Source organism: Lipophrys pholis (genome assembly GCF_963383615.2).
Source record: "Lipophrys pholis genome assembly, chromosome: 22".
Taxonomy (NCBI): Eukaryota; Metazoa; Chordata; class Actinopteri; order Blenniiformes; family Blenniidae; genus Lipophrys; species Lipophrys pholis.
Genome location: NC_137644.1, coordinates 19,789,333 through 19,850,280, shown reverse-complemented (window position 1 = coordinate 19,850,280; position 60,948 = coordinate 19,789,333). Strand labels below are relative to the sequence as shown.

Genomic DNA, 60,948 nt, shown 5'->3' with positions numbered 1-60,948 from the left:
GCTCTAACGTGTTTAAATGAAATAAATGAAGCAAAAAAATGTATTATTTATGGAGAAGGGGTGAAATGTATTAAATTATACTTATTTCCTCTCCTTTTGAGAAATGCAACCAGATTATATTGATCTTTTGTCTATATTCACTGTTTGGTGAAACATCTTTGGTTCATTAGATTACACTGTTGATTGTGATATTTAATGTTCGGGGGAAAATAAATAAATAAATGAATGAAAGATTAATTTAAAAAGCTCAAGAAAGGAACTAAAATGAGATTGATAAAGATTTAAATACACTCTGTGGTCTTGTAAGCACAGTAACTAGATGAAACGTATAATTATCAGGTCAAGAGCAAAATCGAGGGGAAAAACTTATTTTTTTGTGGGTTTGTGAAAAAGAGAATATAATATGATACAGCCTCTTCTTATTGATAATGAAGAAAAAACAAAGGGAAAAAACAAATATACATTGAAATGCATAGTAAGTTCTCTGGCCAATTATTTACATCAAGATTAAAAAAAGAATATTATGCATTATTTGAAATGATCAACAAAAATAGATAACAGAGGACAAACATGTGAGTAACCTACTGCATCACGTCTTAGGAATCAAACAGGGTGTTTGTTTTTAATAAATGGTCATTCTAATCACAATAATGTCACATTTGTTTTGGACCTCATTGTAGAAGATAAGGGTTTTATTATTATTTTTGAGTCTAGAAAACATTTGATTGGGACACAAACGTCCAGGCACAATAAACTTCCTCTGGAAGTTTATTGTTTTTAATAAGTTTTCATCCCTGAAAAAGTTTTGTTGACTAATTAATTCCATCATAGTTTTAGTGTAATGTACGTATTTCCATGGTTTCAGACATGGGAAGGCAAAATGGCTCCACAGCGCCACCTACAAACTTAGTAAAATCTATATTTTGCACGTTCATCGCTGCTTGCAGTTTTAATGACCTTTTAGTGTATTTTTATTTTATCTTAATCGCTTCAGATTGAGTTATATAATCACCTTGTCTTTTCTTATTTAAACTTAGATACAGCTCCAGATTATACGCCAGAAAACACAGAATAAAAAAACAAACACAAATATACAATGAACCTGCTCCTTGTTATAAGGAGTGGTAATCCAGATTAAATCAAACAGATTGATAATCAGGAAGGATTCAGAGGAGAACAAAGAAGTGCAGTCGGTTCCCACAACCTCCAAAATCAAAACTACAAACCAATCAACAGGTAAATAACTGAGATGGACAATAAAAGTAATCTCTTAAAGCTCTGCGGTGCAGCCTTTACTATGGATCTTATCCTTTCTGATGTTGAGGTTGACAACATGCAGGAAAACCAAGATAATGAAGATTTGGTCTCCAAGCACTTTTTATTGGATCCCGAACTTTTCTTGCTGAGACTGTACTCAGAAAATCATGTTTATAATAATAAGTTATCAACCTCAGCCTGATCAATGCAAAAAAAAAAAAAATAATAACATTGTGATAGAAATCAAATTGTAGACCATTTGCTAAGAAACGGACAAGGCAAATCGAATTGTTTTAATGGATTAATTTTACTTCCCTGTAACCGACTGTCTGAATGATGCTATAAGAATAAACTTTCCTCTGTAATCGATCCTCATGATGCACCTTTCTGGTGTAGTAGGATCAGACTGGATCACCTCTTCCTGTGTGAGACATGATCTCTGAGATGAACTTTGACTTTTGGACTCTGAGGCACAAATGCTCAAGTCTTGTTTACTTAAACGTGCATTATTCCGATGTCTTTTATTGTTTTCACATCAGTAAAATTTACACATCAGGCAGCAGTGACCCATTGCATGACGTAACAATAAATGGATTTGTGAATAGATGATGTTTGGTGGCAGTAGAAAGCCTTAAAACGGGATGTTTTGTGTCCCTGCTCCACCTGTTGCTCTCATGTCTTTGTTAAATCCGCCCGCGGTTCTCGGCGGCGCCGCTAGAGGGCGCCAGCTGCTCAAGCTCGTATCCAGACTGCGCGACATGTGGCGGAGACTTTATGAAAGCTGCGCTCCGTTTTCGGCCCAAAACTATTCCCACACGGCGCATTTCGTCGGCATTCAGTAGCGGGAGCTCCAGAAAACCGACCCGTCGGAGGATAAAAAAAGAAAAACAACCGGCCGCGGTGAGTGACGCGTCCCGATGCTAAGCGCGGCTAGCGGCGTAAGCAGGTGCTGTTGTTAGCTTCCAGCTAACCGCGAGCTAACTTGTGACCTTCAGTGAAACCGCCGCGCCTCGGCTTTATTCAACATTTAATCTCTTTTCAGCCGCGTTCGCGGCCGTGCCGGCAGAGGCCGGCCGGCCGCGGGGCTAGCCGTGTTGTTAGCTGCCCTGCTAACCAACAACAACCATGTTAGCGTCGTGTTGGCACTGCGGGAGCAAGTTGGAGCTAATTCTGTCTCCAGCAGGCCGAACTGCAAAACAAACTGCAGACAAGAGTTCAGTCCGCCGCTGTCTCGGTCCCCCGTGTGATGCAGGGGACGGTCTGGACGCGGTGTTGTGCTGTAATCCCACTAAGTCCAGGGGACAGGGTCAACCTGAGGGAAAGTGGGAGCTGCAGCTGGTCAGGTTGTTTGGAAATGAGTCGAGAGAAAAACCGAGACTGTCACAAGTAGACAAGGAGCCTACGTGTAGGGAGAAACAGAAAGTTAGCCTTCAGTCTGGCTGAACTAATACTGAAGCGTTCAGTCTGGATATCAGAGCTCAAACTCTCCATCTGAGATTTTTCCTGTCAGAAAAGACTAAAAAAAAAAAAGTTCTAATTCAGTTTGGTTCATGCACAGCTGCTCCACATGTGTATCCTTCATGGTGAAGCTCTCTCCCCGGTGCAGTGACACCTGAAGAGACTCCTGTTTGGGCTTTATACAAGCTTAGATGAGGACTTGATCATTAGATTGATGTGTGCTGAAGCAGGAAAGCCTCTAAGACGTCTCCCTCGAAGATCAGACTCTCCTTAGGCCACAAATCAAATCTGAAAGTCACAGAAAAGACAGATGCACTTTCACCTAAAAGCTCAGAATCGGTCCTGGAGCAGTCATTTCATTGATTCATGTGCAGCTGCACCACATATTGCACACGTGTCGAACTGGCGTCCTGCATGCAATGGTAAATGATTTGTCTCTTCTCCAGCCGTTCACACAGCAATGGAGGCGGCGGCCGCCATGCGAGGCTCTGAAGAGTCTCGGCGCTTCGCCGGGTCCAGTTGTTGCTCCGGTTTCAACTTGTAACGAGAAACTCCTCATTCTGGACGAGATTTATGAAGACGTCAACGTTAGATCGAGGTGTGCTGAAGCAGGGGGAACCGTGCAAGGTTCTTTCGTCTTCCACGAAACGTCAGTAAACAACATTTCTGCGCCGTTCGTCTGGCAACAAAAAAAAAACCCCAACAGCTTCAGATTTTGTTGACAGCAAGTCGTACTTTAATGCTCCAGTGAGCCGGCGGAACACACCGACACTCTGCGTGTCTCCTGCAGATGATCGTCGTCCATCTCCGTGATGCAGGTCACTTCCTGTCTAGATTGAGTGGTAGAGGGTCGGTCCCGGTGGCTCCTCGCTGACAGCTGTGACGAGTCGCAGCAGTCAGCCGGGTCCAGTTGTTTCAGCTTGTTCCTCGATAACATTGACGGTTTTGTCCCGACGGGCCGGCAGCTGTACGTTAATGTCAGGATCTCAGTGGCTGTTTCTCCCTTTGTGCAGCGGCGTTATTCAGCCGTGGCGTGGAGGTTCTCCGTCCAGGGAGAACATGCAAACTCCTCATGGAACAGCTTCCCGAGCCGTGGTCCGATTATCGTCTGGGGGGAGAATTGAGTATCGGCCGATCTGAAGCGTACATTTTGTTTATACACTAAGGACATCGATGCTCGCCGCCACTGAGAACATCGATGCTCGCCGCCACTGGAAACATCTTTTCCAAAACGCTCCGTCTCAGTGGAAACTTTTCTGAAACACTGCCGCCCTGCTAAAGGGTTCTTCTGCACGTGCTCAGTAGATGGGCAAGAAGAACAGTGGTGTTCTCCAGAGTGTCATGACTCCCAGTCCATATTCTCTGGGGACTTTTATTTTGACAGTCACCGTAATAACAATCCAACGTGCTCGTCTGTCCATTCCAGTGTTTGTATGTACGCTGTAGCGTGTTGTTCTCTGCCTGCATGCGTGTTTGTTTGGTTTCATTACAAAACCTACCAGCAGCACCGACTCACTACACCATTGTCAGCGTTTCTACCGTTTCCATGACAACGGACGTTGCTTTAAAAAAAACGTCATCACGTAAACGCAAAACTTTTCTGAGACGAAAACACAAAGACGATGCGTTTTCACTGGAGTGAACGGGGCCCGACAAAGTGGTAAAGGATCCAAAAGCTTTAAAGGAGTGACATTGACATGATCGCCCGCTGCTCGTTCACTCCTCTTCTCTCTCGTTCAGACGTCGCAGCCGGCTGTTTTCACTTTCTACTTTGGAATATTTCCACATCGCAGACGTTTTGGCTGTGGCGTGTTGTGATCCTGCGGGGTTGTTACGTCATTGTTTGAAGCACATTGCAAACGGTGCTCAGATCATCTGCTCTATGTTTAGACGATAAAGTTTTTGTGACGTCACCTGAAACCAGAAATACAGAGTCGAGTTAAAGAAGCGTGCAAAGCTGGAAAACGTGTGACTATCGTCTCTTTGATTTTCTTCTTTTTTTCTACGCTTCTCTTTCATTGTGCTCACGATCGTTGTGTGTTTTGGGAGCTACCTGAAAGCCTTTAATCACAGCAGCATTAAAAACCTAATGTGGTTGTTGGAAGTTTGTTTGCCTCTGAAAGTGAGTTCCTCTTCCCTCCACGTATTCCAGCGACGTCCTGAAGCTTTTCAACCAGGGGTGTTAAATGTTTTTGGTTCAGGACTGGGCCAGTAAAATTGTGCCATAATAACCTATAAATTTACACGTTTTCTTTGTTGTGGCACCGAGAATATGAGATGAAAATGTCTATATTTTCCCAAAACTAAATGAGTCCAGTCTCAACATAAAGCCAGTTTTTATAAAACCTTCTGGTTTAACTGGCAAATAATGTCTAATCGTCTCGCTTCAGCTTTTCATCATCGACTGTTGTGTTATTTATTCCACGTAAAGCTTAATTGTTCTCCGGTGTGTTGCAGTGGTGATCGGGACAGGACGGGGCCAGACATGACCGGAGCTGGAAGCGGTGAGGCGCTTTCTGTTTTTACCTTCTCCGCCTCAGAAAGTCTTGTCGTGTCTCGTTGTTTGCAGCGATGAATGAACCGCTTCTCCTCTGCAGGCGGTCAGGGCCTGCCTGACGGGCCAGACGCTGAGGAGGCGGAGAGGTGTCCCATCTGCCTCGCCGTCCTGCCTGGCGGCGAGCTCGCCATGCCCGACAGCTGCTGCCACGTCTTCTGCCTGCGATGCCTCCTGACGTGGGCCGAGGTGACGCTCCGAGCCGACCGACTGCTACCTTTTCAAAATGATGGCTGTGCTGACGCCGTCTTTGTTTTTTTGGGGGTCTGCAGATGGCTGCTTCCTGTCCGGTGGACCGGCGGCCCTTCAGTAAGGTCTACAGGTGGGACGGCAATCTGAGCTGTGTGCAGGTACGTTGGTTTGTCAGGGGAAGCTTCAGGGAAAATTCAGTAGTCGAACACGCATCATATTATGAATTTGAGATACTTTACAGTAACAAACAACCTTATAAAGGTTCATATTGACTGAATTCAAGCTTTAAAAGTGTCTGAATTGGAGATATTTCTATAAAATATTGACCTCTTGCTATCGAGCACGACTTCCCTGCTGCATGACGCAGTCGTCTGGGCTTGTGGTGTCGAATGCAGAGATTTTAAAAGGCGTGTTGCACTAAAGACACACCGACCAGTCAGAATAAAGTGTGAAGAGTGAGATGTTGTGAATCCTGGCGGAGATGAACTGGGACAGTGTCTTGGTTTTTTTCAGGTTCCGGTGAGGAAGCGTCCGACTCCGGCTGACGCTGAGACCTGCTGCTGTAGAAACCCTGAGCAGAAAGTCTGTCTCAAGTGAGTTTCCACATTAAATCACTGTGCCGCTTTTTAACAAATGTTTTGGAAAAGTTGCGTTTCTTTCCCCGTTTTCACGGGTCCGTGGTGTTTTCAGAGTCTCAGTGAGTTGTTGTGTTTTTTAGGAGCAAGCCCACAAGAAGATCGAGGCGGCAGAAGGCGGAGAGGACGGCGGACTCCAAAACAAAAGGACTCGTGAGGAAATGTGTGTCCAAACGTCTCCGTCTCCACGTTTCGTGTTCGGCTACACCTTTTGTTGTTTACGTGATCTGACAGCTTGTCTTTCTTCTTTCAGGCAATGATGAGGATCCTTCTTCACTGAGCAGGAAGAAGGTCTGACTTCATTTTTAACCGTTCCACGTTTCTTTTAAAGCTTCGATGCTCTCATTGACCGACTTTGTCTTTGAATTGAAGGTGAGAGGAACCGAGTGCTGTACCTGGTCTCCGCCTCCTTGCGTCTCGTCGATGTCGTCAACACAGGAAGTGTAAGTGACAGTCAGTGTGTGAAGTCATGTCAACTTATTGCCTTTGTTGTTGTTTTTTCCACCCAAACTTTATTTATAAAATATTTTGAACATTATAGACACACAGTGTGAATTACAACCGTGTTAGAAAAATAAAAAAAGTAAACCTAGAGTCGCATCTGAAAGTCAACAACCTACTACCAGGCCAAACACTTAAGGAAAAATAAAAATTTATTAAAAAAGATAGATAAATTAAGAGAAAAAAGATGGCGAGATAAATAAAAGGAGATAAGAAAGTAAAGAGATAGATAGATTAAGGGAGATAAAGTAAATAGATGAATAAATAGATTAAAGGAGATAAGAAAAAAATAAATACGATAAATAAATTAAGAGTTAAAATAAATATATGAACAAAGATAAATTAAGGGAGATATAATAGATAAAGAGGTACATATAGCACGTTTCAATCTGCCAACTCCGAGGATAGGTCCAGAGAAGAGTGTATATAGTTTAGAAAAGGAAAACTTGTTGCTTCTGTTGACGTTTGTTTTTGCCGTGGTCCTGCAGACCAGATCCTGTCTGGCTGACAGAAGAAGTACCGTACGACACTGGATTCAAGCAGTGCAAACCTCAGGCACAACACTGTCCATGGATCTCTCCCGCTGCTCCCATCCCCGCCAGCGGCGCCTCCAGGTAATCACTTCTTCTGCAGCCTCTCTGCAAACCTGGAGTCAAACTCTGCGCCTCATTTGTGACCATTCCAACTCATTTTGTTGAACTCAGGTAGAAATGTGGCTGCATGTCTTCTGGAGTCAGTCAGAGAAACTCTTGACGGTTCTTTTGCCACTTTGCTGGTTTACAGGCAGAGCTTCTATGGAACTAGTTGGAACCACAGTCCATTTCCATTTGGACTCATCTCATCTCCATTTACCCCCAGCCCATCGTTTGGCCCGAGTCATTTCGGTGAGTCGCATCACACACGAGTCCCCGTTACGAGTTCTCTTTGGCTGACGACTCTGCTGTTAGGAGTGAGTTGATCTGCAGCCTGAGCTCTGGGATCAAAGCTCCCGTCCTCATTTTCCTTAAGATTACAGATTACTAAAAAATTAACTACCTTATTGGCTTGAAATGTAGGTTGGATTTTTGACGACACCTCAGGTTGTTCGTAATACATCAAAAAAAAAAAAAATCTGCATTAAAGCTAAAGTCTTTTGGAATACACCAGCGTATTATAATTCTCAGTGTTTGTTGCAGGGTTTACAGCCAGCAGGAGGCTTTAATCCAACCAAACCTCAAAGGAAACATTGATTTTTTTGTTAATTTCTTAACACTTTGGTTTTTGCTCCCATTTTTCATAAGCTGAACTCAAAGATCTAAGACAATATATATATACACCAAAGGCCTATATCTTTCAAATATTGTTCACAATTTTGTCTTGGTCTGTGTTGGTGAGCATTTCTCCTCTGCCGAGAATAAACCTTCCACCTCACTGGTGTCTCGTATCAAGATGCTGATTAGACGGCAGGACTATTGGACAGGTGATCTGTTGGCTGGACACAATATAAACATATTAACAGGAAGTTGCAATTCTTAAAGTTTCCTCTTTTTAGAAGTGATGTCAGTCTGGAGTTAGGACCAGAGAAAGTGTGATGTTAAAGAATGAACCTTTTCAGCTCTGAACAACATAAGACCTCGGATTAGAGACGGAATTCATAAACTTTTGAAAACGGTTCTATAGTTTATTCTGATCGGATTCCACTCAGTAGGATTGACTGGACATATTAGTCCCGCTGCTAATATTCTGACATTTTATGTGTGATGGTTTCCCTGACAGCCTTCACACCAGCCTGTTTGTGTCCCGCAGTGTTTCAGGGTGTCGTCTGCGCCATCACGTGTCCCAAAGGAGGTGAAAAGCGAGGAGGCAGAGGTTCAGCCTCCAAAGCTCCCACCAAAGAGGCAGAGGCCCGACCGTCCAGACGGTCTGTGCGCAACAAAAGCCAGGAAGAGGCTCCAGCATCTGACGCAGCGTCGCCGCCGCCTCAGTCCAGTGTGTCCGACTCCGACTCGTCCGCCGGTCAGCCCGGCAAGACCTCTCAGGTACCCGCCAAGAGGAAGGGCAAACGGGTCACAAACCGGAAGGCCAGCGGGAAACGGAAAGCTCCAGCAAGAAAGAAACACTCCCCCGAGGTTGTTAGTCAAGCGGCAAGTGAAGAAGAGGTGGAGGAGGAGGAGGAGGAAGAGGGTGATAAAAGTGACAAGGAGGAGAAGGAGGAAGAGAGAGATCAGCAGGAGCACGACCTGAACATCGGAGAACAGCAGCAATCTGATGCTGAAGGAAGCGTGAAAGAAGATCACGATGAGAGCAACTCTGCTGACGAAGACGGAGCAGCGGCGCTGGTGAACAACGTGGCGCCGGACAGTGATGAAACTCAGGAACAATCTAACCAAGACAAACAAGAAGAGAAATCTGATGACGACGAGGTTTCCTACCAGTCGGACTCACCTCCTCCCAGCCCTCTTTCCTCCTCCGAGGCTCCCCAGAGTCAGAAAGAAGAGGAAGAGGAGGAGAAGGAGGAGCCTCCCAGTCCAGCTTCCCCTGGAGAGGACTCCGAGGATCAGACGTCGATGAGTCCCGCTGCCCCTGAAGAGCCACCATCTGCACAGTGTGATGACCAGGATTCCAACATGGACGTCTGTGAGGATTCACAAGAAGCCAACGAGAAAGACTCTTCAAAAGAAGAAGTCGCCGAATCGGCCGAGAACGTGGAGCAAGTGGTTTCGTCCTCACCGGCAGAGTCCGAGGAAAATATCGCAGGCGCAGAATCGAAGCAATCTGAGGTTCCCGACGCAAAAATGTTGGACTCTGAGGAGCATTCAGGAGTCGAGAGCTGCGAGGACGGCGTCAAAGATGAGAGCTCAACCAAGGATGACACGAGCATCGTCCCCATGGACTGTAGTTCACCGACGAGCGAGCAAGAGGACAATCCCAGGTTGGAAATAGCGAGTGAGAGCGCTCCGCCGACTGCTGCAGAAACTGCTGCGACTGCTTCTGAAAGCCGGCGCGCCAAGGAGGAGGGGAGCGCCAAGGAGGAGGGGAGCGCCAAGGAGGAGGGGAGCGCCAAGGAGGAGGGCGCCAACAAAGGGGGTGTCAAGGAGGAGGAGGAGGGAACCAAGGACCAACATGACAGAGACAAAAGCCAAGAGAGGAAGAATGGAAAGCCTCGGCGCTCTCGCTTCCACTCCCCCACCTCCACCTGGTCGCCAAAAAAGGACTCGAAGCGAGAATCGTCCAGACACTCGCGCTCGCGCTCCAGAGAACGCGATGGCAGCCCGTCGTCAAGACGCTCCTCGCGAGCTCGCAGCAAAGAGAGAGAGCGGGATCGAGATGGGGAGAGGGACTATTCCAGGAGAGATCGCAGTCGTGAAAGGAGGCGGCGGCGGTCCAGGAGTCGCACTCGATCCAGATCCCGCTCCCGGTCAAGATCTCGATCCAGGACCACGTCGTACAGGCGAGGTCCCAGCCCCGACCGGCCCACATCCAGAGAGCATTCTCCTCAGAGGAAAGAGCGATGGGGCGGCTGGAGGTCCGGGCCCAGCGGGGGGTCTGCTGGCGAGGGGCGGAGGCTTCAAGGAGGCGCTGGCCGCTTTGAAAATGGTGTCCCTCCAGAGAGTTCTCCTGAGCGCCAGGGCTGGTCGGAGAATCCTGACTGGGTCACAGAAAAGACTCGGGCTGAACCTGAGGGAAGGAACCGGGACTTTGGCAGCTCACGCTGGGAAGACCACCGCAACAGTGGCGGGAACCGAGGAGAGCCGCGGGGACGAGGGGGCCGCGGAGCGTTTGACCTCGGCCGGGGCGGGGGGCGGGGCGGCGGCAGCGGCGGCAACCGGAGCTTCTATAACCAACAGGAGGAAACGGGCGACAACCGCTGGCAGCCCCGAAACAACTTCTCAGGTACAGGCACCAATTCAGGGAACGACGCGTACAGCCGCTTCAACGAGAACCGGGGCGGCGGGCGGAGGAAAGAGTCCGAATCGAGCGAGTCCATGCTGGACCGCTCAGGCTGGTCCTCCGCTTCCAGTTGGGCGGTGAGGAGAACGCTGCCTGCCGACGTCCAGGATTATTACTCTAAGAGAGAGAGGGGAGGAGCAGGCATCTGGAACCGACAAGAGGAGGAGCAGCCGGCTGCAACTCCAGGTCAGTGGCTTCTTCTCTGAGATCTTTATTCAATGGGTTTTATTCTCCTGCTTCTATGGCTGCTTTACTCCAGTGTCAGTCTCTCTAATGACTGTTGATGTGTTTTTAAACTCATAATAGTTCATCCAATCTCCAGTCACGAGTATAGACAAACACGTGAGTAGAAACATGCGCAGTGGAAAAAGTCAGTTTTAAAAACAGGTTGAACCTTCTTGGGCAGCAGTAACTTCAAATGGACCTTTCCATTTCATCAAATGCTCAAGAGGGAGTTTGGTGAATTCTTTTTGATGGAACAGGTTTTAGGTCATTCATGTTCCTAGGTTTGTTCTGCAGCGTCTCTATTGGATCCAGGACTGGAATTTGACTCCAGGAAGCAAATGTTCTGTTCTTTAAACTTCTCATCTCCTCCACCTGGTCTGGTCGGTCCAGAAACCTTCAGTATTCTAAGTTTCTAGCTCCTCCTTGATTTTCCTCATATAAATATTGGCTCATAGGAGCTGCATTCAGAATCTGGTGTGTCTGTGTGAGCTGGACTGGCTCCGCCCACACATGCCCATCTTGGGAAGAGGAGGAAGTACTTCCTTTCGTTTGATTTCTGATTGGCTGGTTGGAGCAACACACTTTTTAAAACCTGAAACAAGCCAGGGACAGAGAGGACAGACTGTCTTCACTTCTGGAGTGTCGGTCCAGGTATGGAGACGAGTAGTACTGTTTCAGCCAGTCTGAGGTCTTTGACTGGCTGAAATTCAGGATCAAGGCTGAGGTTAGGGGCAATACAATGTTGTTGGATACTGACAACTGTGTGAAACTGTTGAAAAACTATATAATATGGGACTTGTGTGTTGTACAAAAACAAAACAGCACCCACTTGTGGCCCAACTGAAACTGCAATTCTCACTGTTTCTGCCATTTCTGTGTAAATGAGCATCAATTTCAAAACGTGGCCATGTTCCCTGAACCCAAAAAGCCTAAACGACGTGTTTTACCATGAAACGTTGTCATGGAAACGTGGCCAAAGAATCACTGTTTAATGGAGCTTGAGTTCCTACGTTGTGCTGGGTTTACTAAAGAACAGCACCAACTCAGTGGACTGGTGTCTAAACTACAGTCTCATTTCTGTTTGTATGTTGTAAAACCATTTATTCTAATAAATCTAGTTGGATTCCGCTTTGTATTTTTTTCCCCATTCCCACTTGTACAGCGCATACTGACGCAATGTAAAGTAGTCAGTGTACAACTTGAAATGACTGGAGTTTTACCGTCGCCTAACAAAAGCGAGGTCAGTCCTCAATGAAAAGGTCATCATGTGACTCGTTCCTGTTACGAGGTTGCAGGTGTGATAAAGTTGGTGTTTTTGCTCGCACACGCTCTCATACTGGTGACTGGAAGTTCAACATGGAACCTCATGGCAAAGAACCTCAGAACCTCTGAGGATCTGAAAGAGAATTATTGCTCCACATAAAGACGGCGTAGGCTGACGTACGAGACTGAAGATATTGATCACTGGAACCTCGTCCTGTGTTCTGATCAGACCAAGATGAACTTATTTCATTCAAACATTGAGAAGTTCGAAGCAGTGAAGTCACTTTACTGAGCGGTGACTCACGAGTCATCACGTTCATTACCTGGTTCGCTGAGTCATTCTGGCTCCAGCCGTCCAGCTGCAGAGGAAAACAGGAGTGTCACTGTTGTGCTACTGCTGTAGAAATATATCACATTACCCACTGGAGTCGACCTGTGGGTGAAAGCAGCCGTGCTGCTACTGCTACTAGCTGCTACTAGCTGCTAGCGCAGGGGTGGGCATTCCTGGTCCTCGAGGACCGCAGTCCTGCACGGTTTCTATGTGTCCTCACATCAAGACAGCTGACAGCAATTATTGGCTCGTTATCAAGCTTTCTGCAGAGCCTCATCATGACAACTCAGGTGTGTTTGAGCAGGGAGACGTGGAAAACATGCAGGACTGCGGCCCTCGAGGACCAGCAATGCCCACCCCTGCGCTAGCGGCTAGCGGCTCCTGAAGCTCATACAGCAGGAAGCCCGACTCAGCTGCTCCGCTCACCTGGTGGAGCTCCGCCCCTCCCTTACCTGAAAGTTTCTGAGTGATGGTGGAGGAAAAAACACATTTCGCAAAGCTTGTAGAAATAAGTACATGAATAAATACATAAAATAGTACATAGCAAATACTGTTCAAATACGACTGTAGCATGTATTGTGTTGCATTTAATGCTGTCCCCTATAATTAGTTCTTTAAAATCACATATAGAAATATATACTGTAGATTTGCCATTCTGGACACCTGGTATTTACTTTAATCTACAGCTCTACCATCACAATGCTTCTAGAAGGGAAAGGAAGTGGAGCTGGGTTTTAATTACTGCATCAAGAACAAAACACTGCGAAGTTCAGGGTTTTAATGTTGAGCAAATTAGTGAAAATGTTGTTTTGATTTTGAGAAATATGAAACAAATGAACATTTATTACCACATAAAGACACAGAAGTATCAAAAATTGGTACAGTTGAGTAGCAGTACTGGGTTTAAAGGTACTCGTCCCTAGTTAAGGCAGTGCATGAAAATAATGTACCACAAAATATTGACACGTTTCCAACTTGGATATTTTCACTTCGAAGTGTACTCGAGGTGTACTCGGGGTGTACTCGCTGGCGGTTTAGACATGAACGGCAGAGTTATTTTGAGTAGACGGTCAATTTACACACAAGCTGTACACAGACTACTTTACTTTGTGCTGGAGCGTCGCTTCTTGGTGTCGATCAAACTACATTTCTGTCTTTCTAAATCCGTCTTCTCATTGTGCGTTCCAGACCCCCCTAAGAGCGAGGCTCCGCCCCTGGTGGTCCCGGGCAACGCCCCGGTGCCGGTCATGAACATGGTCCCCCCCCAGATGAACGTGCTCCACTACCCCCTGCCGGGCCCCCGCGGCGCTCTGCCGGTCAGCCTGCAGCCCGCCGCGCCCTACGCCATGCCCCCTCAGGTCCCCATGCACCTCCACCCCGCCGTGCCGCTGCTTCAGGTGCCCGCCGTCGGCGCTCAGGGCCTCCCGCCCCCTCCCCCGCCGCCACCGCCCATGCAGCAGGGCAGCCTGACGGCGGTGACGGCGGCGTCCCAGCCCGACAACCACGCAGCACAGGTACTCAGGACGTGACCGGGGGGGCGGGTTCACATGTTTGTTTCCCACAATCCTCACCGTCCTCTGCCTTGTCCTAGATGGCGAGCACCATGGGGGGTTATGGGAAACCCAGCCTGCTTCCCACGCCAACCAAAGCCATGGTGGGGGCGGTGAGCCAGGGCCCCGCCGCCGCCATGGCGCTGCCGTCCTCCACCACTCAGCACAGCAGGGCTCAGGCTGACAGCTCCAAAAAGGAAAAGGTAGCGCACACACACACACACACACACACACACACACACACACACACACACACACACACACACACACACACACACACACACACACACACACACACACACACACACACACACACACACTCAAATCGTACAATAACTGCATGTCTGTGCTCTAGAAACAACAGATCCAGGAAAAGGCGATAAATGAAGTGAAGACAGCCATCAAGCCGTATTACCAAAAGAAGGAAATCACAAAGGAGGAGTACAAGGAGATCGTCCGCAAAGCAGTGGAGAAGGTAAACGAGCGGCGCCCACTAGTGGCCCTACACGCCAACTGCACAGTTTTCAGCTCACGTAAAACACATGGTGTTTACGTGAGCCGTCGTTTTCACTTGAACCGACGGCTCGGCGGCGCTCCGGTCGTTTTCCCACTCAGAAGACGGAAGTTTGTTTTTCTTTCGCTGGAATGAATCACCGCCTCGTTTAATGTCACAGTTCTTCTTTCATCAGAAGTAGTGGAATGTCTGCATGTTTGCTGCTTGGTCAGTACATAATATAGATAATATAGATATTTAACCTGTTTTTATGAACAGCGACTTTATCAGAGGAATAAATGTTTCACTGCTCAAATCAAAAAGATTTTCTCCTCTGATATCGGACGTTCTTTTTTTCTTTCCTTTCATTTCTCTTTCTTTTCCTAAACAAAATTAAATAAAACTTAGTCCTCGCAATTTTAATCATTTTATTTTTTAGATATATCTTTGCATGAGTGTTATTTGCCGAGGTCAGCGACCATGAGAGCGGCGGCGTTCAGGATGTTTGTTCTTCGTCTTGAACAATCTTTTGATTTTCCTCCTCAGGTGTGTCACAGTAAGAGCGGCGAGGTGAACTCTGGCAAGGTGGCCAACCTGGTGAAGGCGTACGTGGACAAATACAAACACGCCCGCAAGAAATGAGACCCCTCCCCCTTTCCCCCCCTCCCCTCCCCCCCTCCCCAGCTGCCGGGGCGGCGTCGCCCTCTCACACACACTCAGCTGCTCAAGTGCAATTTCCTCTCGCTGGAATTGGACCTCCGAGCCGAAAGACGACGGAGAGCCAGAGTTTTTCCTCCTCTTCTTCTTCTTCTTCTTCTTCTCCTTTTTTTTTTTTTTTTTGATATCTCTACCTTTTCTTGACAGATTTTTTCTATAGATTTTCATATTTTGTTAGAAAAGATGGACCCAATCAGAAAAAAAAAAAAAAAATTGTAATGCAAGAGCCCTTTATTTTGCATAGATATTGGCGGTGGGCGGGGTCACGTCGACGCGGCGCTCGCCAGCTCGTGTGCTGGAGAGCCTCTCCCAGGGCGCTGGCTGCTGCAGCGGCGTCCTCGCTTGTGTAAATCAGCTAAAGAATTTCCGCCTCCGACGTGTGCGTTGCCTTTATCGAGAGTCTGATTGGTGCGATTGTATCCGGGCTCTGATTGGACCTCGGCCGATCGGCGCGGAGTGTATAAAGTGAAGGTCTTGGAGGGGGTCGACCTGGCGGAACAGACTCCGCCCCCTCCCCGCCCGACCCTGTAATAAATGTGGATGTGTGAACACGAACTGTGCGAAGTATCCAGAAAGTAGTGAAATAAATTAGCTGCTTCCTAACGAGCCGTGTGTCTCCGTCATTGGTCGACTTCAGAATCAATACGTTTGATTTTACTGATTCAGATCTGATGGAACATTTCAGCTGCCAGACCTGGAGAACCGAAACCTTTAACTTGTACTTACCAATTTATTATTTTATTTTTATTTACATGTTCTCGCTGTGCAGAGGTTCCCTATGACTTTGTTTTAATGAGTTTAATGATATCTGACTACACCCTCTCAGGCTTAGAATAAAGTTGAAATCATTCATTAGTTACTAGGAGATGAAAGCAATGAAAAAAATACTTTTGTGTTTGTGTATCGCAAAGTTTCAAAAAAATTCTGCCACAATTTACTTTAATATTCATAAATAATATTAATCATTTATTTCTGAGTTTTACAGCTAAAAGACATGAAATTCATGCTTAAATCAACATTTGTACAAAATAAATATGGTAGTTTTATTTATATATGTATATATAGATATATATATTCATATATATGTCTGAGGAAAGTGCTTTTATACAGTAACCTGGATGGAAAAAGTATTTCTGCCAATGCAGCTCATTTGGAGAGAAAGCTTTAGTATTTTGATGTCGTCTCCACCCGTGAGATGTTGTGGATTTCCAGGACGTTACAGCTTTACGGCCACACGGTGGCGTCACAGCCTTTTATTTATTTTTCTGTGCGGAGAGGAAGAGTTTTCAGTGTTTCAACACTGAACGTGTCTCAACATCTAAAGATGAAAACACCAGTGAGATTATTTCCCTGCAAACATCTTTACAGTTTAATCCATGTTTTTTTTAAAAACCCATTCCTGCGCAGGGAGAACGTGTTCTCGTCACACTCCGTCCACTCCTGATGTAAACGAAGCAGAGAAGAAGAAGATTAAACTCTCGCTGCATGTTTGCCTCACACAAAGCTGTAAATTTCAAATAAAAGTTAACAAACAGCTGAGAATAAATTACATTTGTTGAAAGTAAAATCTGTATTAATCATCTATGAATTCCACCATTACATTAGTTTCTACTTGAACCTTGACATATTTCCATAAATTTTAATAAATTATTTATTACTGACATCCATCATTGTCAAATTGCTCCTTGTTCACACGTGAATGTTCGTCTACAAACATATTAAGTAAATATATTTGTCTAAATAAAGAAAGCAAATCTGGTAACAGGTGATTTTGCTTCCTCTGTTTTGTGAAATTGATCTTGGATACTATAAAAAAGAAGGAGGATCAACGTTACACTGCAACCTTCTGAAAACGATCCATCTGTATAGAAATTCTGAAAACGGTGTAGTTCTCATGTTGGGCCACTAGTGGGTGCTGTTTGTTTTTGCAATGAAACCACACAGAGAGCTGGTGAGAACACACATTGGTACGGACAGACGACCAAGTTTGATCGTTACTATTGACGACTGTGACCATAGCGCCGACGTACAGAATCAGTTCTTTCAGAAAAACTGCATTTTACTCCCCGTTTCCACGGCGACAGAGTTGGAACATTTTGCGTGTCGTTTTGAAAATGGTGTCCATCGACACAGGAATTCTGAAAACCGTGTAGTTTTCATGGTGGGCCAGTAGGGGGTGCAGTTGTTTTGTGATGGAAGACTAACGCCCATATTGTGCACATGCAGAAGCAGCGTTTCAGAAAAGTGCCGTTTTTTTCTCCCGTTGCCACGGCGACAGTCGGTTTACAAAAGCCCCGAGCGTCATTGTGGCGTGAACAGACACGCAGAACGTTGCCGAGTAAACGATGCTTGAAAGAATCGGACACAAGGAGCACGAGCAGTCGCAGAGCGTACGTTATCTCAGATTTTAATTTTGACAATAATTACAGGATATACATAGTGTTTCATTGAAACAAGAGTGTAACACTGGCGGGCAGAGCCCTCTTTGCTCCTGAGGTCAAGAGGTGGTTGACGTTCTCTCCAACCGAACACAAAGTTCTTGCTGATGCAGTTTTTTGTTCAGGGGTTGGGGTTGGGGGGGGGGGGGGGGGGTTGGGGTGGGGGGGGGGGGGGGGGGGGCGAAACATGTAACAAGCTCCCGTACGGATTTCCAGTCTGAACGCCGCTCAAGCAAAATCAGTGTCACCGATTCACCGACTGAAGGTCTTTAGTTTTGTTTTACAGCTCCAATGCAACGCGGTGAAAAATAACAAACAAACCACAAAGCGTATGTACACAGTTGAACTCAATAGATATATATGTACATATGTATATATACATACAATATTATATAAATATAGTAAAATAGATTAAATTACATTGATTTCACGGACTTCCATAAATAGTCGATGGACAATAACGTGTCGGGTGTTGGAAGCACAGTGTGCCGTCTGATGACAGGCTCTTCGTGAAACAGTTCAAAATGCACAAAAAACTGCACGACCGTACGTTTAAAAACACTCACAGTATTGCGATGCCCCCCCCTCCCCCCCCCTCCGTTTGGCTGTCGGTGTTTAAAAGCGCATCTGACTTCTAGTTTCTTCTTCTTTTTCTTCTTAAAGTATCGTATGTTTCTATTTGCAAGTGTAACAGGTTATATTACAACCACTGCATGTGGTCAAATTCAAAGTATTCTCCCATAAAGAAAAAAATTTAAAGTTCCCCCTCGGGAGGCGGAACCCGGAGGCTCGAAGCAGTAGTGTCGTCGCTGCACACGCGGTACCGACGAGATCTTCAGCAGGTCACAGAGTAGATACAGTTGGAGGGGGGGCGGGGTCTAAGTCTAGACTCCGCCCCCCCTGCTGCGGCTCCCAGTGTCGGCGTTGACGAGGCGGGTTCTGTGGACTCGACGACCTCGGAACGAATACTGAACAGGCGGCGCCGCAGGAAACCTCGCCTGTGAAAAACTGACCAATGTGCTAACGGTAAGTGCTTTCTTTCAATATACAAAGAGACTTTACAAATACATTTTTGGCAAAGTAAAAAGTTAAAAAACAAAACAAAACAAAAAAAAAAAACGTCGGAAGGAACCGAATCGTCCCGGTACATTTCCTCGGCGAGGTGTGGCGCCGCCGAGCCCAGAGCTTCACAGCCACACTTTTCACAATGTACCTGAGCGCTCGCTGCGTTTTCAACTCTTCACCCTACAAATACTTGTTTTCCAGCTGTACCGTAACGACAAATGATAAAAAAAAAAAAAAAAAGCCAAACAGTAAAAACAATCGAAAAAAACGACGATGAAAAAATGGTAGAATAAAAAGAGAGAAAAAAAAAAGGTCAAACACCATCATTGTGGTCTATAACGGGATACTGTACAGAGTTTGAATACATTCTCTTGGAATGGCAAAGTCCTTCTGCTCGGGAAGTCTAAGCGAGTTTTGACGTCGGGTCGTCGCCTCCCTCGCTGGGCGAGGACCTCTAGTGGCCGTCGCCGCTCGTGCTGGAGGCAGAGGCGGAGGTGGCGTTGTGGATCCAGTCCAGGATGATGAGCGTCATGCTGCCCATCATCACGATGATGCCGCACACCAGGAAGGCGGTGGCCTGCGGGGAGGGGGAGGGGGAGGGGAAACGACGTTTAGCTCCAACAACACTAACAACAATAAGAAACTCCGAGCCGGTGAGGTCACAGAGCAGCTCCTCACCCCGATCTTCTGCACGGACTTCATGGACTCCTTCTTCACCAGTTTGATGTAGAAGGCCGAGGGCAGGATGAAGATGAGCATGGCGGCAGCGGAGGCGCCTGTCGGACGGAGGAAATTTGACAAACTGGTCACAAACGTTGGTTCTTTCGCCGCCGTCGCCGTCGCTTGCGGGGGAAGACTTACCGATGAAGCCGAAGATATCCCTGATGGTGGGGACGAAGATGACCAGGGCGTTGGTGCTGGCCAGCAGCACTATGGTGATGATGGTGTGGCGGATCCAGCTGAACTCCTTGGCGGGGCACAGCAGGTGGTTGACCGAGGTGCGGATCTGCAGGAGGAGAGACACCAGGAAGGGGGCGGGGTTAATCCCACGTCACCCGTCGCCTCCGTCGACCCTCAGACCGGCCGGATACTTACGGGGAAAAGCACGACGGGGACGGTGAGGGTGACGGCGGTCAGCACGGCCAGACGGACGATCAGCAGGAGCACGTCGGACTTGTAGAACCTGGAGTAGGTGTGGAGCAGCTCGGGGCCGACGTGGACTGTGGGCGGGGCAACGGACAGCGTCAGAGAAATACCTCACGGTCCAGCGTGGCCAACAAAAGACAAGCGTTCAGCTCAAACCTCGTCGACTGAGACTGAGCGAAGCGACGATAGCTTAACTAACTAACTTATCGAAAACACCAAAAATGTGTGAAGAAAAGAGACTTTCTCAAAGTTTTCATCTGTTAAACTTAGAAAGAAAGAATAGAGTTGAATACATATGAGGTTAAAATTCAAAATATGAATTAAATTAAATTAAATTAAAACGCCTGGGCTAATGTAAAATACTAAACATTGGAGCTAAACAGTCTCTTATTTACACAGTTTATGGTTCCAGGATCTTCTCTGCACATCCTCTTTGGTATCAGTATCATTTAAGCAGTTTTCCAGGTTTTCACTACGTCACTAATGGTGACTTTTAGTTTAGTCCATTAATCTCCCGATCAACAAGCTGCCGGTCATCGTTCACCGCCGGCTCGCAGAAATAATCGGTGTGTCGTCGACTCACATCGCAGTCATTGTATTTAGTGTCCTACTTTAAATACTCACTGTTGAAGGTGAGGTATCCGAAGAGCGCAGCCAGCAGGTACATGATGAACATGGCCAGGAACGACACGTTGGCGACGCCCTGCATCTTCCTGCGGGAGCGGCTGTGGAAAACAACGACGGCTCAGTTAAAGACGCGAGAGAGAGAAACGGATCTTCTGAAAGGAGAAGCAGCTGTCGGCGGCGGTCACTCACTCTTTGAGCTCCTCGTACATGGGCAGGATGGCGGGATGGCACACGAAGGCGAAGGTCAGGATGGGGACGGCGTAGACCGTCTGCAGGGAAAGAAGGAGCAGACACCTCTGGGTCAACACCCCAAACAAACCATGTCAACTGTTTCTACTGCGCAGGGAGCTGGCGGCGCCGGTCACTCACCTGCGAGTTGAAGACGAAGTATTTGGGCCGGCAGGAGTCGCTGTAGTCGGTGGCGTTGCCGTTGCTGTCGAGCGACGAGACGTTTGAGGCCTTGGTGTCGTTCTGAGTGTCCACTTCATTAGGCAGAGGACACGGCATCTGGAACTTCTTGATGATGACCTGAGGGAACAGCACAGTGTAAACATGGCGTCCGTCCTGCTGGTCCACTGTTTCACAAGAGAACTAGGAGGGAGGAAGAGGAGGGGAGTCACACTCACCACGATGAGGAAGAACACCATGCAGAGCAGAGACAGGCCGCTGGTGTAACCCAGGTAACCTGCAAAACACAAGCAGGAGACTTTTTCCAACGTTTGTTGTGACTTGAGCTGCGAGACAATGACTCAGCCCGTTTGACGGCACACACACACACACACACACACACACACACACACACACACACACACACACACACACACACACACACACACACACACACAGTCCTTACCTAGGTTTCTGAGCAGCGACAGGGGGAGGATGATGACCAGCGTGACCAGCAGCACCAGGTAGTCCCCGTTGGTGTACCACTCCCTGAAACACAGACGGTCCCAGCAGCAGGTTATAGAGGGAAGAGATCAACTCCTGATTCTGCTTTAATATAGCGACTCAAACTACTTCAACACATCAAATAAACGTCTTTAAATCAAAATAAACATCCGTCACAGAGATTAATTCTAAACTCTCCATTAAATTCAGCAGTTTCTGTTCTAAAAGTCAGTATTTTAAATGTTAGATTGTTTGATGATAAATGACATTTGTTGAGCTAAGAGATTAAAATAAAAGTCTAAGTTATATAAAGTCCCTGCAATGGACACAGCTGACACATTTGTGACGGTTTGGGATTTTATTTGGAGGGTGTTATATTTATGACATAGATTTATCTTCAAACATGGAGATGTCAAGTTTTGTTTTCTAAAAAGTTCATAATATTTCTTGAGAAGTACTAAAACTGCTTAGCTTTGAGCTAAAAGTGCTAAAATATAAAAAGGTCTACTTTTGTGCTAAAAGGTAAGTCTTGTCTTGTCTCGGCACATTTTCAGTTTTTTAAAAAAGACATATTTGTGGTTTCAGAGCAAAAGACAAAGTTTATCGCCGGTTCACTATGTGCCTTGATTAAAGTCTATTGATGTTGTATTTTCAAACTAAATGCATCAGCAGTGACAGAAAAGGCTCTGGATTCTGCTTTATGTGCATGAATGCAGAGTTTGTATCCACAGAAGCACTGATCACATGTTTGCAGCCATGACATTCTGCAGGAAGCCTTCCAGGACCTGCCGTCAGCTTCCAGGACCTGCCGTCAGCCTTCTGGGCTCTAAGATGTTTGTGACGCCGCTCGCAGCAAACGGACGCAACAATGCGGCACCGAGAGACGAAGCCAAACCGCATCAATTTTTCAAACTGCGAGAGAGAGCGAGGCGGCGGTGAGCTCATCGCCGCCTCGCTCCGTCCCGACGCAGCGCCGTCTTCTAAAAGAGCTCTTTGAAATGCTGCTCAAAAACCTCCTCCTCCTCCTCCTCCTCCTCCTCCTCCTCCTCCGGCAGGACAAAGACGCCGCTTCACCTTCTCTTGACACTTGAAGAAAACAAGCGGCGGCCATTTTACTTGACGTGCCACTTCACCTGGAGTGGCTCGCCTCGGCGCTCCGGCCTCCGTCACCAACCTCCAAACTCCAGTTCACTTCCTCTAACAAGAGGGTCCGCCTCTCTACACTCAGGCCTGGTTCATTTCCGGTCCGGAGGCCTGCTCGGCTGGTTCGTCTGCCAACTTTTCAAAACATCTGCTCAGACTTGTTCGCAAACGCCATAAAAATTAATTAATCGCTGGCAAACGGGGGAATGAATGCGGAACATGCGCCGCCGTTGTTCAACCTGTTTACATTGAGGAAGAAGAGAATTTTCTCCTTCTCTGCTCAGAGTTCCACCACGAGGAACGTGTGATTTACTGAGAGGTAATGGAGGGGTAAACACTCCCTCTCCTCCACTTATCCCTCCTCCTGCTTCATTATATCTGCCGCGGGGGACGGTTACACTCGAGTCTTTTCAGAAGCAGATTCTCCCGACCGGCGAGTCGAACTCGCTCGAGTCACTCTAAACTCGCACGGCAAACTTTGTTTGTTTGTGTTGAGGAACACAGGAAACGCTGAGGCTTCGTCTAAAACCAAAACGTTTCAAGGTGGAAACGTTTTTTTGCGTTTTTCTCCCAGTAAAGTTTTAAAATTTACCGGAAACGTTTTGAAAATGTTCCGACGTTAAACAGTAGAAACTCCCCAGGAGGATATTTACTGGGAGGTCATGACACTCTGCAGGCGGCCATTGTTGTTATCGTCCATCTACTGAGCATGTGCAGTAGAACTATTTACTACATGCACAGGAGCAGCGTTTTCAAAAAGTTCCCCCTTGGAAGCCGCTGTGGTTTTGTTTATTTAAACTCCAAATGCAGGTTTTGCCCTCTTTCAGGACTCAGTCTCCTCCTCCTCCGACGAGTCCCGACCCGCCGGCACCCAGAAGACATTCAGAGGTTGTTTCACACTCACCCGTTGCTGGTTCCAGTAAAAGACTGGATGACGATGGGCAGCTCGTATTTCACGATGTACAGGTAGCTCGACATGGCTGTTGAGACAATTCAGTTGAAGAGGTTCAGAAAAAACGCTCTCAGATGTTTAGTTTGACCAAGAAGCACCTGGTGCGTAAATATAAAATAGTTATCGTTACATAAGCTTTTTTCTTTTTTTTTTTGTTAAAAGAAGACTCGTGAATTATTCCTCACCTCCGATGTTCTGCATGGTGATGGAGCAGGAAGCAGCCAGCTTCCCAGGAATCCCAAAGGCTTTGTAGCCCAACTGCTCGTACACCAGCGCACCTTGGGAGGCGAGTTCAGATTTAATAATTCAGCTCTGCATCGAGAAAAACAATCTGCCTCGGCTGTGGACGGACGACTCACCTCCTTCATTGGCCGTTTTCAGCAGCAAGTGGACAGAATAGAGGGAGAAGATGGCGACGGCCACCAGGAGGATCCTGTGAAGAGGCGAGAGAGGAGAAAAACCATGAATCATTCATGTTCTGGTCGAATGTGACCATCAAACACATTGAGGTTTCACTATTGGGAAGGTCAGATCTTTTTCTGTCACTGAAGACGTTTCAGAATGACTTGAACCTCCCAGGAGACTTTTAATGAGCCAGGAAATCCTAAAAAACAACAACATTCAACTGCTTCCATTTTATCTACAGACGCTTTACGCCGCCTCAGCAGGGCGTTAAAGGACGAGAGCGTTAAAGGACGAGAGCGTTAAAGGACGAGAGCGTTCCCGGAGCGGCGCCCTCGTCCAAAGGCAGCACGCTGTGTTCAGATGTAATAATAGTTGAGGTGAAAACGATTCCCCTCGCCCTCGTCACTTCGCCAGGTTCTCCTGTGACCTTTCGGTTTCCCTTACAGACTTTGTGTGCGGCTCAAGGACGAAAAACAGAAAAAGCCCAAAAGATGGCTGCTTAACAGGAAGCACTGCCACTTGCAACATGTACAGCCTTTTGTAAATCCCGACGCTCTGATTGGTCAAACTGCTGGCTGAACCTGCGCGTCGTCTCCATTCATGATCTCCTGTGAGCGAACGAGTCACCCTCAGCGGGATTAGCCCGGCTAAGCCACCTCTGCTGCCACTCCCCGTGTTTGTATGGTTACCCTGCTACACTTATACTCCACTTATTGCACAAATTCTTATAATCTGTCTTCTTTTCTCTCTTTCTAAAAGCTTTAATTTGAAGCTTGAGTGTAAGTCAGGTGCTTCTGCGTTCTGGGAAAACAAACTGACTTCATTAGAGACCAAACATGAAGGTTTATACAGCTGATAGCGTTGAATGTGATTCACCTTTAGACCAACAGGGGGCAGTAACTTATTCTTTTTTTTAAAATCTCTCCTTCTTTCCCTTTTTTTTCTCTCCACCAGAGATAAACTGTCTTTCCACACTTTTTATCTCCTGCAAAATACATAAACCGTGCAAAATCTGAACACCTGTAATCTGTTGACCCCCGGCTGTAATCTGTATCTCCCAGGGTCGACCAGCTGCTGAGTCCACACACACACACACACACACACACACACACACACACACACACACACACACACACACACACACACACACACACACACACACACACACACACACACACACACACACACACACACTCTCACTCTCACATACTGGGAAACGAAAAACTAAACCTGGTCCAATACAGTGGATTAGGACTTGCGACCTTGATGTGACAGACTAAACCACACCTGCCTGCCGACGCTCGCTGTGGATTATGAAACTCCTCTTCGCTTTGCTTCCTCTTACATAAGTCGCACCGTAATCTAAACCCAGGCCTTTAACATGTTGATTATAAAGGTCTTTATAGCTGGTGCAATATCCTGTTTTGTTTAGATTATTGTTGTTTAGTTTAGTTTATATCCGAGAGATGGGAATATTTTCTAAATTTAGCACTAATCAATAATAAATCAATAGCGATTGCAGAAGGCTGGATGTGTCAGACCCCCGCTTTCCAAAGAAAGTTTGTTTTGGCTCCATAAAGTGACTCAGATCTGTGTCACTGCCCGACAGGACCATACAAAGTCTAATTATTGTTTACTTCCTCCTTTTTCAAAGTAAAACTGCTTAAAATAAATAGTGGAAACATGATAAAAGTAACTTATGACGTGCTCTTCTTTAAAATGCATATTTAAATTGCCCTGGGGAGCCTTTGAGACCAAAGGAGAACAGAGGGATGGCAGGAGGATGGCTGGAGCACACAGGAGGAGAAATGCTTACACAAACAGGGCGATGCCAGTGTTGGCCATGGCGTAGGACAAACCCAGGATCCCGCTGCCCATGATGGCGTTGCCCAGGTTGAAGACAGACATGCCGAAGGAGGCATTTCCTTGGTGCTGAGGGGGAAAACAAGCAGGCACAGATGAGAAATCGCCTCCCTGATGAAAGGTGGATGTTTGAGTGAGAGACGGGGATCAGAGAGACTCTTACATATTCAATCTCGTACTTCTTCTTGCTCGAGTTGTGATCAGGGAGGAAGTTTTGATTCTCGGCTTCCAGGTCATTGTAAGAACTGTAAGAGGGAAATAAAGGAGGAGGTTTTATATTTCTGGTGGTGTTGCCATCATGTTGTGAGGGTTGAGTGAGTCTCACCTGTCCAGTGGGACCTTCCTGGGACAGTCCTGATACACGTATTCATTGCTGTTGGAGCTGCTGCTGTCTTCTGTCGGTTGGTTCAACCTTTTCATCTCAGCGAAGTGGTTCTCACTGGACATTTTAGAGCTGCAGGAAACAGAGCAAAGGCGCATTTTTAACCTTTTAAAAATAACTATTATTTCTAGTCATGCGCGTTCATGATGCCCTTCGAATAATCAATATTACAGTGAGCGGGAGCGCGCCGCAGCCTGACTGGTGGATATGTGGTCATGTGACTTCTCTGCTTCGGAGGCGGAGGAGGCATAAAGGAGGAAGAGGAGAGGAGGGAGGAGAGGAGGGAGGAGGGGGGGGTGACGCACCGGCAAGTGGAAAAATACCAGACCGGCATCACCTCCGCGCCGCTGTTGATGCTGAATCCCTAAAAAGCCGCAGTAGGACTTTGCGGAGCAGAATTTGCTCAATTCCATGAAACATGGCGCAAAATCAGACCTCAATTAGGAAACCTCCCTTTCCTAAAGCTTGTGATGAAGTACAACAGAGTACAACAGAATCCCCATGTGGCAATCTAAATGTGTCATTGCCAATTATTTGAGACAATTGTTCTTGGATGACCATTACGCACATGTGGGCGCGCGCTGGGATCCAATCGGCGCCATGGCAGATCCATTTAATGACATTATTTCCAGGGCCGGCTCCAGTGGAAACAATGGCACGTGTTGTCCCTTTATGGGCATGGCTGGCTCGCTGTCCGATTGGCGCAGAGCGCGGCGATCTGATTCATACAAGGGTTTATCTATAGAGCCCCTTTTCAAATTACGCACAGAGGCGCATTTATATTTATTCCCCCTTCAGACAGTGTGTGTTTGTGTTTGTGCCTGAGATCTATATGAGGCAGTGACAACCTTGTTCCACCTCCAGACACGAGTCCAGCACTGCAGCATCGCTGTCACACTGCTTCATTATTTATTTATCTGGACCAGGACTGACCTGGGAGAGAAACTACCCCTCAGGGTTTACATAAAACCGCACATTCTGCTTTTACAAAGGGAATCGAACATTTTGTAAAGTCAAAAAGTTGGTTTTATTTCAAGCTGATGCAATTTTCTTATCACGTGTCTAAAATGATTAAATAAGATAAATAATTTGTTAATGCTAAGATTGGACAGCGGTGTTCCGCACAACAAAGCATCCAAATAGCTTTAAGTCTTAGTAAGTAAAACCTGTTCTGAATCTCAGACGGTGCCACCTCCACCCGGTAATTTTCCTCAGACAGTGGGGAAATGAAAAGATGCCTCCTGACTTACCTTTTGAAGATGTGGCAGAAACGCCGTTAAAATCCTTTTTTCTTTTGTGCGTAAAATCAGCAACTTGTCCGGACGATTTCTTCACAAAACAAAAGCGGATCCTGAGGATATTTGAGTTATATCTATAAAAAGATTAGTGGAAAAAAAATGAATGGATCGGTTGCTTAACAGCAGATAGGTTTGGGTTCAAAACCAGTTCAAGTATCAAATGAAAAATAGAATTAGAATGAAGCGATTTGCGCGTAAAAATCAAAAGAAATTCGATTTATATACGAATATAGGCAAATTCCCAGAGATGTGATGCGCTCGACGAGAGGACCGTGTTCTGTTAGAGGAGGGGTGGGGACTCTCCCTTTATAGATGAGCATTGCATCAGCTCAGAGTCAAAGGAGGGAGGAAGAGGAGGAGGTGTGAGGGAGAGAGGGGTGCGGGGGAGTGAAGAGGAGGAGTCGTTCAGCAGGGGGGGTGGAGGGAGGGGGGGATGGAGGGAGGGAGGAAGGAGGCGGAGACTTTTTACGTGCAGCGGTGACGTGTTTTGTGTACAAACAGAGGAGCCTGACCTACAGAGTGAAGCCTGGAACAACCAGCCTCACTCTCTCAGACTGCTGCTTCACGGCCCCAGACAAGGAGAGAAAAACGGAGTGTTTCTTTAATATGATGTGATCAATTAATCACAGCAGAAATACCATGTTGAAGATGTTCATATTGTATATAAGTATGTATTTCTAGATAAGTGTGTGTGTGTGTGTGTATACTTGGATATAGATTATGTATTCAGTGTATGAATATTATCCTAGCATGTTTATCTATCTATCTATCTATCTATCTATCTATCTATCTATCTATCTGTCTATCTATCTATCTATCTATCTATCTATCTATCTATCTATCTATCTATCTATCTATCTATCTATCTATCTGTCTATCTATCTATCTATCTATCTATCTATCTATCTATCTATCTATCTATCTATCTGTCTATCTGTCTATCTGTCTATCTGTCTATCTGTCTATCTGTCTGTCTGTCTGTCTGTCTGTCTATCTGTCTATCTATCTATCTATCTATCTGTCTATCTGTCTGTCTGTCTGTCTGTCTGTCTGTCTGTCTATCTATATGAGTATAATATATATATATAACTATATAAATACTTTTTATATATTTTCAACTATATATGTTTTCTTTTTGTACACACACACACACACACACACACACACACACACACACACACACACACACACACACACACACACACACACACACACATATATATTGCATGTTTTATGACATGTCTGGAATGAAAGAAGAAGAAGAATATATGATATTAATTAAATTCACATCAGGAGAATCCAATCAAGGTATGAAAATGTAGAATAAATTCTGTGAGATAAAAGTACTCCAGTTCCCTGCAGTAGTCCATAACCGTGCATTAGAAAAAAGAAAATGCATGCAGTAGTGGTAAGCCCTTTTGTCTCACAGTGAGCTTATCCCTGGTTTAATTCCTGGATTTGGAAGGGTTAGGGTAGACTGTGTGCAGTTTGCATGTTGCCCCTCTGCACCGCGTGGGTTTCCTGCTTTTCCTCTGCTTTCCTCACACGGAACAAAAACATGTGTTTTAGGTGATTTGGTGACTGCGAATTGCTCATAACTAGAAGTGTCTGTGTGTGTTTTCCCAGTGAGGGACTGGTGATCTGTGCAGGGCGTAACACGGCCGTCACCCCGGCCGGCTGGGATCCACTCCAGCCATGCGGCGGACGCGTGGTAATAACTGCAGTATAATGACAGTGACTGGAGTTGTATTGAAAGTAATCACTGCTTTATGTGTGTCCACTAACCCCAGTTAATCTGCTGCGGTCACATCAGGGTGCTCATCTCTGGGATGTGTAATTTACAGGCTGATGGACTGTAATTCTGCATTTCCTGGAGCTGTGGAAGATTTTACTCTCCCCGTCTCTCGCCCAGGCTTCGTACACCTGACCCGGGGGAAAGCGCCAGCGGGCGAGGAGGAGGATCAGGACGGCCGCCGTCACATGACGGAGTTTGGTAATCTCCTCCAGACTGGGAGGTCTGCTTTGAAGCTCGCCTCTCCCCCTGATCGGGACTGACGCACGTCTGGGTCGATCTGAAGCAAAGTCTCATCAGGTGGAGTTTGTCTGTGGAGGCCGGCGGAGCAGCGGACGGGGGCTGGTTTTCACTTGAAATGACCTCAGGAAGATAAATAGTAGTTTAAACCTCCAGCAGCTCAATGAGAAAACGAATCATCTGGACCTGAGGTCAACCTGAATGATGAAACTTCATCAAACTACAAAGTTTTAACGAAGTTATATTCTGCTAAATTGACTTCCTGAAGGTTTTCCAGCAGGACTACTCGTCCCCATACCTGGACTGACGTCCCAGAAGTGAAGACAGTCTGTCCTCTCTGTCCCTGGCTTGTTTCAGGTTTTAAAAAGTGTGTTGCTCCAAGCAGCCAATCAGAAATCAAACCCTATATAGTGTCACCGGGGGTTTAGCCAATCCCAATCAAGGTAACACAAAGGAAGTTCTCAGTTTTCACTTGAACGCGTCATGTAAACGTCATGTAAAGGTCCCAGTAATGAACCTTGTGGGACCCCGCCAGTATTATTTTACATGCGATTGCTTCACAAAAATAGAGAATTTAAATGTTAAAAAAAAATAAAAAGTCACTACTCTACTATGCGGCCCTGTAACCACAGCAACCAATCCTGCTCCTTGAAGCAATACTCCTGTCAATTCAATTCAGTTTGATGTATGTAGCAATGTTACAGAGAAACCCCCGACTCAGCATATCGGAGGGCGGAACAGAGTACTCTCTTTAACGTGAGGAAACCTCTGAGGAGGACACTTTCACCCGTTTAATGTGGGAGTAGAAGGTTAAGTCCTGGTAAAAAGTAACTCCACCTTCCTCACAGTAGTATTGGAGGTCAAAGTAATACCAGCCAGTGTTACTATATCTTTAAATAATTTCTCTCTCAGAACCTTTGGGCCAAATCTGATTACTTCTGTTTTATGCCTTTAGTAAAACAGTTTAACAAGTTCATCAATATCATTGGGTTTCCTAGATAAATACGTTTGTATATCATTGGCATAACGATGGAAGTTAATGGAGTATTTCCTGGTAGTATTCCCTACAGGAAGCATGTGTAACGTGAAAAGTATAGGGCCGAAGACAGAACCCTGTGGAACTCCATGTTTAACGCTGAAGAGTCAATAACATGAACAAAGTGTCTGACAAATACGACTGAAACCAGTTTAGTGCTGTACCTTTAATCTTGATATGTTCCAGTTCATGTAGTAGGATGTTATGATTGACAGTACTATGTGATCATACTTGTATTATAAACTGCCTTCAGTACATTTAGCTCTTGCTGTTAATTTACAACCACATAGTAGATGTTTTTTCTTCTAACTGAGCAGAGCTCCTATTGCTTATTAACATCACTACTACCACCTTGTAAACGTCTTACCTGCTTGTACTTGCAGTACTTTCCCACTGTTTTACTTTCACTTGTAAACAATCGACCCACCCTGTCGGTGTATTTCACTACGCCCTGTATTGTACTCCAAACTGCAGCTGCTGATGCAGAATGCAAACTTTCATGAAACTTACTAGTACTGCAAGAAAAACAACTACTAGTAGTATTATTTGTACTCTGAATTTGTTTTTATTGCAACTCCTACTTGGCACATACTTTCTCTGGACGTTTGGTTTTTGGATTGTACTCTGTACTATTAGGAACAGTAACACATGCAACATTTACAAAGCTAACATTCTTGTAAAACCACGTTTTACTACAATCACTACTGATTCTCTAGTAGTAGTTGATTTACTGCCGCTGCAATTCAACCTCCGGTTCTGTACTCACACATTTTCTACTACTGCACTTCCTACTACTGAGAACGCCACACTGTGAACTGCTTCTCTCTCTGAGGTTATCAAATTACTCCCATTACTTCGTTCTGTGTACACGTGCACACTACTATTGTGATTATAGCTAGATTGATACTACTACTAGTACTACTATGACTACTACTACTACTACTACTACTACTACTACTAGTCCTTTTTCCACTGGATAACTTTCACTGTTACTACGTCTTCTTGTTCTTCTTCCATCAGTCGTTAGACAACTTCCTGCTGCTGTTAACTAATGTTGTGGTTTTCTGCGAGACTACTACTACTACTACTACTACTACTACTACTACTACTACTACTTTTTCCACTGTCTTCTTCTTCTTCTTCCATCAGTCGTTAGACAACTTCCTGCTGCTGTTAACTAATGTTGTGGTTTTCTGCGCGACTACTACTACTACTACTACTACTACTACTACTACTAGTATTACTAGTAGTACTACTACTGATACTTCAATAACCAGTCTGACCGGCAGTGTCTCTGACCTGCAGGTTGCAGAGTACTCGGGGGAAACGCAGTCATGTGGGGACATGAGAACGTCCAGAAAACACAAACAGCACAGAAGCCAAGTGCGGCGGGGCGTCGCTGAAGAATCTGCCTGGTCGGAGGCGAAACTTCAGCGGCTGCACATAAAGGGATCTTTCTTCTCGGACTCGTTATGCAACGTCCTTATGTCTTTTTCACAAAGCGTCGGCAGACTCGCTCTGGCTTCGGCTTTTCTCATCTTGTGACTCCGGTTGCTCACCTGTCGAGTCGTGAAGCGAACGCTGAGATCAACCAAACACCTCGACGCTCCCGGTCGTTTGTCTTTGTAATGCCGGCTTTTGTTTTGAATTTACAGTGAAAATACAGATGTTCTTCTTCTTCTTTCTGAGTTATGCTGAACATGTCAACCAGTAAACACCTCAACACACACACACACACACACACACACACACACACACACACACACACACACACACACACACACACACACACACACACACACACACACAGACAGTGGTTTCCACGGCGATCCTCGCAGCATTCCTCAGTCACACACCAGCAGGTCCGTGTGGTTTTCTGTGTGTGAGCCTTTGTTTTGGGCTTTAGCTCGACCCGGCAGATCTAAGGCGGATCAGGAAAGTGGAGCAGAGGCGAGAGGTGCAGCGGGAGCAGGCGACACTCTGGCTCATTGTTTGGCCACAGAAAAGCAAGTTTTGGGTCACTTCTGTTTCTGTTCCTATTAGAAATGGTGGAAGAACTCCAGTTGGAAAGCACAAATCCACCTCTTAAAGTCACTCTACCAGAAATTTCTTTTTTTAAATCTACTTCCCAAATAAGGAATCACCAGAATCAAAACTCCAGACCATCGCCACTAATTTCCAACCTGCAGTTTTCTAAGTCATCACACCAAGGTGGATTTGTTTGCAGACAAACCAGGAGTCGCGGCAGCTCAAGAGGAAATCTCAAAAAGTCTTGTGAAACTGACTGTTGATGGTTTTTCCAGTGTGAATCCAGATCAATCGTAGAAACGGGATCTTGCCTCGGAGTTTCCGTGACGCTAAGATATCAACAAATCTGGGAATCTTCCAACAAATGTAAATGCTCGAAATACATATTTATACGAGTGTAAACACGAAGTTCCTTCAGAAATGTATTGACGACGTATTAGAGACGTACATCAACGACTAAAACTGGATCTTAAATATGACATTTTTCTTGCAGAGGAACTTTAAGCCTTCAACGTACCCGTCCCCCATTGGGGGTAACTTTTGGTTCAGCGTCTTGACCACAAGGTGAGGTCGGAGTCGAACCACCAACCTACGTCTTGGCGAAAGATCCAACCCACGAGAACAATTAGCTATCTGTCAACTATAGAACGACCAAGTCCCAGGAGGATATGGACTGGGAGACATGACACTCTGGAGGCGGCCATTGTTGCTTTTGTCCATCTACTGAGCATGTGCAGAAGAAGAAGTTACTACGGCCATGGTGAGCGTGACCAGTAGCGGCGTTTCTCCTGATCTACTAGGAGACGGTGCCCGATTGTTTTCAGGAAATGTTGTATTCCCCTATACATTTTCAAAAAGTTGCATCTTTTTCGTTTCCATGAGTCCGATCATCACTGATAGCTCATGTAGCGCCGCCGAGTCAGTTCTGAAAAGTACGATCTGGATCTAAACGCCTGCCACCATAACGAGCGTCCATCTGCTCGCAACGCCAACAACCCCGTCCAGGTGACTTACCTGGGCGTGTGCATCTATGCATGTTCAACAGGAATTAGTTCTCTGCACACACCTTTGCCACGGCGGTTTCTGTCTATGAACGTTTGGTGTCATTGCCACTGAAAATGTGGTAAAACACGCAACTTCCTGCAGACGACCAGCGACGGAAACAACAAGGCTTTCATCAGAAACACAGAGATCGGAAACTCGTGTCACGGAAACTGAAGAGGAGGCTGCTTTGTTTTGCTTCCATAGACCAAAACATTACATACATTGAGACAGCATTGGTGCAATAATCTGTATAAATTATAACATGCACAGTTTTGTTTGATATTTGTGTATTTGTTGGATTAAATGAAAAAATTATAATTTTCAACTTTGAAATTTTTAAGATTTTTATATGCAGATTAGTATGTCGTATATTTATTTATTTACTTATTTATTCTTTATTTTGTTTGTTTATTTGCTATTTTTATTTTTTTCTACTTTTTCTTCTTTCTCTATGTACTTGTATGTTCTGGTTTTACATGGACAGTTGTGTATGTACCGTGTATAAGTATTTCTGTCAGCGGTGGTCAGGTTACATTCTGTGTTTCAATCTTCGGAGCAAAGCTTAATTCGGGTGGTTGTTTAGATGAAGAGAAAAGAAATTAATGCATTTCTATGTTTAGGGAAGAGTCTCCATCTCCTCACTAAACTTTGGACAGGGAATTAAATATGTTTATACTTTGAATATAATTTCTTACCAACTGTTGACATAAGCAGGTCTGATGACGAAGAAAGACACAAAGCAAAAATGTCTGTTGTCACTTCAGGATCTGCAACTTCCTCTTGGAGATCCGGCTGGTTGAACAGGTTTGTTGTGGTTCCTGAGGAGGACGGGGCGTTTTCTCTCAGACTACCCCTGCACACCTTTTTCTAATGCCATGACACATTTTTTTCTTCAGAAGAAATGCCTGTTTTTATTTCCTCTCCCTTGTTTCCCCCTTTTGCATTTGTCCAGGAAACCAAACATCGACAGACGGTCGACGGCTCAAAGACTGACGTGTAAAATACTTCCTGAAGTTTTGAAAGGAGTCATATGATGCAAAACTCACTTTCTAAAAGTTCTCCAGCAGTACTACTCGTCCCCATACCTGGACTGACGTCCCAGAAGTGAAGACAGTCTGTCCTCTCTCTCCCTGGCTTGTTTCAGGTTTTAAAAAGTGTGTTGCTCCAAGCAGCCAATCAGAGATCAAACCCTATATAGTGTCATCGGGGGGTTTAGCCAATCCCAATCACTTTGTGCCACTTCAACATGGTTTTCATGTTTTTGTTTTTGTTTTAGATCTTTGATCCTCGTGTGGTTTGAGTTGTGATTGCGTCGTGGTAAAAGTCTTTTCTCTTTGTGAGGCGGTCTCATCTGTTCCTGGCTCGTTGTTGAAGGAGGTTTTTATTTTTTGTCATCAGTGTCTCTTTGTCACATTGGATTTGACCTCCACCTGCACTCGCTCACCCCGGCGGTTAATCCCCTCCGGGCAGCCGTCCATTTCTTTATGTAAGTCAACAGTGAATAGGTCTCAGCACATCTAACCAACCCCCCCCACCACCCAGGCGGTATCACTAACACCGTGGCACCCCCCATAATACACCTCTTAACTTTTCATTTTCCCTCACTTCGCTCTGGGGATTCTCTTCAACCTTCCTCACCCCGTCTCCACTGTGAGCCTTCTTGGAAAAGTTAACCTCTTAGGAGGATTTTCATTACAATATAAATGGATAATTTTTTTGGTCGCTTTCCAAAGCGGAGGTCTCATGATGGGCAACGCTTTATTAAGACAATGAGGGTCATTGGGTCCCCCCCCCCCCCCCCCCCCCCCCGCCCGTGTGTGAACCAACAGTGAATGTGGGAGATGTGCTGGGGTTCGGCCAGAGATTATTTACCTTCTTCTTCGCTCGGAGAGGAAAGTGAAGCGTGTGCTGAGAGTGCGTGGTGTTCAAACATCTGGTCCAGCGTAGATTTTACCAGAATAAAAGGCTTCTTTTATTCTACATTCCTTCATATGTTCATGTGTGTGTGTGTGTGTGTGTGTGTGTGTGTGTGTGTGTGTGTGTGTGTGTGTGTGTGTGTGTGTGTGTGTGTGTGTGTGTTCGTTCTCGTCGTCAGCGTGTGCGTTAATACCACTGGTGACACAAAGAGGAGCCGGTGGCCATCAGACTGAAAAGAAAACAAGTCGCCCAAGAGGAAGTGAGTTATGTTTTGGAAACCTTGTCATGTCGCTCACACACCAACACACACACACACAACATGCGGACAGACGCTTCGGTGATCCTGATTGGACGTGAGGTCCGCAGTGGGACCCGGGTCGCTACGTAAACACTCCCTAGCCAAACACGACCTTCTAACACAGTGGGAAAACCTGCAGGGCAACAACAAGCGCTCGCTTGCATTGTCACTATTACAGTTTATTTTGGCTGCCAGGCTTTCAGACGTCCATCCCAACCCAACGTAGACGACCATAAAAAGTGTGTTTTAAAACTCATCTGAGTCTCTTGACGACTAAAAACTGGACAAACTCGTTTGTTTTCTATTTCCAACCTCGATGACGGCGTCGTTGGAAAGACGTGTGGAGTACGATTCTAAACCGAGGCTCTTTGAAGGCCGGATTAAAGATCTTTGGTATTGGAAGGTGACAAGGTGACATGAGGAGGAGATCCTTCTGGGCTTCAGGGTTTTGGGGACATGTGAGCTTCTGAGAAGGCAACGTACTCACATTAAAAAATAAATAAATAAAAATTCCATTTAACTTGTTTATTGTATTGAAATAATGTTTCCTCCAGAATGTCACGACTCCCCGTCTGTATTCTCCTGGACTTGATACTTTTATTTTGACAGTCACTGTAATAACAATCCAACTTGGTACTTTTATTTTGACAGTCACAATAATAACAATCCAACTTCATCATCTGTCCACTGGAATGTCCGTGTTCTCGCCATCGTTAAAGTTTAAAGCGTAGGTTGTGTATGTGGTTCCTTACATGAACTAGAGCTACACTCGGTAGAGCGCAGACTTTCACCAACGCCACATTTGTTTGTGGAACCGAGTTAGCATCGCTAGCATGTTAGCTGTTAGCTCATATCGATGCCAACTAGGTAGCTCAGGTAGCTACATCACTGTGAAACACTGAGCAGGGAGCGTCTCCATGGGAACAGACGCTGATCTCCTTTGACCTCCATGGGGTGCCTCTCTCATCCGCTTTCTATGGGACATTTCTTGGCAGTTTTTTGAGGGATTTATTCAGAAAAGTTGTTAATGTCTTAAAATCTAATCAATTGGTCCTTTGGATGATGACAAATCATCTCTGAAGATTTCATGTAACTCGGGTGAGTAGTTTTTGCTAAAAGTTGGTAAAATATATACATACAAACTATTAAATAGATAAATACACGCAGACGAAAACACAAACTTCTCGGCCAACGCCGTTTGCCGCTCAACTTAAGTTGGCCAAGGTAACAAACAACAGCACCCACTGGTGGTCTAACATACTAACTACACAGTTTTCAGCATTTCTGAAAATCAAAACGTTGTCATGCAAACATGAAAACTTTCTGAAACGATCAGTGGAGCTGCCAGCGACCATTTTCCCAGTTGGATTCCTGGAAGTGTTCATGTGGTTGTTCAGGACTCTGCTTCCTTGTTCTTCACTCCTTTTCCATGATGATGTTTTATCTCGAAATCTCAAATGATGGATGCTCAGATTCCTGAGAACATCACTTTTTTTTTTTTCACAAAGGTGAAAGCGAATCGTGCCTCTGTTAGTCGAGAATTTAGTAAATCTAATCTTGTCCTAAAACGAAGTTTAAACGAAGAGGCGAAGGTCTGGCTGTCGGTTGTTCTTCAGGCTAAAACGTCGACCCGGCTTTCTTGTGTGACTTATAAAATCCAGCCTTTAATGCCTGGATGTGCTGGAGCATCTCTTGATTCAGGAGTATTACCTTAGTAATCCTCTTAGTGGTGGGAAAGTAGTTCGATGGGCGCATTCTTTATGACGGGAGCACAAATGGGGGGATCACGTTTGCCTCAGGGGCCCCTGAGGGGAAAGGGGGGGGGGGGGGGGGGGGGGGGGGGGCTCGCCGCCCTCGCCCTCTGAAAACTTTCCACCCAGGACGGCCCCGGGTCGGTCGGCAGCCCGGTGAACCCGCTGACTCCCCACCCGCCTCCACTGGGCTGCTTCTTCTTCTTCTTCTTCTTTCTTTTTTTTTTTTTTTTTTTTAATTTTACAGTGGTAAAAGGGGCAATAAAAGAGGCAGACAGATAGAAGAGATGTGTGTCAGAGGTCAGGCCACCACATTCCTGGCCATCACGCCGTCTCCTCGCTCGGCAGTTTTCAAGGATGAAGCCACAAAATGGTGGAAACATTCATACAGTAAGGTCTGCCGTACCGCGGATTTAAAACCTACATTAAGAAGTCACGGGAAAATCAGGAGTTGGACCCTTTCAAGACGGTTAACTCCTGAATTGTTGAAGCTCTTTGTTATTTTCGAAGCGTCTCATCACACCACTTTTGATTCTGGTACATTCTGCAAGAGGCAGCTGCAGTTGCCCTTTAACCCCCCCTCCTGTCTTTCCTTTAAGAATAGGTCAACGTCATTATCATTCATGTTTCACTGCAAGTGGGGCCCTTTAGGGGGGTTTTCAACATGTCAGTACAGTTCAGGGTCTCATTTACACGACAACACTTCAGGTGAAGATCGTTTTTACGTTTTCGTTTCAGGGAGGTTTCGTGTTTACACGGGAACGTCTTAAAGACGATGTCCGACAGAAACCCTGACAACGTCGTAGTTGGCATGCAATTATAGCAAACAGTGCAGCAAGTCAGGGTGACCTGATGCACCTCAACGCATCACCCTATTAACCCATAAAAATCCATACATTAGCTGCATCATAATAGCTTAAATTATTCGATTTACACAATTTATTTGCAATTTTTAAGATCTTATCTCTCAATAGGAGTCAGTTTTCTTCATGGCTTCAGAGATTTTCAGTATTTTCTATGTGTATTAAAGACTTTATGGACTCTCTCCACTGGTTTTGGTCCAGTCATCGCTCTGTGATGTAGAGGTCGGCCCTGTCGAGCCTCACAGTGGGAGTTCCAGACGGGCCTTCCTGGGCTGCAGCTGCATGTTCCTCTCGGTTCTCCAGTGTCCTTCGGCCCTGAATCGTCTGTTGGTGTGCTTGGTGTGTGTGTGTGTGTGTGTGTGTGTGTGTGTGTGTGTGTGTGTGTGTGTGTGTGTGTGTGTGTGTGCTTGGTGTGTGTGTGTGTGTGTGTGTGTGTGTGTGTGTGTGTGTGTGTGTGTGTGTGTGTGTGTGTGTGTGTGTTTTCTCTTAACTTCAGGAAGTTACCTTAAAGATCATTGTCTCATATTAATTCATAGTTCCTGACACGTTTTGCATCGAGGGGCTCTGATTTGCTGACGCTGCATGAATTTGTAAGAATTTCTCCACAATAAAAGTTCATGTGTGTTATTATCTCAAGGTCTTCTTGTTGTTCTGTCCTGTTTCTGGGAACAGCGCGAGCAGAGAATTCCTTATCTGGCTCGATACCGACACACAACAAGACACACACTTTTGTGTCACTGTCTGGACAGGAAGCTCGCCGGACTCTCTTCTCACTGTGAATACACCGAACACGTTTGAAAATCTTAAGAGAAGACACTTTACTCTGAACGTGTTTGTTGGTTTATGTCCTCTGGCTGTTTTTGTTTATTTGTTAGAACGACCCAATGCAGGCATTAAGTAACAATCAGACATGGAGGTTTTTCTGCAGTCAAACTTTGGTACTTGTCACTAATGACTGTTGCACTGGACCTTTCTTCTTGACTCATTCTTTTCCAGGTTCCTCTTGAACTGTTTACAGTCCCAGTCTGCCTTTAGGTTGCTATAATGGTGAGCAGCACGTGCACTGCAGAGACGTGGTGTATTTAAAAGAACTATTATTATTTGTCTGAATTATCATCACGCACTGTCCTTGCCATACTGACAGGAAAACCCCCCCAGATCACTTCATGTACTGAGATACAGTTTCCAGCACATGTGAAACTGAAAAACAGAAGAAACCGAGGTATTGTAAGCATATATTCAGTCTCTGGCTTGTCAGGGTGTAAAAACACCCATAATGCAACAGCTACAGGAGGTTTTTGGACATTTCACAGTATTTCACATCATTAAAATTGCCTTCACGTTGAGATCCTGGTTGTTCTAATTGTTTGGTTTTCATCTGGTATATTCTGCACCACAACTGAGGAAAAACTTTAAAGTTTAAATTCAAATGTTATTTTGGCACTAGTTTACCCGTCAAGATGAAATTGGGCTCCATGTGGCCCCAGAAGCTAAAGTGTTATAGAATATCTATAGAATTATCTATAGATGGATGGATTTGTTTTATTTTATGTGTTAAACTGTGATAGTCAGAACTGAAACGCTCTAATGTCCACCAGCGCTGACAGATATGTTTCGAATAGTGACGCATATATACAGTACATATATATATATTACTCAATGTCAGGAAATCCAGACGTCTCTAACAGGAAAGCTCTGCTGCTGCTTCTACTCACAGGTCACCCAAGTGAAGCAACGATACTCCCAGATATGCTTCATACTTTCTGTCTACATTCGTCATTGATGAATTGCCGGGAGGCCGACGGAGACTGAATGAGCGGTGGCCTCATTCCGAGTCTGGGCTGGGTGAGGAGGGTCGTGGATTTGAGATGTGGGTCAGGGAGGCTCGGGGGTATCGAATGTTGCCCTCTTATGTATATTCACACCCGACTGAAAGCAGGCCAGAGCGCATCAGAAATGATGAATGAACATGTGTATTCCAGCATAATAACTGTTCTTTAATCTTGCGTCACCCTTGTTTACGTCTCTTTCCTGTTCCAACCCGTGTTTCTTCTCTTTTTTCTCCTGTTTACAGTCAAAGGGTCAAATTCTGACCTCTTTTTTTACCTTTGGGTGTCAAATCCATGACATAACACAGCAAGTCCTAATCCCAGGGTCTGGTTGAACCAGCGTGTCTCTGGTCAGTCAACACAACGAGCCCAGAGATGAAGAAAAGAATAAAAAACACAGGTTAGCGAACACACGAGAGAAGCAATCAGTCATACGTACCATGTCACACCGCTCCGCCACATACCTGCACTCACAACACAGTCTGCGGCTTCACCACACCTAGAAAGTCATTTCCAAGAATAGAAACTAAAAAATAATAGAACCATGGAATCAGCTTTTATATTCACGTTCACCAGGGACCTTTTATTCATCTGTGTTCACAGAAGTGTCAATATTACAAAGAAAAACCTCTATAAACCTTAGAAAAGCGTAAATCCAGATATTCACTGTGTTTTTAGTTGTAAGTAAACATTGTATTTTGACATTCTACTGTGTTTTGCACCAGGAAATTGTTCGAAATGGAATACTGTTGAATTTTCACTATAAATTTGACAAAATGATTCAGAAGGCTTAAATCCAACTGACCATTTACTGAAGACGGGAAACACAGGATATACGAGCAGCTTGGATTTACCCATGAATATATACATAATAAATGATAATAAAGTGGCATTTACTGTTGTTAAGTTGTACTGTTACGCGTCACATCATTCGTTCTGAAAGTACTTTCACCAAGACAGTTTTAAGAAATGTGGAGGTTCTTTTATTAAATTGTGGGTGAAGATAAAGCTGCAAACATTTGAACTCTAATCTGATTATTTCCTGTGATCAAAGTGCGATTTGTGTTAAAGCAACAACTTGATGTTTTAGTGGTGTGAGGAGCTCCTCCACGCCGACTCCATGATGTTTTATCTGAACACTCGTACACAAACGGGTGTAAACAGGCCTGAAGGACGCAAAACTCATTTGGATTATTTTTTCATGTTACGCAAGATATGGTCTTGGTTGAGTTCCTGCAAAATGCACCCAATCTCAAAGTTTGATCTGTTGTGTCGAACACATTGCTGCGGCCACATGTCATCTTCAGTCAAATAGTGCCTTAATATCATTTAGATTTGAAACTTTAAAGTTTTCCTTTGTTGTGGCGCGGAGTTTATCAGATGAAAATGTCTGTATTTTCACAAAAACCAAAGGATTACTGCAGAAAGTGACAACATAGAAGTGAGTTTTAATCAAACCCTCTGTTCAATTCAACATGTTGTAAAAGTGATCACGCAGGATTGAGGATGGCTTCACCAGATGGACGGCATATCGGGGTATTTCACACCACGACGGAGACCTTTCGGCTCGCCGTTCCGTCCACACGCCGTCCCCCCCGTGCCACTTTTTAAAAATAGCCCTGAACTGAGAAGGCGAATTCATCCCCCGCGACGGGGTATTTATTTCTCCAGCCTGCGGAGGCTGAGAGCAGGACGTGGAATCCTATTTATAGTGGGGTGATAAGACCCTCTCTTCAAACGCTTCACTGGGATGTACTTCTTTACACTTCCAAGTAAAGAAATAAAAAAAAAAATTCAAAACTTCAGAGGGACTTCTGAATAACGATGGGCAGCGGACACATTTTGAAGAATAGTAACGCCTCTTCCCGCCATCGAGACGTCGACTGTCGTCTGAGCAGCAGATAGGAAAGCGTCACGCTGAAGGCATTTCATCGCACTTCCTGTGTTCAAGAGGTTTTAGCACACGGAGACAGGAAGTCAGCTGTGACCCGGCTTTGTTTCTTCACACCGCAGCTCTTTAGAAAAATAGGCCACAAGACGTCTGAACAATAGTTTCATCAATCACCTAATGACAAGTGTGGGTTTTGTAAATGACTTTCATCAATTTTAAAAAGTGATTTTAGGGATATTCTCGCTCCTGATTCAGATTCTGTAACTATCCTGCCCTACTTATACTTGGATGTTTTGTTTTATCAGAAAAGTCATTCAATCTGTGTGTCTGTTCAGCTTCAGTCAGGCTGATCTCCTGGTCTAAAGATGAGCACTGAGCTCAAACCACAGCTATGTGAAGGTCTGCAGGCTAAATAAAGGTGTGTGTGTGCGTGCGTGCGTGCGTGCGTGCGTGCGTGCGTGCGTGCGTGCGTGTGTGTGTGTGTGTGAAATATCAGTGAAATATCCAGAAACCTTCTGCTCTCGCTGTTGCATTATGGGGGATTTTACAAAGTGATGTGGAGCTACAGCAGGAAGACATTGCCGAAGCGCACGCTGTCATGTTTTGATTAAAAGTAATACACATTTTAAAGTACCGTACTTTCCAGACTATAAGTCGCTCCTGAGTAGACGTGGATTTATTAGAGTCGCTTCAGTAAAAATATGCAGGAGATGAATTCTATTCCACCTTCAAGAGAAACCAGAGGGAGGTTTTATCACTGGCATTGACCTTCTTCCTCCGTGGAACTACAGTATTTGTACTGAATCGTGACCCGCAGCATCAAGCAATACGAAGCAGAGGTGCACGTTTTGCCTCTTCGCTCTGTGAACTTTGCATGATATTCTGTCCTCCAGCGGTACAGTTTGTTCCCTGTGCAGAAGAGGAAGAAGAAAGAAACGAAGCCCAGCAGCACCTGCTCCAGTTCTCACGGCAGCTACAAGCTGGATTAATCTGTAAACCTGTGGCCGAACCGGGGGTTTGTCTTCGTGTCCTTGCCTGCTGGAACTTTACAATCTCCAGATGCTCCTGCTGCTCGGCGAGGGGCGTCGTTAGCACGGCGGCGGATTTAAATCTATTTTAGAAAGGGAAAGTTGGGCGGAGTCAACAGGTGCCGGAACGCCGCAGTGATTATGTAACGGCCTGCAGTCAAGACCTTTATCACCTTTATCACCTTTATCACCTGTTTCTCCAGCAAAACACACGCGGAGTCTTCTCATTTATAAATAACTCGTTATGCTTTTACACTTATTTCTAGTTCTGTTATGGTTGTTTCAGCAACCCTGTGGATTATTCTCTGTTCCTGGTAGGCTCCAGTTCCATGAGTCAAACCGCATCGTTTCTGTTTGTTTTTGTTTTAAAAATGAGGTTCACTTGTGGAGGGAAGGCTGAAAACGATGCAGTTTTCATGTTGAGCCTCTAGTGGGTGCTGTTGGCTACTTTCACCATTGAAAGTTGTGCCGAGGACATGTTTTCATCTACGTGTATTTTTAATTTATTGGTTTGTATGTATGTATTTGACCAACTTTTCACAAAAAGGATGATTTGATTGATTGATCGATTAGATTTTGGGACATTAACGGCAAACGGTTTCCAAATGAATCTCGGTTTTCTGCAGTTCTGGTCGGGGTTATGTAATATTAAGAGAGAAATAAGGATTTTACAGACAAGATGACATCAGATAGCAGAACAATCCAGTCGGACTCCATGAGGCTCTAATCACCAGCAATCTAAACCTAAAGCAGCAGGACTAGAAAATGGTCCACGGGGACCTTAACTTCATTCTAGAAACTTAAAGAACGTGTAAAAAGTAGAATCCTGACAAAAATAGATAAAATGCTGGGATCTTACATGACTAACGGCTCTTTAAGATGAGCTGGATTGTTAAAGACTTTGTATGTTAAGAGAAGAACTTCGACTTTACCAAGTGAGAAACAACTTTGCCGCTTTACAATTGTGTTTAAATGCAAAAGGGAGAAGAAATATGATCAATTCCACCAATAACATCTCATGTGGCATTTCATTCTGCTTCAGAGAGACTGAAAATGAGAGTCATACCCAGAGTCCTGATTCTTATATAAATTCTATAACGCTTTAATTAGTCGACGGGAAAAAGGATGTTTCTTATTTCCTCTATTGGCAAGTTAATCGACTCGATGGCTGCAGAGGTTTTACTCCATGTCTTTATTACTTAATCACCTAACGTCTCTCTTCAAGTTCACCCCGTCAGGCTGCAGGGTGAGGATCTGACCGAGCTGCTCAGATCCAGGTCTGCATGAAGAAAAAGAGGCGTGAACTTGCTACCGTGTGCACTCTCATGTGGAAGCTGATCTACTAACGCTGCTCACCGAGCATCGTGTCTGATGGACACACACACACACACACACACACACACACACACACACACACACACACACACACACACACACACACACACACACACACACACACACACACACACACACACACACACACACACACACACACACACACACACACACACACACTGTCCATTTATACACTGGAACTTCAGGCATGTGTGTCAGAGGTTATGGTAATAGGTTGATTTACTGCAGTGATCTCTTCAGTTAGCTTTCTATTTGGGGACTCTTTGATTTGATTGGATATTTTCTGTGCTGCCGAAGCTTTAACGTTTTGGCAGGAATTCTCCCATATCATGTTTTTATTAGATTCTTTTTTCTTTTTTTAAGTTTGATAACTTCCTCCGTCGACGCCTTCATTTTGTGCCGACCAGAACCCGTAGTTGTCCTGGAGAACGCCGTTTAACCACATTTCCATGAAAGTTTAAAGTATCGTGGCGTTTGTTTGTCTCATTTTAATATCAGCTGCTGCTAACGGCTGCTGGCAGAAGTCTGGCAAAACTATGCCATTTAATTTATTATTTGATGCATGTTTGTTCTGCATCATATCGGGGTGATTACTTGCGCATGACGGGGAAAAGCTCCGATGACTCCGCCCACACCGCGGTCGTAGTAAATTGTTATGGAGAGCGACGGCGGCTGAGTTGAGTAGAGGCAAGTCGAGTAGGGCCGAACAGGAACTAGTGGAAAAGCGCCAGTACACTCATTGTTCAAACCGACTGACAAACAAACATAAAATGCATGTTACTCTGGATTCCAGGAGAAAACCAGAGAATCATGCAAACTCCAAACACCATCAAGCCTGAACTCCAACCGGGCAGCGTCTCCCTCTGCTCCACCATCTGGCTGTTCTTTCTTAAATTTATTCAATCAAAGGTTATTGAGGGTAACTGGCTCACCCCGTCCAGCAGTATAATCCAATAAGAGGTGGAGGTATGTGGTTGGATTGTTCTGGTTCACGTTGCCAAACAGTTTGGCTCAGGCTTGAGTCCCTCAGCGTTGCTGCCCAGCGTTGCTGCCCAGCGTTGCTGCCCAGCGTTGCTGCCCAGCGTTGCTGCCCAGCGTTGCTGCCCAGCGTTGCTGCCCAGCGTTGCTGCCCAGCGTTGCTGCCCAGCGTTGCTGCCCAGCGTTGCTGCCCAGCGTTGCTGCCCAGCGTTGCTGCCCAGCGTTGCTGCCCAGCGTTGCTGCCCAGCGTTGCTGCCCAGCGTTGCTGCCCAGCGTTGCTGCCCAGCGTTGCTGCCCAGCGTTGCTGCCCAGCGTTGCTGCCCGGCTCTGTGTTCTCCTATATGACGGTATGTTACAACCTGTCCTACCTGCAACGGCATTCCACTGCAGGAAGACTGGAACAACAACTGCTCCTGTGGTTCCCATTTCAACACTGGGAGGGTTTATTGGTATTCTAAAAACCTCCCTGCAGGTCGCATTGTGCTAACAAAATAATATCCACATCAGGAGGAGTTTCATTGAATTCCCCCGATGACATGCGTTCCATTTCGCGTTCCAAAACATAATGATCCCGAAAATATTTCAACGTCTGCTGACAGGCTCCTGGAAGTAGACGTACACTTCCACATGGAAACCTTCAGTATTCTAAGTTTCTAGCTCCTCCTTGATTTTCCTCATTTGAATATTGGATCATAGGAGCTGCATTCAGAATCTGCTGTGTCTGTGTGAGCTGGACTGGCTCCGCCCACACATGCCCATCTTGGGAAGAGGAGGAAGTACTTCCTCTGGTGGTGCCATGTGCCAGAGCAGAGCTGCCTAATTGTGGGAGGAGTTCTGAATTAGACTCAGAGAATTTTTAGTTTTTCGAATGCCAGTGAAGAAAGTGAAGAGGAAGTAGAATGAAGTCTTTTTCTATCTAATCTGCTCTTCATCACCTGATGGTCATATTCCACGAGAGGAGCGACTCTTTACAATGGGCATAGTGTACGTGACTCCACTGTCTGGCCTCCAGGGACAAAACAATGTTGTAAATACTCAGAGGCTCATGGGTTTATGCATTCCTCTACATACAGAACCGCATTTACAGCATAAGTCAGATTCAAGGAAAAGGTATTTGAACAAAAGATTAACTTATGGACAAGCTATTCAACCCTTATGACTACAACACGTCGTTTGATTAAAAAAAAGACTGAACGTACAGTTTGGTGTCTTCCAAGAAGTTGAGCTCAATAAGTTCCACTGATTCATGTTTCAGTGGTTTTAGTTCAGCAGGATTGTACTGATTGATTGGTCCTAGATCTATTTCTTTCTTAATTGAAGACAATAAATATACAAGAGCTACACTCGGTAGAGCGCAGACCTTCACCAACGCCACATTGGTTTGCGGAACCAAGTTACCATCACTAGTAGCATGTTAGCTGTTAGCTCATATCGATGCTAGCTAGGTAGCTCGGGTAGCTACATCACTGTGAAACACTAAGCAGGGAGCGTCTCCATGGCAACAGACGCTGATCTCCTTTGATCTCCTCCATGACGTGCCTCTCTCATCCGCTTTGTATGGGACATTTTTTCATGGGTTCCTGGGATTTATTCGGAAACGGTGAGTCGTTAACGTCCTAAAATTTAATGGCGTGGTCCTTGGATGATGACAAATCATCCCTGAAGTGTTCATTCAAGTTGGGTGATTAGCTTTTGCAACAAGTTGGTAAAATACATACCAACCTTCCCTCTGGAATGAGCAGGAAATCTGATCCTGGTTTTTCACATGTTGCCAAACAAGGAAGGCTTTTTGTTCAGTGTTCATTGTTTCACAGACATTTCCCTCTCGCAGTGTCATCGATGCATCAAGTCATGCTTGTTTACCTGCGGATTGAATCGCCTGAACACACAGAAACACGGAGGGTAATTCTTGCTGAACAAATATTCCTTCAGAGGACATTTTAACTGACTTTACAGCCATGCAGAGTGAAGCCGGGCCTCTTTTATTTTTTAACTTTAATAAAGTGGCTTCAGAGAGTCAGTGGCTTTTGTGGATTTACAGTATGAATTCCATACTGACCCCGTCTGCGGTTCTGGAGTCTGTACAGTAACCTACATTCTTCCTCCTGGCAGCCGCCTTGTCTTTCATCAAGATAACGCCACTAAGCCTTTCAAAATGACAACTCCAAACATATTGCCTCTGCATTAGAACTTTAATATTCTCTCAACTCTCCAGGCGCCGCACACTTTTTTCATTACCCTGCTCTGTCTGCGAAAAGCTTTCTGAGAGCGTGAGAGCAGGTGAACGTCTTCAGGAGGAAACGCTTTCTGTTGTCACTGAGTGGTCAACCTCTTCGTTGTGTTTGTGGCAATTAATCTAAGTTTAGTCAGCTGGGTGAGTTAGTACTCGACTTTAGAATGTGTCCTGCTGACTGGGGCATTTATCTGCAATAATCCGGTGATATGAAACGGCAAAACGGGGATTATGATTTGGAAAATCTTGATATAATGACACTATATCATAACTCTCATCCTAACTTCTTACATCATTACTAAAATACACGACAATAAACTCGCCTTCTAAACCATTTAGGTTTATTACTTTACTGATATTTTACTCAAGGACACGAACATTACCATTCCTGGGTTATGACTGTTTCAGGAGGAAGTAAATGGATCTACACACTGACCTGCGTTGCCAGATATGGCGGCTATCCCCCCAAATACTCCTACCGTTTAACTTTAATTCATGGATTTGTGTGTTTATGTCGTGTTCTTTATTACACATATTTTTACAGTTTTACCATGATTGCTGAGATGATGGCTATGATGATGGCTGGTTTTTATTGAGATGTGTGGGTTTTAGTTGTTTGGGCTGAAAAGTGCGAGTCACATCTGGCAACCCTGGTTGCTGACCGGCGTGGCGTCCAGATTTACTTCGGTCAACAGCGTCTTCTGCGCTCTGGAGCTCGATCACATGACATTCTGAGGTCAGGGTTAAAATATAATTTGAACAGAAAATCTGAATTGAGCCTCAAGACCTGCGGTGTGATCGGAGAATAAAACCCCGTTTACACCACAACGGCTCAAGTTCCTCGTTCATCGTTTTTCCATTTCCACTTCAGGAAAGTTTCACGTTTTCGCGGCAACGCCAGAAAAGTTACGCTTTCCCAATTCTTCCCATTTTCACGAGCAAATATTTACTTCAGCTGAGGATTTATTGAACGACAAGATGTTTTTAGTAACATGAAAACTGCACAAACCAGAAAAACCCAATAGACTGAAAACGATCGGTTTCAATCTGATCTTCACATGTGAGTGACTTTGCAGCGGCTGAGTGTTGTCGACACGTTCAGCCACAAGCTGAATAAATTACACCGATATGATCATTTAACCGCCTTTTATATTTTGCACATTCCTGAACGAAATCATATCTGCATGTTGTTTTGCTGGTTATTGTTATTGAGGATGGAGAAATGTAAAAAAACAAAACAACTCACCAGCAGTGGCTTTTGAACTGATCAAACAAGGATAATCTCCAGGACGAGACCCTGAGTAATTGTTTGGCTGTCAGCGTGGAATTTCTACAAAATGCATTGAGTCACGATGGTTTCAACACTGGGAGAGTTTTATTGTTTTAACAGGAAATGCCTCTGGGTCTGATATCACCAGCAGAGTTGTAAAGTGAGATTTACAGTCTTTATTGTCACAGATATGACACCATGTTTGCTTTTCCTCTCGTTCCTGTTGATTTAGTTTTTCCAAGTAATTGTTTAATGTCCAATTCACAAATGAGGGCGGTTAAATAAACTCATTTGTAATTTTAGAACTTGAGTACTACATAGCAAATATACATACCCACTTAGTAACAGAAACAATAAGTAAATATAGCCAACGCTGAACAAATGTATCTACATTATCACATATAATGGAGTAAATCTTAAAGGGATATACTACATTTGATTGAAACATAGCTGAGATTGCACAATAAACTAAAATGGGGAAGGGAATCAAAACTATATTGCCTTGCCTTCTGGGAATTCACCCAGAAACATGTTTTGTAGTTTTAATCCTCTGAGATTTGGAGGATCTAAAAGAGATCTTGATCTGAAAGAACAATGCGGAACAATTCAGTAAAGCCGACAGTATTTCCTCAAAGTTTTGTAACGTCTTAACTGGAAGTAGTTAAAAGGTTAAAAAAAAAAATTTTTATTTCTTCATGGCTCCATTTTACACGTTTCAAGTGAAAATGCATAATTTTTTAATTTAGTTTCAGACGTTTTATGTTTACACTGCAAAGTTTTGAAAACGATGTTCGTTTGCATGGAAGCATGTTTGGCCACTAGTGGGTGCTGTTGTTTGCTTACTGATCAATCCGCTACAAACACTAACAATGGGAGTACGCAAACATTCTACACGACCAAGTTTCATTTAATTTTTTATTTATTTTTTTGTTTTATTTTGGACATTCTCCAAATCAATATAAAGTCCACAATTAACACCAGATACACAAAGATATTTCACCACATAATTATGTTACAATACACTCACATAGCACGTCCAAAAAGGAGTGAGAAGAAGTACAACATATTAAAACCCACCCCTTTTCCATAAATATATATGATTTTCTTCAGCCCCCATTTAATATTCATTTAAACATGTTGGAACTCTTATAAGACAAATTATCGAATGAAAATCTATCAATAAATTACATATTTCTTTATAAAAAATGATTAATGATATGTAATATAGAATAAATATAATAAAGTTGTTTGATGATATCCAATTATTTATTCAGAAATTATACATATATAGAATTTATATGCACAGAAGTTCACATGTAGAAATATACAGCCTCCTTACACTCCTTCTTGATATCGTTAAAAATCGTCTCTTTCTATCTTAATTTGAACTGTTGGAGGAAACATTGTTCTGATTGGCCCGCGACTGAGCATGTGCAGAAACATTATTTACCACAGTAGCACTGTTTCAAAAAAGTTGCGTTTCCATGGAAACCGAGTCAGAGTGCTTTTCAAAAAGTTACATTTTCGACAGTTTACATTGAGATGGAATCCGAGCATTTTCATAAAGTTCCACCCTGCGAGCCGTTTTCAAAAAGTCGCTTTTTCAACGTCTCCGGCACCGTTGCCCTGTGGCTACACACCCAGAACGCAAAGAAAGTTTTTCCGGTTTCACTTCAACGCGTCACGTAAACGGGGTTTAAGTTGTGAGAGAGAGAAAAAGAAAAGGGGGTCCCAGTGTTAAACCTTGTGGGACCCCACCAGTAATAGTTCTACATGACAGAGCTTTGAGAAGTGGAGGCTGCTTCTATGTGAGGAGAGGCGGAGGAACAGAATGTGCTCAGGATCTGACCCCGGCGTTCCCCTGCTGGACGGAGGCGGGGCCTGCTTCACAATGACACATGAAACTGCAGCACACTGTTTGTACAGAGAGAACTTTTTCAACAATGTCTTAGAAGGGGGTTGATGTGGTCAGGAGGGGAATCAAAACAAGCCTCGGGATACAGAAATATTGGTGCGGCAGCTTTGGACGATGGGAAATTCTCCCTCGTATCAAAACATTCAGTCTTGATCAAACAGCTTTTGCTTTCCGACACGGTAATGAAACAACGGAGCTCGTGAAATCCGTAACTGTAACACGGAACTGGATTCATCGCAGATAGTGTTGGGCATTTTTTATATATATATCTATATATCTATATACCTATCTCTCTCTCTCTCTCGCTCCCTCTCTCTCTCTCTCTCTCTCTCTCTCTCTCTCTATATATATATATATATACAGTATATATAGATAGATAGATAGATAGATAGATAGATAGATAGATAGATAGATAGATAGATAGATATAGATATATCTCTATCTCTATCTCTATATCTCTATATCTATATCTATATCCATCTAAAGATATAGATATAGATATATATCTATATAGATATAGATATATATCTATATAGATATAGATATATATCTATATATATATCTCCCCGGCTAGCTCAGTAGGTAGAGCATGAGACTCACAATCTCAGGGTAGAGGGTTCATGTCCCACGCCGGGCGCCACCTTCCCGTGGGCTCTCCACCTTCCTGTGGGCTCTCCACCTTCCCGTGGGCTCTCCACCTGCAGGAAAGGTTCTTAATCGGAGCGACGTGATCTGGGTGACGGTGCTCAGACTGACACCCCCACCACCTGGAAATGGATAAGCAGAAGAAAATGGATTCATATATATATTTTTAAAAAAGAGTTTATTGCAACCATCCCAGATTTGTCTCATGAGTTTCATCTATTTCTCCTGAGAAAAACAGATAAATGTTTGTCTTTTCTATTCCTGGTGACTGTTTTGTTTCCCTGGGTCTATTTTATCTGCCCGATGAGCCACATTCCTCCAGGGGACCCGGAAAGGTCAGAATCAAGACCGCGGCCCCTGTGAGTGCGTGTCCTGCTGCATGTCCTGGTCTGATCTGACCGCCCCCTCGCACCTCCACGACGTTTCTGCCACCGAGTCGTTACCTTGTCCACCGTGGGCGGAGTCACGCAGCCCCGCCCCCTTTTCAGTGACGCACGCGCCGAATCAATCAGCCGGCGCTGTTGACGGACCTGAGATAAGGAGACCCGCCCCCAACATTCCCACCCAGATCGATAGAGGAAACATTCCAGGCCCCGTTTGCGCCACGTTTAACGTTTAACGTTTAACGTTTAACGTTTAGCGTTTAACGTTTAACGTTTTCAAGGGAAAACATTGCTCCGGGAGTATGGAGTCCGGGACCCTTTGCTAAGGGCTGTCCGGTCCCTGTACGCCCGGAGCAGGAGTTTGGTTCGCATTGCCGGCAGTAAGTCGGACCTGTTCCCAGTGCACGTTGGCCTCCGGCAGGGCTGTCCTTTGTCACCGGTTCTGTTCATAACTTTTATGGACAGAATTTCTAGGCACAGCCAGGGACCGGAGGGGGTCTGGTTTGGGGACCACAGGATCTCGTCTCTGCTTTTTGCAGACGATGTGGTCCTGGTGGCTTCATCAAACCTGGACCTTCAGCGTGCACTGGCGCGGTTCGCAGCCGAGTGTGACGCAACTGGGATGAGGATCAGCACCTCTAAATCCGAGGCCATGGTTCTCGACCGGAAAAAGGTGGCTTGCCCCCTTCAGGTCGGTGGAGAGCCCTTGTCCCAAGTGGAGGAGTTCAAGTATCTCGGGGTCTTGTTCACGAGTGGGGGGAAGATGGAGCGTGAGATCGACAGGCGGATCGGTGCAGCGTCTGCAGTTATGCGGTCGCTGTATCGGTCCGTCGTGGTGAAGAAGGAGCTAAGCCAAAAGGCGAGGCTCTCGATTTACCAGTCGATCTTCGTTCCTACCCTCACCTATGGTCATGAGCTTTGGGTCATGACCGAAAGAACGAGATCCCGGATACAAGCGGCTGAAATGAGTTTCCTCCGTAGGGTGGCTGGGCGCACCCTTAGAAATAGGGTGAGGAGCTCAGTCACCAGGGAGGAGCTCGGAGTAGAGCCGCTGCTCCTCCGCATCGAGAGGAGCCAGCTGAGGTGGCTCGGGCATCTGTTTCGGATGCCCCATGGACGCCTCCCTCGGGAGGTGTTCCGGGCATGTCCCTCCGGTAGGAGGCCTCGGGGCAGACCTAGGACACGCTGGAGAGACTATGTCTTTCGGCTGGCCTGGGAACGCCTCGGGGTCCCACCGGAAGAGCTGGAGGACGTGTCTGGGGCGAGGGAAGTCTGGGCTTCCTTGCTTAGACTGCTGCCCCCGCGACCCGGCCCCGGATAAGCGGAAGAAAATGGATGGATGGATGGATGGTTTTCAAGGGAAAACTTTTCTAGTTTTCTCGTCCATATCGGAAGTTAAATAGCTGATAGCATCCGATTCCTCATCAGTCCACTAGAATGTCACTTCTCTCCATTTTGTTCACGTCTATTGCTTTTCGTTCTCTGCACACGTCTGTGTACTTTCATTACATAAACGAGCGACAGCGCCCTCCCATGGCCCGGCAGACTAACTTCATCAATGTTAGTGTGTCTGCTGCTGCAGTGGAAACACAACCAAACAAAAACATTGAAAGGAAATTTACTTGTAAATATACACATTTGCACATATTAGTGGGTGAGAGCACACACCAAATATACACAGGAAAACAACTAGAGTAAAATATATATATAAAATATAATTATAAAACCTTATAAAATTAGTTCAATATATACTAAAACGTGATAAAAAAAAAATCCATTATGATGTGGTAATATGATAAATAGTGTGTGGGAAAAAAAACAATAAGACAGAGACTAAAATATACAACTTTGGTAAATAAATAAAACCCTAAAGAAGCATAATAAACCAAAAATGTTGTTTACAATGAGAATATATTTATTTTCAAAGTTAAATAATAATAATAATAATAATAAAAAAATAGATAAATAATAATAATAATAATAATAATAATAATAATAATAATAATAATAATAATAATAATAATAATAATAATAATAATAATAAAGCAAAATACAAATAAAAACAACACCTTTTCAGGCACAAGATGATCCCAAACTTAATTTTTTGGTTTTCCTTTTGAAATATTAACATTTCTGTCTCAGATTTCTGGCAAAAAGCTGCCAAGTGTTTTAACCCTACAACAAGTTATCATCCACTTTAAAAAAGAAGAAGAAGCAGTCATTATAAATAAGTTCAGATCATTTGGTTCATTTCTAATTAACTGAGAAAGGAAATCGTAAAAAATAGATTGGGTGAAAAAAGAACAATCAGTTCCACAATTAAGTGGAATCAGTGACGGAGGAACATAATCATCGGGCTGAAATGTCGCCGTTTCTTGGCGACACAACAATCTTTAAAAAAAAAATACAAATTTAAACAGAGAGGACTTAAAAACCTGTCTGACCACGAGTCGTTGGTGATTTGACCTCAAGTGGCTTTTTACCTTTTTACATTCTGAGGAGGTTGGTTATTGGACAATGTGTGTGTGTGTGTGTGTGTGTGTGTGTGATGATCAGAACACAGTGTTCCCTGCCTGTAGGTTGGACCCGGGTGTGCCTCAGTGGGTGTTGCTGCCTCATGCTGCCTCAGGTCATGTGACTCTGGTGACGTCTATTGACGCTTCCAGTAGTTTGTTTTCTTTCAGATGGAGGATCGATGGACGTGACTGACCAGAAACTTAATTGATAGAGCACCAGTTCACAGCCTGTCATAGAGAAATAAAGGAAACATATTAAAGCTTTACAAAGAAGTAAAACAAATACATCAAAGGAAGCGATTAAGAGTATAAATTACTTTAAAACCTCACACTCTCATCCGATAGACTACGACCTGATCAATATTACATCTGCTTGGCAGTGGTTCCTGACTTCTACCATTTGGTCTCCTACATGCATGCATCAAAAAAAAAATTATAAAAAAAAATATATAGATTTTTTCATCATAATACTTTTTTGTCTTCCATCACGAGGAAACTGCATTTTTCAATAGATTCTTAGTTTTCTTCCCACCGTCCAAAAACATATTTGAGGTGAATCAAAAGTGATTTTATTGATTTTATTTGTGTGAAACAAATACTTTAAAGGTTATTTTAGCACCATTGGACTCAGGTTAGGGTCACCACTCACTTCACCGCCGTGCAGCAACTACAGTAGTTTTCCAACATGTTGTCTCTACAAGACTGTTTTGCATATTGAATCTCACTGATCTGATATTGTGATTCTACCTCTGGTGTGACTGGAAACGAGTCATTGCTCCCTCATGTGTAACCTGGACCAGCCAAACTGTCCTCGTCGGCCAATCAAAGGCAGATGAAAATGGGTCACAAAAGAAATATCGCCTGGAGGCTGCGAGTGCCAGCAAACCGGGACTCAACAAATATTTCTTTTGCAAGTATTCAAAACTGATTTGGACGAAGCTCCGAGTGGCTCCTGACAAAACTATATTCACAGATATTTCAGTGTTGCTCTCAGTCACATACTTTACATTGGCAATTCAAAAAGCATCAGTTTCATATATTGCTGCAGTACAGACGGGTTAAACAGATCAATTTTACATTTTACTGTAAAAACAAAAAGCCATATTATGTGAGGTGATTTCATGTTTTTGAAATTTTTACCTGATAACATCAGACAATTAAATGTGACATGTTGTGTTTAATATGCTTATTATTATATTGTTTTATTATTGTATTGGCTAATAATAATAATAATAATAATAATAACAACAACAACAACAACAATAATAATAATAATAATAATAATAATAATAATATTACGTGACTTTCACTACTTTTGTGGGGATTTTTCGATTGCTTGAAAATACTGTGTAATTCAGATTAAAAAAATAATTTATTAATTTATCATGCTCTCAACAATGGCAATCATAATTAAAAAAATAGTATTTCCATTTTTCGTATTTAAGTTGAAATTGAAGTGTAACACAATATTCTGATTTCACAGACCTATTTTCAATCGTAGTTAATGTCATTAATATTATTATTATTATGTCATTAAAATAGATGATAAAACCAGAATATTATGTCACACATCAATTTCAACTTTGATAAAATGAAAAATGGAAATTATCATTGTAATGATAATAAGACAGTAAACTAAAAAGCACACGGTAGCAAAGAAACCACCCAAAGTGACGGACTGTAAATTCCAGGCTTCCAACTCCAGGTTTGTGGCGCCTGCAGGAACAGGGACTGGATCTCACTCAGACTTCTGGATCACAGTTTTACACCAGAAGCTCAAATAGAAGCCAGCAGGCCGTCGTCGTACGCCGGGACGTCTCCCTGACACGCCTCTGGTATGGCACGATTATTTATAACTGACCTCGGAGGATCTGGAAGATGTGACCTGGCTCCGATCTACTCTCATAGCTCGCTGCGTGACCCACTTCTGCAGCGACCCGGATCAATGACAGGACGGGACGTCCAGCTGCTCGGTCACATATTAACTGGATCAAATGATGCTGCGTCAAGCCTGAATGTTCACCGAGGGCTTCATGAGCGACGTGGCGTCTCCCCACACCGACAGTCGGTTATTAATGTTCAGCCTTCATTAAACATCTAAATGCTATCAACACTATTCCATACTTTTTATCAACTCGCATCATCAAAAGTTTAATGAAAAACATGAAATTAAATTTGATGCTCTAAATAAATACGTACTAATTTATCACATAAATCTTGAAGGAGAATAAACACCTTGTGTATGTATTATATAACTAATTCAATGATCCGAAAGTTTGTGTTTGTACAGAAAAATGGAAAAGCAACCCGACTGGGTTCGGTTCGGTACATGACAAGCAGACGCGACATGTCAGGAGTAGACGTGAGCTACAGCTGAAGGATGCATTTCATTTCTCCAGGCCTAATAACATCTGATCGTGATGCCAGCAGTACAGATTTCTGCATTACATTCCCAGACGCCAGTTTAGACAGAAAGGCATTATGTAAGCCTGACAAGTAGGATATTATTCCGTCTCTGTTTGAAGAGCGAAGCTCTTATGGAAACATTATATAAGTCAACAAAACGAACAAGACAATTTCCTTTCACATTAAAAAAAATTTTTTTTTTTGTTTTTTATTGTTCATCATAATGAAACAGCATCAGCGATACAAAAAAAACTAAACAAAAACATCTCTTTGTTTAGGTACAACTATAAATGTGAATGTTCAGCCTGATCCACAGGAAGCTGTGCGCTGCAGGAACTAGGAGCGAGTGCTCGTCGATGGCTGAAGGTCTGTAGAGGAAGATGAGGCAGGCGGACGTTGGACACACCTTCTTGTACGGCTTGGCTCAATCGTGCAAAGGTGGAGAACAGACGTGAGAGGACAGGGGTCGCCCGGATCCAACACCTGAGGTACTCGAGAAGGTTGAGTTGTTGTGTGAAACACTTTCCAGACAGTAAAAGTAGCTTTTAAAAAAACCGAGAGACCGGACAGTCGTCGTCCTGAACAGGCCCTTCGGTCAGGAAGCTGTACGGCCTAATGAGGCTCTTTTAAGGCGTTCGGGTGACAGAAGCAGGATAGAAACCAGAGTGACGTGTTGAGTACAGGTGTACGCTTCGGAAGCAAACAACACAAAAAAAAAAAACAACAATCAGAAAACGCCTGATCATCTCATCTTGCTTCTGTTTCTGAAAAAAGAAGTCCAGTTTTAGCTTTATGTCACAACCCAGTGTTGGTCAGCAGGAGTCAGTAAGTTACAGAAACGACTTGTTTTTCTGAGACTTCTGGGAAATTGATTCAACTCATCCCGATATGAAACATCAAACACGACTCTCTCTCTATACACATATATATATATGTGTGTGTGTGTGTGTGTGAGCGAGAGAAGAATCTACAAATATACAAGCATCAAACAAAAGGAAAAAAGAAACCTACTGTCATACAGCAAAAGAAACAAAAAGGTCTATATGTTTTAGATATTTATATATATTTATACATTTACTGAAGCAAACACTGGATTCAAGAAAACTTGCCACGTGAGAATCCCCAAACAAGCCACTCACGGGCAAATGAGCGTCAGTGTACCATAAAACAAAGACTATTTACAGAGCATATACAATTGTCCAAAAAGAACCGCGTTCGTCGTCCAAAAACATGCACATACGTAATACACTATTTCATTTGAAATATCAATTGTCACATGTACGAAGATCCACAAAAGGATCTACAAGGATTGTCCACTTTGGCTGGATGTATTTGTTCGACACCGGAAAGGAGACGAGTCGGAAGGTTTCGGATTTAGATCGTGAACTTTTCTGCTAAAAGGCACGTAGGCGGAGGTGGCAGCCACTTCCAGGAGGCAGCGCTTGAAAGGTACCAAGGCGTTTTCAAAATGAACCACCTGATCATCAATCCGGAGATTAGCGAACCATTTTACCTGGCGACTATTAAATACTATTTGAAGGGCGCTAACTTTCTCTATTTATTCAAAAATATAACACGTGTGTATGCTAAGTAGCCGTAGCGGCTCGCTAAGCCTCGCGTGGTGTATTTAATAGCTGGCCAAATTCAACTAAAGTTCAAATCCAACAAATTCTCATTCGATTTGTACATAATCAGAATATAATTGTCATACGGGGCCTTTTTCTGGGATTATTTTAGACTTTAAATATTTATAGCGAGTTAGCTGCCTGCTAGCCGGAACGTGAGCGCCACAGTCACCGTCTCAGCTCGACGGTAAAAAGTGATTAATTTTGGCACAGGTTAGAAATGTGCTTTACTTTTGAATATCCAACATACAAAGCTTGTGCGTGCGCGGAAATTTAACTTGTCCAAATTATGCATCTTTTCGCAGATTATTCGCAAACTATGCTACGTTTAAGTGCGGTGCCTAATAAATTACTCCAGCTGGTGTGTGTTTGTGCGTTGATCTTCTCGAAGAGGTGTGACGGCGTTCCCAATAATTCTCTCCTCACACACACACACACACACACACACACACACACACACACACACACACACACACACACACACACACACACACACACACACACACACACACACACACGTTGGAAATGTTCCAACATCATACAACCTGATTGCCACATGAGGCCATGTCAGACATTATGTACAACGTTCTTTCTTTCTTTTATGTTTTACTTCAGTAGATAAATTATGTACATTCACGCCTCGCCGGTTCTGATCTCTCCGTGTCGGTAATACTGGAAGCGCCTCTTCGCCGCCGTCCGAGACGGAAACAGCCGGCGGAGGAAGCCCTGTGGCGCTTCCTCGTCGACTCAACCTGCATGTGCACACCTGACTTTGGCAAAGTTTCTGATTGTTTCACCTGGAGCTCGGCGAGGAATCAAACCGGGGATCGTTGGTTCGTTTTGTTTTCATTCACTGCGGTGAAAATACTGACGTGCGGGTTTGGGTCTTTGTGCTGTCGGCTCTGCGCACAAAAACTCAAGGTACTGCTAGAGATGCGTTTCTCCGTGGAGGATTCCTCCAAACAGCTCCCTCATGTTCAGAGGACTACTGGTTCTGTTTCAGTTTCGGGGAGGGGGGGGGGGGGGGGGGGGCAGTACAAGTCTTAGGGTTGCAGCACATGAAGTCTACATGTTGAGATTTTCGGATGTATTGGATGAAGTGAAGCAGCCAGAAGAGATGCAGGGGGCTGAGGATGACGGCGTGGAGGAGGAGGAGGAGGGGGGCGGGGTTTAGTGGCCGCCGCCGGAGCCCGACGGGTTGTGGATCCAGTCGAGAGTGATGAGCGTTAAGCTGCCAATCATGAAGATGACCCCCACCACCAGGAAGACGGCCGCCTACAACAAAGCAGGAGACAGGAAGTCACGTTTTCTGGCTGCCGAGGATCTGGAGACGTGATTGAGTACGGCGGCGTGCCGCCGTTCACTCACCCCGATCTTCTGCGGCGAGCGTAGAGGCACCGACTTCACCAGGCGGAGGTAAAACGCAGCGGGGAGGATGAAGATAAGCATGGTGGCTGCAGAGGAACCTTTAAGGTACAAAAAAAAAAAAAGGAAATTCTTTTCTAGATTCGTGGCGTAATTTGTCTCTGAAGTGCGGAAACGCGTGTGTTGAGGTCCGCAGCCTCACCAGCGGCGTTGGACTCGAGAAGGAAAGAAAAACTTGACGGAGACAATAAAAATGGTCTCGAGCTCTGAGGCGTATTTATTCCTCGAGAGTTTACATCTAGATCAGAAGTTGATGAGGAGGGTATAAAAACTTGACATAGAGCTGGGACTGATAGAACACGACTGGGCGTGTCTGTCCCACAGTGGTGAATATCATATACTGCATCTCAGACAAAACCGTAACATCACACACAACACGAGTACACGATATATCAGTGCCTCTCAACACCCCCACTTGTACTCGGGTTTGCTGAAATTCAAACATAAGATTTGCAAACTTTCTCAGTTTGAGTTTAGTGACGGGTTTAGTCATGACATCTCTTCAGTAGTGCAGTAGTGCAGTAGTGCAGTAGTGCAGTAGTGCAGTAGTGCACTATATCAGAGCCCTTTCCCCCTCTTTCACGATGGACCTCACAAAGTCATCTTTTATGTCCACATGCTTACGTCTCTGCCTGCTGACGGGGTTTTTGGCTGAGGCCATTGTTCCCTGGTTGTCTTCATGCACCACTGTTCGGTTGTATTTGTAGTCATCAATACTTCCAACAGCTGTTCTAGAGATATACACTCCTGCATAGTAGAGGCCAGAGCCATATATCCTGCTTCGCAGGTTGAGAGGTCGGCTGCTACTGTAGCTACTGTTCCATGACAGTAAGGAAGTGTTTTTCCTGGGCTTCCACAGTGACCAGTGGTGCTGCGCCTGTCTGAGCGCTCTGCGACGATACTTTAAGCGTCTGTATTTACGCGACAAAGCGCCTCTGACCCGAAGGCGCCGTCGCACAAAGAACTGCGGCGCGACGACTCACCGATGAAGCCGAAGATGTCCCTGATGGTGGGGACGAAGATGACCAGCATGTTGTTGAAGGCCAGGATGGCGGCGGCGATCAGCAAGTGCCGCGTCCAGCTGAAGTCCCGCCCACTGAAGAGCAGCGTGGTGATGGACGAGCGGATCTGAAACACAAGAGGGTCCCACTCTTCAGCGCTGG

General features: G+C 44.7%; 3 protein-coding genes across 5 annotated transcripts in view; 1 reads left to right on the top strand and 2 right to left on the bottom strand.

The window, feature by feature from the left end:
• Nucleotides 1–1,967: 1,967 nt before the first annotated feature.
• Nucleotides 1,968–15,711, top strand: scaf11 (SR-related CTD-associated factor 11). 2 transcript variants are annotated; one of them, XM_080492207.1, is made up of 15 exons: nucleotides 1,968–2,157; nucleotides 5,173–5,219; nucleotides 5,313–5,458; nucleotides 5,542–5,619; nucleotides 5,975–6,054; nucleotides 6,180–6,259; nucleotides 6,350–6,387; nucleotides 6,469–6,539; nucleotides 7,086–7,211; nucleotides 7,381–7,481; nucleotides 8,383–10,713; nucleotides 13,535–13,860; nucleotides 13,938–14,099; nucleotides 14,252–14,371; nucleotides 14,936–15,711. In XM_080492207.1, the coding sequence occupies exons 2-15, from the start codon at nucleotides 5,201–5,203 to the stop codon at nucleotides 15,029–15,031; spliced, it is 3,774 nt and encodes a 1,257-aa protein (XP_080348333.1). In that variant the 5' UTR covers nucleotides 1,968–2,157; nucleotides 5,173–5,200; the 3' UTR covers nucleotides 15,032–15,711. The 2 variants fall into 2 exon arrangements, with proteins under 2 accessions (XP_080348333.1, XP_080348334.1); XM_080492208.1 differs by having other exon boundaries at nucleotides 14,261–14,371; nucleotides 14,936–15,707.
• A 1,801-nt stretch (nucleotides 15,712–17,512) lies between these two features.
• Nucleotides 17,513–27,653, bottom strand: slc38a2 (solute carrier family 38 member 2). Of its 2 annotated transcripts, XR_013936509.1 has the most exons (17): nucleotides 27,269–27,598; nucleotides 25,962–26,090; nucleotides 25,800–25,881; nucleotides 25,590–25,705; nucleotides 23,728–23,801; nucleotides 23,554–23,646; nucleotides 23,321–23,396; nucleotides 21,236–21,318; nucleotides 21,009–21,067; nucleotides 20,752–20,910; nucleotides 20,572–20,651; nucleotides 20,380–20,480; nucleotides 19,705–19,829; nucleotides 19,471–19,615; nucleotides 19,288–19,385; nucleotides 18,975–19,186; nucleotides 17,514–18,552 (listed from the first exon to the last, which is right to left on the bottom strand). XR_013936509.1 is itself a non-coding variant. In XM_080492575.1 (16 exons), the coding sequence occupies exons 2-16, from the start codon at nucleotides 26,081–26,083 to the stop codon at nucleotides 19,064–19,066; spliced, it is 1,536 nt and encodes a 511-aa protein (XP_080348701.1). In that variant the 5' UTR covers nucleotides 26,084–26,090; nucleotides 27,269–27,653; the 3' UTR covers nucleotides 17,513–19,063. The 2 variants fall into 2 exon arrangements, 1 of the variants encoding a protein (XP_080348701.1); XM_080492575.1 differs by having other exon boundaries at nucleotides 17,513–19,186; nucleotides 27,269–27,653.
• A 29,266-nt stretch (nucleotides 27,654–56,919) lies between these two features.
• The window catches only part of slc38a4 (solute carrier family 38 member 4), a 22,309-nt gene continuing 18,280 nt past the window's right edge, over nucleotides 56,920–60,948 (bottom strand). The window contains exons 14-16 of the mRNA XM_080492574.1: nucleotides 60,769–60,913; nucleotides 59,729–59,826; nucleotides 56,920–59,635 (exon numbers count right to left, since the gene is read on the bottom strand). Of these exons, the coding sequence (XP_080348700.1) occupies nucleotides 59,531–59,635; nucleotides 59,729–59,826; nucleotides 60,769–60,913 (348 nt within the window). The 3' untranslated portion in view covers nucleotides 56,920–59,530. The remainder of the gene's footprint in view (nucleotides 59,636–59,728; nucleotides 59,827–60,768; nucleotides 60,914–60,948) is intronic.

Coding starts and splice junctions, on each gene's coding strand:
- scaf11 (XM_080492207.1), top strand. Junction 6,055..6,179: donor GAGCAGAAAGTCTGTCTCAA/GTGAGTTTCCAC, acceptor TGTGTTTTTTAG/GAGCAAGCCCACAAGAAGAT. Junction 6,260..6,349: donor AAAAGGACTCGTGAGGAAAT/GTGTGTCCAAAC, acceptor TTCTTCTTTCAG/GCAATGATGAGGATCCTTCT.
- slc38a2 (XM_080492575.1), bottom strand. CDS start 26,083: ATGTCCAGTGAGAACCACTTCGCTGAGATGAAAAGGTTGAACCAACCG. Junction 25,882..25,961: donor AGGAAGGTCCCACTGGACAG/GTGAGACTCACT, acceptor TCCCTCTTACAG/TTCTTACAATGACCTGGAAG. Junction 23,647..23,727: donor GAAAACGGCCAATGAAGGAG/GTGAGTCGTCCG, acceptor TCGCCTCCCAAG/GTGCGCTGGTGTACGAGCAG.